The following is a 72,089-nucleotide window of genomic DNA, read 5'->3' on the forward strand; positions in this document are numbered from 1 at the left end:
AGTTGCATTATGACTTTATTTCTCAGGTTAACCGATCAGTATCCAGTCCAGATTTTAAGGCTTTTTTCAGAGAGGCATCTCTTTTTTTCATTAAAGGTCACATATTATGCTAAATGCACTTTTTAAATGTGTTCTAACATATCCATGGGTCCACGGTGTGCCTAGAGACTGCCAAAATATAAAAAAAAATAACAATCTCTCCTTTTCTCACTCTCCCCCTTTCTGAAACCCCCACCCCTCCCCCCCAATATCCAGTCAGAATTCTCGCCGACTATTACGTAATAGTCGGCACAGCCACATCCCCATATTTTCTTTATATGTCCATGCTTAACGGTGAAACTAAAATAATAGTTTTTATTGGTAGTTTTGCCTGACTGGTGTATAGCTATTAGCTTTGGGACAAGCAACCAGCTATGGCTTAGCTCCGGGTAAACACTGTGTTCGCAGTCACGCAGTGTCTCTCTAGTATCGCGAGAGCACGGCAGAGACGGTGGGAGAGCCCCATGGACATATAAAGAAAGCCCGGCAGAGAGGTGGGAGGGGCCAGCTAGATCGCACAAATATAGGTCATCCTGAGACCAGAGGACAATCAGGGTATAGAGGCTTGCTACAATAAATGATCTGAACGGGTTTTTCAGCAAACATCTAAAAAAACAAGTATTAGGGACTACTTAGACCATATAAAATTGACAGCAAAGTGCATAATATGTGAGCTTTAAGGGTGTATTCACACTGGGAAAGTCCGCTAGTTCACTTGCTTTAGTCCAGACCAAATAGAGTTTAGATTTTTTTTTTGGTGCGGTCCACTTTCATATTGCCCCTTTTGCAAGTGAACCAGCATTAAGAAGTAAAACCACATGTGATCTGAGGTCATTCATTCATTGGACAGACATCTGGGGTGGAGAGAAGCAGGAAGCACGAAGTGAAAACTGCGAAATATATAACTGATACGATATGGGGTTAAAAATAATAAATAAATAGGCCTACATCTAGCCTATGAATAAATAAATAAACATAAAAGTATTGTTGTTTCATATGGTTATAATATGTAGGCCTGTGTCAATGTGTGGCTTGTAGCCTATGATGTGAAACATAATATTTACTGTATTTTTGCTGCTGGATGCGCGGCTCGCGAGGAATAGGCTCAAGCTGACACACAGCTGATTTAGCCGTGTTGATAAGCTTTATTGGCTGCTTAGAACCTAGTCCTGACACGTTACTTTTCATGGATACTTTCATTGTGTAAAGTTTCATTTTGATAGGAGTAAAAGGAAAAAATAGCCCTTTTGGGGTGTATTGGTGTCTCGCCTTATTGGCACAAATCTCGGATTGATGAGAATTTAACATATTTCCTCAACTAGGATTTCTTAGGACTTTTAGTATGTTGTTCTGGACACCTCATAGAAATGATCTGAGCTGGAAAAAATTATTTTACAATTAGTCTGTCGTAAAACGCTATTTTGCCTGGACTACTACAACACTATGTTTTGTAGAACATTCTAGTTGTACCATTTCTTGTGTCTTTTTTTTTTTTTTTTTTACTTTTGCAAAAACCTAAAATGGCAAAATAAAATAAAAAATCTGAAGCGTTTACATTTTGTTTTCATGCGTCTAGATCAACTGTAGTGGATCAATCTTTCACACAAAAAAATCTGTATGAGACCTTTAAAGTCAAAAACCATCCAAAGTACTGAATACAGCTGTGTTTTGCATAAAGCACATCTGTGTGTTGTTGCTGCTAGGAAAGAGTAATTCAAAAGTGCATGTGTGTATTGTTTTGATGCTAAAACAGTTTTGAAATGGGATTGTTAGGTTTTGTTTCAAGAATTTCATTTTGCCGTATAAGTTAAGAAGTTTATCTCCATGTGCTTTGTCCTATTCGGCCTGTGTGTTAAGTTCTGACACAGTGGGCCAAAGTCTGCAACATGTGTGTAAGCATTCAGCAACAACTGTAATCACTGCAGTTTTTGACCGATGGAGGGCTCTGGGGCCGGTTTCCCAAAGCCTTCTTAGAGCCTTCTTAACGCTACGTCATTCGTAACCCCTACGTAGAGTTCCTACTTAACGTTTCGCCTGTTTCCCGAAACGTTCTTTGCTACGAATCTCTTTCGTATGTCATACGTTGGTAAGGTTGGTCTGGAGCGCCCTCAGAGCCTTCTTAGCTCTACCGTAGGGATGTTTCAGCTCTCACTTGTGTCATTTAACTAATAAATCTGACTGTATTTCATATCAAACGGACACAGCGATGACTGTATTTAATAACAAACTGTTCAAAACGATCCAACTGTATAGTGTATATCACGTATATTTAAAGTAGGCTTAGGCTATTACATATTTTAGCAGAATACCATTAACTCTGATTCACAAAGTGTTCAAACTATATGAACAAGTAGCCTACTTTTTAGTCATCTAACTGACTTGACAATCAGCATTAACTGAATGGATGCGATGTCCCTCAATATGAAAATACTTTATACGTGATACACTATAGCCTACAGTCGGATCGTTTTTATCAGTTTGTTATTAAATACAGTCATCGCTGTGTCCCTTTGATATGAAATACAGTCAGATTTATAAGTTTAATGACACAAGTGAAAGTCCCTGCGATCGCTGTGGCATCGCCAGAGATACAAACCCCCACATTTCCTTCCGTAAAGCACCATGCGTAAAACGGACACGAGTGACATCCCTTTTGCGCATGGAACTGCCACAAGTCATTCATGATGAAAATAATTGCTGTAAACAATCTTCATCTCCTCCGCTGTTTCTATATTTTCTATATCTTTTTTTAAATTAGTATAGGCTATGGTAGTATGTTCGACATGGTTAACACTAGAACCTCCGCACTGTGTTCCACACCGGCTCAGTTGACAGCTCTGATCCTCCGCCTCAAAACATGTAAACGTGCGAAAAAATGAATGAATAATCAATTAAAGCTTACCTTAAAATAAGTGTGCCATGTTACTGTTTATTGTATTTAGGATTTTAGCTCATTTGGACGCTGTTTGGGCCGTCTGTTTATTTATATAGGCTATTGGCGATATTATATCTACTTTCAGTTTCATTACTGACCCACCAAGTAACGTGATTAGTGTTCTTAAAGATACTTTGATTATAAAACAAGAGTTCCAAAACACAGATGATGATTCAACAAACTAATTTATGACTTTATATTACACTAGAAATGCACGGGTAGATTTGATTAGACAGCATACAGATGCAGCTGCGCATGAAATGAGCAGGAAATGGATAATCGAACTCGGAGCAACCGATTTCAGCAGTGTACGAACGACGTAAGGAGTGTTTCTCCTAAGACACCGTTCGGGAACCACTACTACAGAGGTAAACAACTTTGGTAAGTCATAACGTAGGAGTCTTCGTAGCTCGCTAAGAGAGGACGTTATCGGGAAACCGGGCCCTGGCCTATTTGCTTAGTTGAATCCAGGTTGTGACTTTTCTTTTGGTCGGGCAGTGTATATTTCTTCTGAATATGTTTTTTATTAGAATGTTAAGATGAGAACTACATTTAATAAAAGGTATGATGTCACTTTCCTAAACAAGGACTTTGTTTGATTTCATAATATAATATATATTTTATTAATGTACAGTCCCCTCCATAAGTATCGGAACAGTGAGGCCAATTCCTTTATTTTTGCTGTAGACTGGAAACATTTGGGTTTGGCACCAAAAGATGAATATGAGACAATAGCTCAACATTTCAGCTTTCATTTCCAGGTATTCACATCTGGATCTGATACACAACTGAGAAGATATAATTTTTTGAAAAAGAACACAACATTTTTAGGCAAGGAAAAGTATTGGAACAGATAAACTTTAAATAGATTAAAGTGAATAAACCGTAATATTTTGTCGCAAATACTTTGCTTGCAATAACTGCATCAAGCCTGTGACCCATTGACATCACAAAATGTTTGCATTCTTCTTTTGTGGTGCTTTTCCAGGCTTTCACCGCAGCCTCATTCAGTTGCTGTTTGTTTTGGGGGGTTACTCCCTTCGGTCTCCTCTTTAGCAGGTAAAATGCATGCTCTATAGCGTTTAAGTCTGGAGATTGACTTGGCCAGTCTAAAACCTTCCATTTCTTGCCCCCGATGAACTCCTTTGTTGTTTTTGCAGTTTTTTTGGATCCTTATCTTGCTGCATGATGGAGCATCTTCCAATCAGTTTGGTTGCATCTTTCTTTAAATTGGCAGACCGAATGTTTCTGTAGACTCCTAAGTTCATTTTGCTGTTGCCATCATGTGTTACTGTGTTGTTGTCAAGATGAACCTTTACCAAAGTGATGGAAAGGCTAAAGTTTGGAGAAAGAAAGGATCTACTCATGATCCCAAACATACAGGCTCATCTGTGAAACACGGTGGAGGCAATGGCATGGCTTGGGCTTGCATGGCTTCTTCTGGGACGGGCTCATTATTCTTAATTGATGATGTAACACATGATGGCAACAGCAAAATGAACTCAGAAGTTTACAGAAACATTTTGTCTGACAATTTAAGGAAAGATGCAACCAAACTGATTGGAAGATCCTCCATCATGCAGCAAGATAATGACCCAAAACACAACAAAGGAGTTAATCAGGGGCAAGAAGTGGAAGGTTTTAAACTGGCCAAGTCAATTCCCAGACTTAAACGCTATAGAGCATGCATTTTACCTGCCAAAGAGGAGACTTAACGCGCCCCACACACATCCTGCGTCTACCTCTGGAGCGCGTCGCGTTACCTTACTGCTGCCTCTCTCGGACTTTTCTCGGACACACATGCAACGTCTCAGCAGCTGCTGCTGCAGCGCTGCTTCTAAAAGCCCTATCTTTCTACATAGAGTTTTCATAGATAATTCCCATTAAAAATGAAGTTCTTTCATGTCATCTATGATGCATATGATTTATATTGAGTCTGGACAGTAATCCGTGCGCCCCATTGCCATTTTTTTTCTTTTTTTTGCCATATTTTCGCTTGTTGGAAGTTTTATTTTGAAGGGGACACACCAGGAAATGGTGAAACTACAGCGAAAGCTGCCAGTATGAAGTCAATATGACTCTCAGCCAGTATTTCAAAAATCACTTTACTGATTTATACGGGAGAGAGAGAGGGGGGTGTGGTCGGGGAAGAAGAAGGCCGTAGACACAGATAGAGCAACGGAAAACTGTTGCGCTCATCATGATCTTTTTTATTTCTTCACTATATTGGATCTCTATATGTGTCATTTATCCAAAAATGAAATGCCAGAACTAATTAAAAAGTAGGTTTTAAATCCCTCGGATTTTGATTGCACAATTAAATCGTGAAATAAAGGGATTATTCGCGTATACGACTGAGGGATGTTTTATTTTGAAATAAACACACCGGGTAAACGTGTAACTAGAGTGAATGCTGCTGGTATGACTGTCAACAGAGTATTTCTCTATCAGTTAAAGCACAGAGACCCGAGAGAGACGCGCTGCTCTCAGAAAAAAATAGGCGAGCCTCCTGAGGTGAAGGGGAGCGGCGCTGCAGACGTGCCTCCGACGCGCCTCAGCAGTGCGTCTGAGGTTGGATGTGTGCTCGCTCTACGTTGATTTCACAGTCTGTGACCAAAAGTCAGACGCAGACGCGAGGTAGACGCGCAGTAGAGGTAGGATGTGTGTGGGGCGCGTAAGAGAGTAACCCCCTAACACAAACAGCAACTGAATGAGGCTGCAGTGAAAGCCTGGAAAAGCATCACAAAAGAAGAATGCAAAAGTTTGGTGATGTCAATGGGTCACAGGCTTGATGCGGTTATTGCAAGCAAAGGTTTTGCGACAAAATAGTATGTTTTATTCACTTTAATTTATTTAAAGTCTATCTGTTCCAATACTTCTGCTCGCCTAAAAATGTGGTGTTCCTTTACAAATAATGATATCTTCTCAGTTGTGTATCGGATCCAGATGTGAATACCTGGAAATGAAAGCTGAAATGTTGAGCTATTGTCTCATATTCATCTTTTGGTGTCAAACCCAAATGTTTCCAGTCTACAGCAAAAATAAGGGAATTGGCCTCACTGTTCCGATACTTATGGAGGGGACTGTATGTGAGCCATTCGTTTTCAAAGAAAATCTTTGATTTGGATAATTTTTTTGATATTTTGTTAGTTTTTATTTGCACATTATCCCATCCCCCATTTAGTTATATACTAGATTCAATATTATTATATTTTAAAGTATGACTGATTTATTATCTAAAAATGTCAAGATTACAGGGTGGACAATTACATGACTAAGAGCAATTTGTGCAAATTGCAATAAATCAAAGTGACCAAATGATAAAGGCATTGATACAATGTGACTCAACTAGGAATAAGTTATAAAATAGAATAATGACCTAGCATGTATCCAGGACCGGTTCTAGACAGTTAGATTAGGGTGGGCCTGGAGAAATTTTAGGTGGGCTCACTGGGCAGAGAGACCGAAGATGCGAGCGCACGCTCGAGCAGACATTTTTGGCCCTTGTAAGATCTCTGCGTCTGCTTTTTGGCACATTTACTGTGAATTGTGTAGAACACAATATGCAAATAAACTTTGAGTGTTGCTGTGTGGGAGATTTGATTCTTGCATGTTTTTTTTCCCAAATATTTATGAATAACATATAATATACATTATATACAACATAATATATATATTTTTTTAAATCGCAGTATTAACTGTAGGCAGCCTGAGCTGATTGAAGAGAAAGCTTTGGGACTGGGCAACCTGGATGATTGTAGTCCAGAGCTATATACTATACACTGTGTTCCAAATTATTATGCAAATTGGATTGAAGTGTAATAAACATTACATTTTTTGTTTTTCAATAAAACGTATGTAGGATATTGTGTCTCAGGGCACCTTGGATCATTGAAATCAATCTCATACACCTGTGATAATTAGTTTGCCAGGTGATCCCAATCAAAGGAAATCTACTTAAGAAGGACGTTCCAAATTATTCAGCAGGCCACATGTTTCAAGCAATATGGGAAAGAAAAAGGATCTCTCTGCTGCCGAAAAGCGTCAAATAGTGCAATACCTTGGACAAGGTATGAAAACAATAAATATTTCAAAGAAACTGAAGCGTGGGGGCGCTTTTAACTCAGTTGGTAAGGCGTCCCCCTCCCGGGCCGGGCCCAGCAGCAGACCCGGGTTCGATTCCCACCCGCGGTCGTTCTCTGCATGTCACTCCCCTCTCTGCCCCATTTCACCTCTGTCTCTCTGCACTATCAATAAAAGCATAAAAATGCCCAAAAAATATCTTAAAAAAAAAAAAAAAAAAACTGAAGCGTGATCATCGTACTGTGAAGAGATTTGTGGCTGATTCAGAGCACAGACGGGTTGGTGCAGATAAAGGCACAATGAGGAAGATTTCTGCCAGACAAATTCATCGGATAAAGAGAGCAGCTGCTAAAATGCCGTTACAGAGCAGCAGACAGGTATTTGAAGCCGCTGGTGCCTCTGGAGTCCCGCGAACCTCAAGGTGTAGGATCCTCCAGAGGTTTGCAGTTGTGCGTCAACCTATTGATTGACCACCCCTAAACAATGCTCACAAGCAGAAACGGTTGCAGTGGGCTCAGAAATACATGGAGACTAATTTTCAAGCAGTCTTGTTTACTGATGAGTGCTGTGCAGCCCTGGATGGTCCAGATGGATGGAGTAGTGGATGGTTGGTGAATGGCCACCATGTCCCAACAAGGCTGCGACGTCAGCAAGGAGGTGGTGGAGTCATGTTTTGGGCCAGAATCATGGGGAGAGAGCTGGTAGGCCCCTTTAGGGTCCCCGACAGTGTGAAAATTACATCTGCAAAGTATGTTGAGTTTCTGACTGACCACTTTCTTCCGTGGTACAAAAAGAAGAACCGTGCCTTCCGTAGTAAAATCATCTTCATGCATGACAATGCACCATCTCATGCAGCAAAGAATACCTCTGTGTCATTGGCTGCTAAGGGCATAAAAGGAGAGAACCTCATGGTGTGGCCCCCATCTTCCCCTGACCTCAACCCTATTGAGAACCTTTGGAGCATCCTCAAGCAAAAGATCTATGAGGTTGGGAGGCAGTTCACATCAAAACAGCAGCTATGGGAGGCTATTCTGACATCCTGCAAAGACATTCAAGCAGAAACTCTCCAAAAACTCACAAGTTCAATGGATGCAAGAATTGTGAAGGTGATATCAAAGAAGGGGTCCTATGTTAACATGTAACTTGGGCTGTTTAGATGTTTTTGATTGAAATAGCTTTTGATTTCACTAAATATGACCTCCACATTCTGGACGGTTGATGACTTAAATTATACTAACTGTCATTTGCATCGAATATTTAGGAAAATCTGAGAAAAATATCAGTTGCATAATAATTTGGAACACACTGTATAGATATATAGTCTTTCCACTATATCCTCCGATGTCCAGCTGGGTGAAAATAGTAGGCAGCCGAGGTCACGACCCTGCTAGGGGGGTCCGGGGGTATGCCCGTCCGGGAGATTTTTTTTTACCTTTTTAAAGTGAAATGCATGAATCTGGTGCACTTTGAGAGGAAAATTAAGAGGCTAAATCTGAGGAATTTTGTGTGAACAAATAATTTGGAGACACTGGGTCGGATGAATTGGAAGCTATTGAAGAAAGACACATGGATTTTCCATAGAAATATAAATTTGAAATAAAATATTATGCAGGGTCCTCTGGGATGGGCTTGGTGCTCTTTTTCTTTTACGGGACATATTTTTCTGTAATATAATGAATTAATTTAAATGCAGTGAGAGGAACGAAGCAGAAGAACTCTGTTGTCCAGTTATCTTTTTTCCACAGACAAGGCTGAAATAGAATATAGACTATACACAGTGCATGGGCATTTTCAAATATTTTTAAATAAACTCAATACACACTGTGCATGCCATGGACTTCAACGTGACGTGACCAGTTAACCTCGGATTACCTCCCAGATGAACTGATTAAATTATTAAGCTATTAACTATCTACCAAAACATTGTATTCCTTTTACTGTACGATAATTTACATTTACATAATATGATGTTGATATCAAACACACAAAAAATAAATAAATAAATAAATAAAAAATGGGGGGGCCCCCTGGCAGTCGGGACCCTAAGCAACAGCTCATTTCGCTTATGCCTTGGGCCGGCTCTGCTGACCAGTGACCACTATAAGCGGGTGGGTAACTTGGAGGCAGGCTGTCCTGCCCACCCAATAATACAATTAGAAGCAATGCATGGTAATGGTATATTATTTAGTATTAATTAATTGTCTGAATTTTATTTGAAATTTTTTGGACAGCGAATGAACAGGTCCGTCTGATAGTGCGTCTGGACTTCCACCTACAAAAAAAAACCACCCTGGCCCCTGGCTACCGCCGGCCCTGCTTGTATCTGTGTTTGTGTCCACACAATTGTCTTTCATGTATCATCAATTACAATTCCTGTTTAAAATGACTGATATGTCCACTCTGTCATGTGAATGTCCACCCTGTCTCCACTATACTATGACAAGGTGGACATTTTGATCTTAAGTTTGCATGTAAGCTAACAACTAACTAAGACTGGCTAACTAGCTAGTATGGTTGTTGAAGAGAATTGTCTATAGTTAAACATGCATTCTTAAAATATTGCATTATCAACAATGATGGTGTATTTCATGCCAACAGGATGGACTTTACCACAACCTGTAGGCAAACTTTTACAAAGAAAATGTCTCAGCAGGAAAGCTAGCTAAACACTAGACTCAGCCGTTTATATTTCCAGCCAATGAAATGCATTAATCACTGGTGTTGTGGTGTCACTAGAGTGGATGACCTTTTCTTAATTGGTAGGATTCTCTAATATGACAGGGTGGACAATGTTTTAAGGGACACAAATAAACAAAAAAAAAATTTGAATGATAAATGGGTATTCAAATTATCAATACACCTTAGTTGAATATTATTAAAATTGAAAAGAAAAGATTAATTGTATGATTTTACAACATTTTACTTGAATAATAAATTGATGGACAGTGTGTGGGGCAAAATAGCATGTATCCTCTTATACAAAACTGAATAGAACAGGACTGCAGATAATGATCCTTCTTTATTGTATTGAATTGACATGACATTTTTGATGAAACCAATAACTGAAAATGAGGCTGAAATCCTTAATAAGTCTGATGTGATTGACACATCACTCTTAAAGGGGCAAAACAGTCTTTAAAACACTATATTAAAGCTGCGGCCGTTACCGTGTACATGTGGAACTTCAAAACCTATTTTCTACCTATTAAAAACACTTTGTGTGTGTGTCTAATTTGTTTTGAATATGAAGCATTAATAAACGTAAGTCAAAGTATAAAAAAACTGCTAAAATAAATACATTTAATCAATTATTAATTGAATGTCCTTTTGTCTTAAACAATGAAGTGATGACTCAATCACATGAATATTAAAATGCTCTGAGCCCACACAAAGCTCCAGCCAACCTCCCTGAAAAATACTTTCCAACAGCGGCGGCTCGCCCATAGAGGGCGATAGGGCGACGCCCTCCTTGAGCCATACCAGCAAAAAACTAAAATATAATAATGATAATAATAATGATGAAAAATATATATTTTTTGTATTTATAAATCATAATTTATGATTTCAATACAGTTTTTACTTGCATCTAAGTCTGAATATCATTGTACAATCATCGTCTGTGTTCTGTACAGTCACTCTTCGGGCTGGTTGAAAATCGCCCCCAGCGCTCTCGTAGACTTCAATGTAAAACTTTTTTTTTTCAAACTGCAGGCCTCCCAATGCAATCTCTATGGGTTCCGGGGGTGCTCGCCCTAACGTGTTGTCGTCATACGTACAGTAAACAATGTACCAATTACAGTGACTGATACAGTCACATGTCCGGTCTGCTACCCAAAGCGGTCATATTCAAGACCAACATAACTTTATATCAACTCAGGCTAGGCTGGCAAGCTACTTGATCATGTCATTAAAACGACTAGGTCCTTCCCAGACGAAATGTAACCATTAAGAAAGTATCTACCAAGATGGATTGGGGGATCGTATAAACGCGGCTTTTCACGGGGCTCATTTGAACGGATAACGAGGCTAGCAGGATGCTAAGGAGCTAACGCTCTGTTCTGCTGCCGCTGCATGATGATTATGGACTGTATACTGGCTTTTTATCCATCATGATGGCAGCACAGACACTACATGGACAACTTCGGGTGTCACCCCTATGCACCATCACTCAGAAAAGGTCAAACAAACATTAAACATCAATCTTAATATGGACGAACCAGCGCCGTTCAACAGCTGATAGACTGTTTACACTGACAGCTGCTATCACCGTCCGACATAAACCCGCCTACCAAGTGCTGTAGACAGTAGTAACCCAAACCAATGTGATGATTAGCACTGTTAATGTTGCACATATACTATGCCAGCATCCATTTTTGTTTAATCAGAACACAACTGTCAAGTCAATCAGATTATTGTGATTAATTGTAGAGCAGGTATCTTAACTTTTAAAGGAAGCCTATCTGAGGAGCACACTGGTAGATGACAAGTTATCTGTGATGGCCACAGTCGGATAATTAAATAATTTTAGAGCTAAAATAATTTTATTAAAATTAACTAACTTAATGTCCAAAAATAATGTACAGTAGCCAGAGTGGTTATGCCAGATGAACAGGAAAAACAAACTGTTAAATGCAATATGACATTGTCATATTAGCTATCTGATTTAGGTTAATTTTGGGTCATTTTATAGCCTGGCATTCCCAGACCTGCCACTAGGCGCTGGCAAATTAAATTTGCTGCGCCTGTTGGTCTGGACACGCTCCGTTGAAGCTTTTTCAAGAAGACCAGAAATCCGGGCTCACGTTTCAATTGGTTCTATCTAATATGGGCGCGCCAGAGCCCTTTATATGGTACTCTGGGGAGGACGTAACCGGATGACGACAGTGACGTGCATGCGACGTCGAAGCCGTGATAGTTAACATCAGAGATGGCTGCGGATATGTTGTGTGAGTTTGAGACTGCTTTGGCCTCGACCCTTTACGATTTGGAAGACGGCACTCAAATCTTTCATTAGCAAGTAAGTGGAATGTTCTGTTTTGCCGACCGACCACGGCAAACGTTTAATTTAACAGTTTAACAGCTGTTCGCTAAACGAACGGGGCTTACGTCACCTTGTGCATCGCTCTGATTGGTTGTAGTGCTATCCAACTGCGTGCAGTGGCATTTGAAATGCACGAGTAGGAGCCGCCCCTTGAGTTGGAAATTACTATTGATCGTGGCCAGACCCTCTATCGTTCAAGATATCAGGGTCTGGATTTCCAGGCTAGTCATTTTACCCATCATGGCAACAATTGCCCCCCCCCCCCCCCCCGAGATTATTGTCAGGAGCCGCCACTGCTTTCCAATCCTCAGGGCAACAACAGAGAAGGGATGGACTTATATGCAATAGATGTCATATGTACAAAACAGACCAAAAGAAATCACTAGCAGGTGGAATATGAAAGTGTATGTCTAAGATTCACTTTTTGTTTTCATTTGAAAAATCATGTCCGTAATGTCCGTGTTCTTTACCACGGACATTACAATAGAAAAGGTGATCAGAAGAGGCGTATTCATGAAGAATACAGTGGTGACATCATGAGTAGGAGAAACAGTGCAACATTACGACATAATAGAACATTCACGTTATCCTTCACAGAGTTTGAAGCACTTTGTGGTCCTGTACTATTCAATGTCCTCAGTTATTTTATATACAGCCTGTGGTTCAGGCACTAAACTGCTCCTGAAGTTTTCCTTTACTTTAAAATCTCTGGACAACTTTGTTGCCATCACAACTGATACACCTGATGCTAACATCTTTTAAAATGTCTCCTTGTGCTTTTCGTCCAACATGAAACTGATGTGTTAAAACACATAATTGTAAGAGAAAAGTAAGAAAAGTAAAGCATATGCTAGTCCTAGGACATGTCAGACAGGACGGAGGAGAAGAGGTGTTCAGTGTGGCTCTGCAGCACTCCACACTGCCTCTCTATCAACAGCAGAGCCTCCTTCAAAACTGCAAACAAGGACAGAGAACACAAGATACACTCAGTTTGAACATGTTTGAGATTAACATTTCCTGTCTGTCCATAATGTAGCATGTTAATGTAGCATGTTAGAGACTGACATGGAGCCGTGGCATTGATGCAGCTGAGCAGGCAGCGTCCGCTGGTTAGAGCTCTGGAGGCCAAGGGCTGGTGGTTGCTCACTTCCCTCTCAAACCTCTGACAACACACAGTGAAACAACACACAGTGAAACACAACAGGCATCAAGTGGGCTTTCTTCTATTTTTAAAAGGGCTTGGCTTTGCTGAGGGAAAATGTATCCACTATAATGAACACTAGAGCCGACACAGACAGTAGCACTGTAGATAGTTGTGCCGTTTAAGATAGCCTATTCTACGTGTTTTGTGTGTTGTGCACATATTGTCAACATGTTTTTCTACTGAGTGATTTGAACTGCCTTAAACACCCAGTTGATTACAATCAGTGAACAACTGTAGTCTGTCTGGAACTGATCAGTTCATTGATTAGTCCATTGACAGTTTATCAATTTTGATAATAATCATTTAGCTTCTTTATGAAGCAAGTTTACTGAATGTTTTCTGCTTTAGTTCTCAAATGACGGACGGCTTGCCTATGTTATGAACCGTAGAGCGACTACGTGTATTATGAGCAGAGAAAACAAATGGGCTAAGTTTCTCTGAGAAAGCCACAGGCGCACATAAAGATGATGAGGACATGACAGCCGGTGTAGTGGTAAACAGAAGAGTAGAAGAGGGCTTAGAGGCCCAGACCTCACCTGATACTCAGCCAGACATGACTTGAAACTGTCTATGTCCACAGTGGGCTCAGCCAGCAGCTCTCTCTTCTCAGATACTGTATACAGCCCCTGGATCAGCTGCTCCAGGTGTGAACAGAAAACCTGCAACATATACAACATTCATGGTTTGACCCATTCTCACCTCTCTGCCACCAAGGCAGTTAGGGCTCTGCTGTAGAGCCGCTGCCCATTGCAAACCAAGAAGTGCTTCCAGAGCAGCACCAACTCTTTGCTGGTCTGGAACCAAGAACTTCTTCCATCAGGGCCTAACCAACTTAGTACATAATGAAACATAATGGCTGCCATAGGAATCGGGACAAGCAGCACAAATACGCCGGACCAGTGGGGTTTAGATGTCTGTGTATGCTCACAAGGCAGGCCACAAGCAACACCTACATAATAAAATGTTTTCACTGTTGTTGTACTTGACGTTAGCTGGGAGATACAGATGTATACAGAGACGTCATGATGTGGCTCTTTAACCTTTCTGGAAAAACTAACGGACACTAGCAACAGCCCAGAACTATAACCAGGCTTGCATCAGTGCAGAAGGGGTACATGTTAGGGATGACCATTTAGAATGTTTTCTCTTACCGGTTACCGATGCTCATTAACCGGATATTAAGCGTTTACCGACAAGATCAAATGTATCCTGTTTATAGTGAAATACATGAGAAGCTAAAATAAATAATAGTAACAATATACATGATGCACTCAGGATGGCACTCCCTTGCCTAAATGAGCTCTGGCACAGCATGTCCACATTACAGACCTCCACATGTACAATGTTATGTTAATATTCACTGTTATATGAAGGGGGAAAGAGGGGGGAAAGGCAATGTTTTTTTGGTCATGTTGCATGTCAGGACGCTGCGGTCTTCCACCAGAGTTTCCTCTGACTTGGCCCTGTCGCTCACGTTCCACCTCCCCACAGAGCAGGTGAGACGGGCAGGTGGTGAGCCCCCTTGGAGGTCCGGGATCAGGGATCCCACCTCACTGATATTGTTCCTGGAGTTTGCTCCACCCATGGCTGGGGTGCATTAGACACATTGGTCTGTGTTTCAGGACGGGGTGGCTTGGTTACTGCCATGGCCGCTCAGGACAGTCCCACCGGGAGCAGAGAGCGGAGCCCCGTGGACCAAGTGCTGTCTGAGCCCCCTCTACTGTGGGGAGGGACAGGGCTCCGCTACTCACAGCGCAACTGTATGTATGTGTTGTGCCTACAGCAAAGCTACAAAGTACAGTACAAGCCTATTGGAAAAAGGAGGCCTACTTCCCCCTTTTCAAGCCTTGGTTTGAGTTTTTGGGAAACCAAAAACCCCAGAACAAAGGGTAATAAAACAAAAGGGACCAAGCCTAGTTTTATGACTTCTGATAAGGATTGTCTCCCCAATTGGCCGATCTCGGAGTTTCAGACATGTGACCCCGCATTCACAAAACTAGCAAGCACCCCAAAATCAAGCGCCTTTGCAGTGATCCCTTCACGTAAGCGGGTGCTTCGAAGCTTAAACTCTGACCTCCCTCAGTCTTATTCTCGCCGGCCGAGACAGACTGTTTCTATGCATTAAGGATTTTACTTTCCTTCATTGGATTCCAAAAAGGAGGCTTTCATCACTGAAATCTCTCCTTTACCGCGGCTGAACCACGATCCAGCCGATTCTCTCCTCCTGCCAGACGGAGAAAGAGCCTGTAGGCCTACAGGCTAGCCTAGCGCTACGCGCGCAAAAGACTTTGGAAGTGCCTCCCCTCCTCAACGCCGCAACCCGCCGAAGACGCCCGAGCCACGGCCGTGGCAAACCAGCGGACCGCGACCTTCCCGTCCTCTTTTTCCGAGAAGCAAGACCTCCACCACCACCTCCAGTCGAGCCGCTGACCTCCTGCCGTGTGGAGCGCACCCCTCTCGGACATCACCCCTTCCTCGCTTCCCAAAACTTCACCGTCGGATAACGTTTCAAGTAGGCATTTGTCTGGGCTAATTTAGATATCTATTCCATGGGCTTTAACTTTGTTAAAGCTAGCGGACTGACGAGTCCTGTTTATTTCCTGTTATATTGTAATTCTGACTGAGTTATCTTATCCAATAACCGCCTTATTAGGTTACTCATTGTGTTACTCCCGTTAGACGGGAGTCGTGTTGATTATTTTGATTGCCGTCACAATACTCAGGGCTTTCGCCGCTGTTCCCCTCTGATCAACTCAGAAACACCACACATTCTATGAGATCACTTGTAGAGTGGGTGGTTGTATTTGATCGGGGTGAACAGCGAATGCACTGCGTAGTGGCGAGATTTTATTTGGTCTCTCTCTCTCTCTCTCTTTCCTCTCTATACTAACCTTATACCTAGGCTACACTCACACACATACGCTTCCCCTTTTTATTGTTCCCCTCACGACTGTTAACGTATATAGCATTGATTGCGTTGGTGTTTCAAACTTCACATTGCTTAAGGACAGTCGGTCTGTGCCATTTTGTAACCACGGACGCTATTCCGTTGCTATTTACAACCAGTTGTTCCGATACCGTCACATTTAAGTTAGGGCGTTTCCGCCACGTGATTGCGCCGCCATTGGCGTCCCCTCCACGTGACGCAAGCGTCACGAGCTGTTTGGGCGGTGTCCCACCCCTCCCGCTTTGACACACACACACACACACACACACACACACACACACACACACACACACACACACACACACACACACACACACACACACACACACACACACACACACACACACACACACACACACACACACACACACACACACACACACACACACACACACACACACACACACACACACACACACACACACACACACACACACACACACACACACACACACACTCATTGGTACACATATATGTACTATAGCCTGTGGGTTTGATTCTAAACTGTTCTTATTAATGCTTGTGTTTGTAGATGCTATTCTTGATTTAGATTAGATGGTTATTGACTTGTGTGTATCGTTTTAATCAACTTGCCCAAGTGAATAAACCCTCCCTTTTTGATTTTAAGAAGCAGTGTCTGTGATATTTGTGTCTTGTATTTCACTAAATGCTGGTAAATAAGGTCGATGCTCGAATATTCACTCCTTTATTATCCTAAATGTACATTGTAACCAACTGTGACATTTTTTTAAGATAAATCCCTTGAACATTGAGACTGTTTTTCTGATTTGGTATAGAGTTCCCTTTCTCAAAGGGTGGTGCTCCGTAGGTATTAATAAGTAATTTGATTAGCTTGACTAATTTAATTGATCATTAATTAACATTTTTATTAAATATTATAATTTCCTTGAAATTAATAATATTCTTGACTTTGACCAAATCTACCCCTTTTGAATTCCCAACATATGTGTGTATATATATATATATATATATATATATATATATATATATATATATATATATATATTAGAGGTGGGCATAGATTATTTTTTTTAATCTAGATTAATCTCATTGAATTTTGGAATTAATCTAGATTAATCTAGATTAAAATGGCTCATTTGAATTCATTCATAACATGTGTGTGCTCCCTAAATAATGACTCAAAGTAAGTCTTTGAGAACGTGTTTCTCAAGGCAGGTGGCGCATCAGACCAGGGGCTCATCTCCTGTTTCCAACATGCATCACAAACTGCTTGAGGAAGCTGTTTGTGATGCATGTTGGTGATGAAAATAAATAATGTTCAACAAGATGTTACTTAGTAACGCGTTACCGGCATAGGACCTCTTTTTTCAGTAACGAGTAATCTAACGCGTCACTATCTCCAAACCAGTAATCAGATTAAAGTTACTCATCAAAGTCACTGTGCGTTACTTTTTCTGTCATTTTCCTTAGTGAAACATTTTACATAACTGCACAAATGACTGCGATTGCGATTTTATGTAAATAAATGTGCGCGCATGTGTCTTTTTGGTAGCGCCCCTCGTCTCTGACATGCAGCGTGTGTGTGTGTCTGTGTCTGTGTGTGTGTGTGTGTGTGCAGCAGCATTATGGCAGAGTCTAAGCTGAACTGTGGCGCAAAACAAAGTTTTCCCCCCGATGAAATATAGCGTCTGCTATGGGGATATTTAGGATTCGGATACGGTGACGTTGACGTTGAAGAGATAGAAGTGTTTAAAACTTGGAAACTTATAGTCACGTGGTGACCGGTGGCCACACACACCCACCCTGCGTTCCAATACCCGATTGTGTCGTGGGCAAGTGATGGAGAGAGAGAGCGGCGGGTGTGTTAAGGCCAGGACACACCAGCCCGATAATCGCCGTCGTCAAAAAAAAAGACGAATCTGTTTGGTGTGTGCCGTGACGTCGGCCGACGTAGAGGTCGTCGGGCTTGTTTTGAGCCTGTCGGCCGCCGATTGAACATGTTCAATCGGCGGCCGACCGTCTTTCATTTGGAGCAATTTGATTGGTGGAGGGCTAGCGAATCAGTGAAGCCCGGAAGTGAGGCGGGTAGCACAAACAGCTAACAACAGCTAGCCATCGTTTTAATGTGTTTGTTCGTTTCGTTTTGAGAGTACTCACATGCATCAACCCTTGTTGACTGCTCGACACCATGCTCGACACTCTCTGCTAAAAATTGTGCTCTTATGGTCCATAAATATAAATACGTATTTCTATCTATGTTTATGCTCTAGAGAGATGTCCAATCATTTCCGGCTTTCGTATTTTTTCGGGCCACAATACAGATTAGCGCCGCCTGCTGTTGTGGAGACATTACGTCCCGCGAGCGTACGGAAAATAAACAGTCGTCTCGGTGTGTTCTTTAGCAGCGACGGGAAGCTGGAGCTTCCTGAAACGGCCGACTCCATTTTTTTTGACGACGGCGATTATCGGGCTGGTGTGTCCTGGCCTTTAGAGAAGCTTTGCTCCTGCAATAAAGGCTCCTCAAGTGTCAACAACGGCCCCCGGCTATTATTACCCGACCAGAGAACACACGGAAGGGGGTTCACCCCGATGGCGAACAGCCATCCGCCCTGGAGGGAACCATCTCCCCTGAGCCGAACAGGAGGTGGAATAAGAGATTAACGGCGATATATCAGAAATCACATACCCCAGCTTTAATGGAAGAAGCTTCTTATCCAAGAAGAAGTAATCTATGCGTGAGTACGTCCCGTGCACTGGTGAGAAGAAAGAGTAACCTCTAGATGTGGGATTTTGAAAGAGCCAGGCATCAGATATACAGTTTGTGTCAAGTAATAATTGGATTTGTAGAACTGTATTGAATGTGGTTATAATTCTGGATGAACTGCGGTCTAGGGTAGGTGATAGCGCGCGATTCATGTCCCGTCCAAGTATAAGATTGTGCGTATCCATCTAGGCCTGTCGCGATATGCAATAAATCAATTAATTGCGCGATAAATTAAAATGAGCAATAATTTTTTGCCAGCTGCGATAATTTCCATTCACACGCTTGTATGTTTTCCTCGTGTCTATCTATCAAAGACACTGGATATCAAACGTTTTTACTCCGGTGTATCTGCCCTCTCGCCGGATTGGTGTTTTTTTGCCCCAACTGAATTCTTCAAGGCAGCGCGCAGGGTTAGGGCATTCAGTTGGTGATGGTTAATGGTGCCTTTCCTGCAGCGCTGCCTTAAAGGCCGAGTTGAGGGCACAACGAGTAAACCACCTTGTCACGCGTCAGTCACTTTTTGCATGGTCTCTGTGTGGGAGGCGGCGCACTGGCGTTACAGTGCAGCATGAGAGCCCCGTGAGGAGGAGAGCAACAAAACAAATGTGGAGGAATAAAAAGTTGGTGTCTAAACCGAACGCGACAGCTGCCGTGTGGTAGCACATCGGCTTCAAACCCAACGGCCGGGGCGAACCAACTCACCTGAGCGAGCCGACATGTCGCATTTGTTTAAAAACAATAGCCTTGTTTGAGTAGGAGCCGTCTTGCTCAGACCTGCGCAATTATGATGCGCTTGCTGAGAGCACAGCATTTTCTAATATCAACAAAACACGCCAATACAACACACCTGAATCTTCACCTTAAACACAATCACCCGATGCAGTTTTCCCAGCTTGGGAAAAAACAAATAGACTAAGTCAATTTTATTTATTGTTTTTGGTTGTTTTGTTAATTTATTCTGGATATTTTAAATGTCTTCCAGACGTCCAGTTCCAGTGTTCTTTAAAAATGAAAGTTTATTGATCTTCGAAAGGGTGTACTTGGATTATTATGCCATTTTCATTATATTTGTTGAAAATGGTCTCAAAACGGCAATATTATCGCTTATCGCAATAAATCGCACAGAAAAATTTGTTATCGTGACAGGCCTATATCCATCATAGATAGTAAATAATATGGATGTAGCATCCGGGCTGACCTCAGTTATTCACACGGCATCCAATAATCCTGGTTTGTGCACGTCGCCATTTTGTGAGGGGGAGGGAGATAGCAGACGTATACCTCCGAGGCAAAGTGAGGGACAACGGGCGGAGAGCTGTCACTCAAGAGATTGTGCCAATACATTTTAACCTCAAAAAGAATAAAAACTAGCGTGGTCCAAAAAAATTCACCCCCCTCAGTGTTGTCATGGAGATATGACCTAAACATACAGACTAAAATGGTTTTGTGGCCCAGGCTGTAAATAAGACTTTGAAAACGGCCTGTCTAACAAGTGAGTTAAAGAAAAACTGCTCGGTCTTGGCACCACCCCCACCCCCCAGTGGCACTTCCGGGTTACTACAGTTGTGGTCACTTCCTTATTGGATGCTGGTAAAAATCGCTGAGGTTGGGGCTTGGTATCCGTGTTAGGGAGTAGAGCAAAAAAGGTTTTTTGAAAAAATAGCTGTCTTCCCAATGTGGCGCATAAACATTAGCCAGGATAACTGGTGTATTATATAGTCTGCCTACTACAATTATATAACGCCCTGAGGAATCTGTTTCAACCTTTTACATAACAAATGGAATGTTCTTATTAATAAGGATGGCCGCTCCCCTGGACTTAGAGTGAAAATTAGAATGGTATGATTGACCGACCCATCCCCTCTTAAGTCGAAAATGATCAAAAGTTTTAAGATGTGTCTCCTGTAGGTATGCTATCCCCACATTTAGGTTATTCGAATGAGACATTATTTTCTTTTGTTTGACTGGATGATTTAAAGACTTTACATTCCAACTTATAAAGGTAACATCACAACTAGCTGATCCTCTAGAAGTGTCTGTGTTAGCCATGATCAAATTTGAGAGAAGAGAAGATTGGTGTAATGAAAGTTTTGCATTTCCCAATGTGCTGAAAATATCCCTGAGGAGTAACAGTAAGATAAAGAAAAACCATACAGTTGAATAAGTCAGGTACAGTGAATCCCCACACCTCACCTATCCGAACAAGGTGACTCCCAACCCCCTCGGAGAAGCATCTACACATTTAAGTGCTTGTAGAAGGATGCACTAGTTAACTAGCAGAACTCTGCTAAAACGTATATAGAACATAGATTAGCATAAGGCACATTGAACATTACATATATCAAAATGTTCTCAACCCAAAGGTGTAGAGTAAATGGACAGTAAAATAATAATCCCCCCAATATACTCTAGTCAGAATTCTCCCCGTTTCTGACGTCAAAAACTGGAAAGCCAGAAGCTTCCACTGTGCAGTCCACCCCCCTATTTCTTATTGGTCCACAGCCCCGAGATCCTCTGGAAAAATATTCCTTCACCCCCTTGTTGTTTGCTTGTTGCTAAGCGACAAGATGCCTGTAGTAGCCTACGGCAAAGCATGATGAATGTTGCATAATCCAATAATTTATCTTAACCACAGCAGCCTCGTTTTTAATAACACAACGGATAGGAAGCTACTTGTGCTTTTTTTCAAACGGTAAAACTGAAAGAAATGTTTTTATTGACATTTTTGCCTGACTGGTGTATAGCTATTAGCTTTGGGACAATGACAAACTGCTGAGTGATTTTAGAAGGTCTCAACATAGAGTCAGAGATGAAATAAAAAAACAAATAAATTTAGGAATAGGTCTACTAGAACACACTGAAATATCCTGTTCAGCAATACTGATATCTCTCGTCAATTGTAAACACAAGACATGACTAAATGGGAACTTTTTTTAAACAGATTTATGTTTTTCTGTACTTCCACATGTATTCATTCATCTGGCCATTCATCGGAGCTATACAGCCTTTCAGTCAAAACGATGTGTTCAGATAATAAAGTGGACAGCACCAACCTTTTACTGTGATGGAGGATAGGAAGTCATGTCAATAAAGCCATGGTTTACCAGCTTTATGTAGATCCATGAAGGATTTTGGTTTTCACGTTGGTCATGGCATCTTCTGGGCTTTGAAACTGTCTCTCAGTTCCATTATATGTGATCCGGAGCCGTGCTGGATAGGAAAGGCCATACCTGATACCATCTTGCCCACAGAGCAGCCTCTTCACTTTGTTGAAAGCGGATCTGGCCTGTGTGACACTCGGGGGGTAGTCCGGGTAAATGGAGATGGCGGTCCCTTTAAACTTGAGTTGTCCGGATTCCCTGAGGCCTGTTTCAGGTAGCTGGTTTTACATACTCTGAGTTTAATCCTGCGCTCTGAGTTGACGGGTTTTCGGTTTCAGAACAGTGGATCAGCGTTGGGTCAAACAACTCTGAGCGTGTTCACTCTGGGTGGAGCGTGTGCATAAAAGCCATCATCAATGGATCACTGATAACATGATTCACCATGGAAACAGAAGAAACAAATGCTTGATCCTCCCACTTATCCACTTCTCAAAAAAGAAAAAAAAAAGAAAACTTCTCCGCTCCTCCCACTAGAGTAAGACATATTAACGAATGAGTTTATGGAGAAGAATGAACGGGGATATTGTCTCATAACTCTGATCTAATCACCTCGGCAATTCAGAAAAAAAACGGTGCAAAAGTTTTTTGTCAAGAGCATCATTGCTTCCGTATGAAAAGCAAGTCTATTTTAAGAATTAAGTTACGCATATCAGCAGCAACAACATTATTAAGCTGCCACTGCACAGCATTGCTGACAGTGTTTTATATTCACTGTATTATGTAGGCAAGCTATAATACTGTGCAGTAAACAGACTGTCGCTTCTTTTAAATGGGGAGGGAAAGATATTAACGTTTGACACATAAGGTGACAGTTTCCATTGTAGATCCTGATTGTTTTATTAGCAGATCCCTTGTCCTCTAGTGATCACAGTTTAAATTATTATATTATTTCTATATTCATATTGGGCTATTTAACGAGGCTTGTCTGTGACTTTGGGATGACACAAGTGAACAGTAACGATCGCGTGCAGCTGCATAATTACATTTCAACCTGACATAAATAGCCTATATTCAGTGGCACAGATGTTAAAAAACTCCTGATAATGATAAAAATAAATAACGAGATACATACAATACAATAGGTTTATTAATCTGAATGTAGAGCATGTTCACGATGTGGAAGGTGGCCGCCCATATGAACGGCACGAGGGCTGAGAACTATGCTACTGATCAGATAAATGATCGATCAAACGTAAAATCATCAGGAAATGATAAAAACATCCCGATGGAGATTTCTATGGAGTGATTTTGCTTTAAACTGTACAGGGTCGCGTTGTGACAGTGACTCTTTCTTCAGCCGAAAATGCAGCGTAAAGTGAAAACAAACTCAGGGTAGGTCTAACCACCTCCCGAGCAGGTTAGACCCACGGCGTATGTTGCCGCAGTAACTGACTCTCGGTTGCGCTGAACCTGCTTCTTGAAACGGAAAACCGAGAGTTTCCACTAACTCAGAGCGAACAAACTCTGGGTTGCCTCAAAACCAGCTACCTGAAACAGGCCTCTGGCACGGCGCAGAATGTCAACACAGTCTTGGTGGTAGTGTAATTTCGCCACGATGACTCGGGGTTTGCCGTCAGGTTTCCTTGCCTGCAGTCCTCTGTGCGATCTGTCTATCAAGACGTCTTTATCCATTTTCAAAGCTTCTTTTAGCAGTTTAGAGAGCGTCGCTGGTGTGCTGGAGAGTGGGGTCTCTGGGACGTTTAGTATCCGAATGTTGTCCCGTCTCATTCGCCCCTCCATGTCGAGGCATTTCTCCCGTGCGTTGGTAACCTCTGTCTCGAGTCTTCCCACTCTAGTTAGAAGGGAAGTCAAGTCATCGGAGCATGAAGATAGCCCGTGTTCCATGTTGGATATAGTTGTTTTCATCGTGTCCACCTCGGAGCGAATTGCGGCATTGTTGTTAGCTACCTCCGCCTTCACTGCATGTAGCTCGGATTTGACGGATTCAAATTCCTCAGACAGGACGGACTTTAACTCCGACCTAAGCAGGGTAGCGATGTCCTTCTTAAGTGCCGTGAGGATTTCAGCTTTCATGTCCGCGGACTCCATTTGGCTAGCTGGCCGAGGCGAGTTAGCGCTGATGCTAGCGGATGTTGAAACACTCATGCTCTGGGCTTCAGGCCCAGCCGCTGGGGATTCTCCGGGGAATTTGTACTTGTCGAATTTCAAACGCAAAGTGTTGGCCATTGGCGTAACGCTTTCAAGTTTTAACTTAACTAAAATGAGAACAATAAACTTATAATAGTATTTTGTCGCCTTTTGAGGGTATAAAGTGCCAAATACAACTTTTAAATCCAGGTTTCAGCAGAGCATGTCGTTTTGCTGCCTACTCCATGCTCGCTCACTAGCCAACCCCAATTTTATATATTTTTTAACCCTGTTAACTTATAGTATTAATCGGTTATGATTATTCTTATCGTTTAACGGTTAAATGGAGATCCCTAGAAAGCCTGAAGATTTTAGATTTCAAATCCCGTCAGAACACACAGTGTGTTCCATTGTATAATAATGTCAGACAATCAGATTGTATGTGTACCTGGATGTGTTGCATCAGGGAGTCCCTGTCCTGCAGAGAGAGACCAGCCAGCTGCTCCACAGAGGCTCCACAGCTCCTCTGCCCTGCCTCAGCCTCCAGCTCATCACCTGATCACGGACCACAAAGGATTTCACAACGTAGAATGGCCTTTTGTCAGTGCCATATAAATAATAAATGTATCTATATATTAGGGCTGACCCAGAATAGTCGCCTATTTTTTGATTCGATGGGAGGAGCCCGATTCCACTGCCAATCTCACAGGCGAAAAGTCGCAAAATGTGTTTATGAATCAAGGATCATTCTATTCTGGCTGTATGGTGGTGCTGAATGTACATGGGATTGATTGGTTTCTCCAAATAAATCATTATACTTCACCTATTGTGGTATAAATATCAGCCTATTAATATTACTGTGAATAAATCTCCTTAAGCAGCCTACACACTTGACGCTTCACTCACCGCTATGTACAGCGCAGCCAGCGTCACAGCAGAGCTCAGGAATACGTCATGAAAAGTTTAGTAGTGTGTCACCCCAAGGCTAGCGGTGTTTAGAACCTTTGTTGTTTATACCACAACATACATAGTGTTATCCTGTGTGTTCGCAGCATGCCTAATTCTGTACCATGGAAACTCCTCTGCCTCCAGCTGTCAGCCTGTGCTGCGCTGTACAAACCAGAGGTATCCCTGGGTGACTCAGACACTGCTGCGGCAGCCCCCTCCATTAGAAAACAAAGGCACAGCCAGCGCAAAGCCATCATGTGTACAGAGCCCTTCATTGTGCAATTATAAATCACCATGGTATCTCCAAAATGAGAAAATGGATCAATGAGCGGGGGAAAAAACATATGAGTCGACTGGTAGTCGACTATAGGAAGACTTGAGGAATCAGATTTGATGAGGTAAATTCTTAGTCGGGGACAGCCCTACTACATACACATAAAACGCTGTAAACTAATAATGCTTTCAAAAATATAAATAATAATTGTTTATTTTATCAATTTAAAAAAATGCGAAGTGAGGGAACAAGGTAGTTATACTGGATAAGAAAAGTCTCTCCCAGACACAGATCTCAAAGCAGATTGAGGTTTCAAGATGTGCTGCTCTTTTGAAGCACAAAGAAACAAGCAACGTTGAGGATCGTAGACACAGTGGTCAGCCAAGGAAACTTAGTGCAGCAGATGAAAAACACTTCAAGCTTATTTCCCTTAGAAATCAGAAGATGTCCGGCAGTTCCATCAGCTCAGAACTGGCAGAAACCAGTGGGGCCAAGGTTCACCCATCTACTGTCCAGACAAGTCTGGTCAGAAGTGGTCTTCGTGGAGGGTTGCAGCCAAAAACCCAAACCTCCAACATGGAAACAAGGTCAAGTGACTCAACTATGCACGAAAACATAGGAACTGGGGCTCAGAAAAATGGCAGCAGGTGCTCTGGACTGATGAGTCAAAATTTGAAATATTCGACTGTAGCAGATGACAGTCAAGTGGTACAATAATGAGTGTCTGCAGGCAACAGTGAAGCATGGTGGAGGTTCTTTAAAGTTTGGGGCATTTCTGCAAATAGAGTTGAAGATTTGTTCATGATTAATGGTGTCCTCAATGCTGAGAACAGTAGATGGAGTACCTGGGTCATCAGCTACCGTATAACTTGCTGGTCTCAGGCAAACAAATCAACATCAAAATCAACTGAAAGTCTCCACAAACAAGCTCTTAAAATATTTGACAGAAAATCCCAACAATATCACCACTGTCAAATACTCTCCCATTACAACATACTAAACTTTGAGAATTTCATCAGGTACTCGAATATCCGTATGGTCCAAAACATATTAAACAATAGTGCTCCCCCTCCCTTGAAAATGTTTGTCCAGCTCTGCTCTGAAACTACCTGTAGAACTACAAGGTCCACCACTAGGGGGGAGTGTAGAGTCCCTCAAAAGAAATCAACATTTGGTCAGTCCTCTTTCTCCTACAGAGCAATAAAAGAATGGAACATCATTCCAAATGAGCTGAAAGTGTTGGCAGACTTTCACTTGTTTTCAGGACAACTTAAGAAATGGATTGTCAATAACCAAACCTGCACGCATTAGTTTAGTCTTTAAAGTCCTCGTTTTAATGATAGTTTTATCAAATTTTTATTTTGAAATGGTGATTTCATGTGTGCCATATAGTGATGATATGTATATATACTGTATATTGTTATTGTATTCTGTGTTGACCTGCACAGGGACTGCAGCTGGAAATTAGCAAACTGCTCTGGTACAATGCATCTTTTCTCTGTGAGATTAATGTTATTTTGTACATGGTCCCTGACAAATAAACTAATAAACAAACAAACTGGTTTCTGCAAGTGCTTAGCTGATGGCACTGCTGGATTTGGATTTCTCTTCTGTTCATTCACTGCATTTTGTTAATTTATGAAAATAAAGTATTAAAACTTCAGTTTTTGAAAGCATTCTTAGTTTACTTTTGCACAGTACTGTAAATAGTTTTCGACATCCTATTAAATTGAATATGTGGGCTCTATTTTGGTTGTTGGCATAGGTGCACTGAGGTTATTTCTTTGCCTATGCTGGCAAGTAAGTGGATGACTCATCATACACCAACATGTGATAGAGATTCTATGGGTTCAATTGTATTGCGGTAATACAATAGAAAGTTATTTAAAAAAAATCTCAGTTTATCTGTGCATGGTTACAAGGATCACGTCTTTGTTGCCATAAATTAAAGTATAAAATAATACAATCACCCCGTTCCTAGATTGTGAGGAATTATCTAGCTATTTACGAAGTTAAATCTAACTGAATTAAGCTTTTAAGGAAAAAATCTATATTTTCATTGCCAGTTTCCCAATGAACTAATTTATATAACATGTTCTACATATGTCAGATGTTTATTACAATCATTCATATGTTGGTAAAAAATGTGTGTGTTTGAGCTGTCCCTGTCTGCTGGTCATGTGTTCTTGTGTGCACCTTTAATAAAGTGCATACCCATGTGAGAAGCCTTCCTCAGTTCTCTGTCTGCAGGACGCAGGCTGCTGGAGGTGGTGTGTGTGACAGGCCGACTCAGCTGGGCAGTCACCTCCCTCACCTGTGTACACACACACACACACACACACACACACACACACACACACACACACACACACACACACACACACACACACACACACACACACACACACACACACACACACACACACACACACACACACACACACACACACACACACACACACACACACACACACACACACACACACACGTTAGCTGAAGGAGCGGACAAACTACCAAACATTCCATCTGAAAAATTGTCTGTCTGTCACTCCCTTTGTCTTTGCATGAAGTGTAAATAATTTTTGGGATATTGTTTGTAAACTAATTGTCGCAAAACAAGTCATGACATGCTGCAGAAGGACATGCACAGGCTGGACCAGACAGTGGCACACGGAGCAGCCGCTAACTTGGAAGATAAGAGGGAGTCGCTGACATTTCCATCTGGAAATAAGTATACCCCTTTACTGTTTTTTTTTTCTTGCAAGTTTACGCTGCAAAAAAGCTGCTGTGGCGGTGTAAACACGTCAGATTGACTTGGACACTTACATCGGTGGTGTTGCAGAGATGAACAGATCCACTTATTTTATTGACTTTGTAAAGAGGTGACAACCACTCACTATTATGGCACACTGTCCACTGTTGCGTTGGTCTATGTTTTTTCTATATATACACAGTGCGTTCCAAATTATTATGCAAATTATATTTTTCTCAGATTTTCCTAAATAGTCGATGCAAATGACAGTCAGTATAATTTTCAAGTCATCAACCGTTAGAGTATGATTCAAGTTTTATTGGACAAACCTCCCAATAATAACAGTATTTTTTTCAAAAATAAAAAACTCAAAATGAACCGTTCCAAATTATTATGCACAACAGAGTTTCAAAACATTTTATAGGTTGTGAAGAACTAAAAAGGGCCATTTGTTGAATTTGCAGAATGTGGAGGTCATATTTAGTGAAATCAAAAGCTATTTCAATCAAAAACATCTTAACAGGCCAAGTTACATGTCAACATAGGACCCCCTCTTTGATATCACCTTCACAATTATTGCATCCATTGAACTTGTGAGTTCTTGGAGAGTTTCTGCTTAAATATCTTTGCAGGATGCTAGACTAGCCTCCCATAGCTGCTGTTTTGATGTGAACTGCCTCCCAACCTCATAGATATTTTGCTTGAGGATGCTCCAAAGGTTCTCAATAGGGTTGAGGTCAGGGGAAGATGGGGCCACACCATGAGGTTCTCTCCTTTTATGCCCATAGCAGCCAATGACACAGAGGTATTCTTTGCTGCATGAGATGGTGCATTGTCATTCATGAAGATGATTTTACTACGGAAGGCACGGTTCTTCTTTTTGTACCACGGAAGAAAGTGGTCAGTCAGAAACTCTACATACTTTGCCGAGGTCATTTTTACACCGTCAGGGTACCTAAAGGGGCCTACCAGCTCTCTCCCCATGATTCCGGCCCAAAACATTACTCCACCACCTCCTTGCTGACGTTGCAGCCTTGTTGGGACATGGTGGCCATTCACCAACCATCCACTACTCCATCCATCTGGACCATCCAGGGCTGCACAGCACTCATCAGTAAACAAGACTGCTTGCAGCTTTTAGTTTTTATGCACCAAATATCTGGAACAAACTCCCAGAAAACTTGAGGTCTGCTGCAACCCTCAGTTCTTTTAAATCGAGTCTGAAGACTTTTCTGTTTCCATTTTAACCTGTACTTTTAATTTAATTTAAATGTTTTACTTCTTTTCATTCGCTTTTAAATGTCTTCTAATGTGTTTTATGTATTTTAATCTTGCCCCTGTAAAGCACTTTGAGTGGTCTTGTGTTTGAATTGTGCTATATAAATAAACTTGCCTTGCCTTGCCTTGAAAATTAGTCTTCATGTATTTCTGAGCCCAGTGGAACCGTTTCTGCTTGTGATCATTGTTTAGGGGTGGCTGAATAATAGGTTTATTCACAACTGCAAACCTCTGGAGGATCCTACACCTTGAGGTTTGCGGGACTCCAGCGGGACCAGTGGCTTCAAATACCCGTCTGCTGCTTTGTGATGGCATTTTAGCAGCTGCTCTCTTTATCCGATGAATTTGTCTGGCAGAAACCTTCCTCATTGTGCCTTTATCTGCACCAACCCGTCTGTGCTCTGAATCAGCCACAAATCTCTTCACAGTACGATGATCACGCTTAAGTTTCCGTGAAATATCTAATATTTTCATACCTTGTCCAAGGTATTGCACTATTTGACGCTTTTCGGCAGCAGAGAGATCCTTTTTCTTTCCCATATTGCTTGAAACCGGTGGCCTGCTTAATAATGTGGAACGTCCTTCTTAAGTAGATTTCCTTTGATTGGGCTCACATGGCAAACTAATTATCACAGGTGTATGAGATTGATTTCAATGATCCAAGGCGTCCTGAGACACAATATCATACATGAGTTTAATTGAAAAACAAAACATTAAATGTGTATGACACTTCAATCCAATTTGCATAATAATTTGGAACACAGTGTAAAGATTTAGCATTAAAACTTCACAAAATGACATAACAAATGTTATATATATTTTTGCGTTATATACTAAAACATCATCACAACAATGTTTTCATTCATTTTTAAAACCTTTTCTTCAAAAATAATAAAATATTAATTTTAATAAAGTAACGCTCCCGAGTTGGTCGCCTGTCAATGACGAAGTATGAGTTCTCCCCATGGTTCTCCCCCCTGCTTCTTCCCCCTCTAACTTCCGGGAAATTCCGTGTTGAAATACATGGCTGACTAAAGAATATGTAAGCAAGTCACTCACAACTGTGCGAAACACAAAAGGAAGAACTAGCTTCCTAGCATTCATAGCTTAGTGCTGCTCTTGTATGGTTGTTTTCTGCATTGCATTGTATTATTTTGTGATGTATGATTATGCCTTGCCCTCTGCCACTGTACAAGTGACAAAGTGTTTTTACCTTCAGTTACATGCGAGTGCGAGGGCTGGTGGGGGAGCTCACATCACACGTCGTGTACACAATAAAATGTCCGTCGTGTAACCGTTTAGACATTTTTGTAAACGTTCACAACCACAGTGATGAAACTGAAGCAATGAATTTCTCACTGTAAGGAACCATCTACAGTAGGGGAAGGTGGGGTGATTTGTGCATTTTGGAAGTTGCAAAACCCCTTGTTTCTAGAAAACCGTGGAAGAAATTGGAAATGTGACCACATATTTAAGAAGAGCCATCCATTTGACTCATCCTGTAAAGAAGGGAGACACAAGGAATAAGATATAAGCACATTTAAGCTCAAAAAACTGTGTTTTGCCTTTCAAAGTAAAATTTCCATGATCAAGGTTTTTTGATTATTGTGTCTGAACAATTATAGACACGTTTGAAAACATTTGACACATGTTTTAGTGCTTTGGTATGCTACACTTTGAGTCTATATAGTTAGCACAATGTCAAACCTAAATTGCTGCATCATGCCTATTATCCAAAATTCTGGGGATGGGGTGATTTGTGCGCAAGGGCCTGGGTGAGTTATAAGTAAGTAAGTAAGTAAAATGTATTTATAAAAGCACATTTATGACAGTTTGCACTGTCCAAAGTGCTGTACATAGTGCATTCAGTAGGTAAACAATGAAGGTAAAATAACAATAACCAAAATAAAAGACGTAAAGCCCATACATCCACATAAACACAGATAGTAGTGCAGAGGTAAGTAAGTAGTGCAGAGGTTAATGGGGAGGAAACACCAGGGTGTACATTGGTGTTTTGAGCCTTGATTTAAAGGCAGAAATGTAGGGGGAATCACATTTGTCAGGTGGCAGTTGGTTCCACAAGCACGGAGCAACTAGTGCAAAGTACATTTCTGAGAGTTGTGCCAGTGGCATGGCTGTATACGCTGGTCACCAAAAGAAAGTGATTGTCTACAGCAGCTCAGAAGAGAGTGACATCTCAATTCCACTTAACGACACCACTGATGAGAGTTCAGATGGCCAGAAAGATGATGATGGTGACTTTGTCATTGTGACACAATGACGCACAAATCACCCCACTACGTGGGGTGATTTGTGCGACAAGACAACTTTTTTTCCGAAAGCTATATTTCTTAAACAGTTTATTCCAGATCCAAAGTTTTTATTGCCAGGGATGCACAACATCCTGAAATATATGTACATATTTGAGTTGGAGACATAACTGTCAAGGCCTCACTTTAAAATCACTTTGAGTAAAAAGTTGCACAAATCACCCCACCTTCCCCTACTTAAACTGAGTTAGCTTATCTGCACATTATGTACTTTATATTGTACATTTTCAATTTCTCCCTACCATTTTGTATACTTATTTTTTACACTTTTTAGAATGTATTAATTGTTAATATTAAACATATTTTTTTTTCCTTTTTTCTTATTCCTCTGTATGACACATATTGAAGAAATTCACAATAAGGCTGACTTGACTTCAACCATGTCTCTGCTTGTGGATTTTCAGACCACGGTGAAACGAATGCAATCTTAAAACATACTCTTTAGAAAATGATCAGCAATAATGCATGCCTTTGGTGAATAGGTTTCAACAGGCAAGTTCATATGCAGTCCTCTTGTTAGTGTCCACAGCACTGACCTGTGAGCTCAGCAGCTGCAGCTCCTCCAGTCGATCTGGAAGACGCAGGAACTCCTGGTCCACCTCCTCACTGATACACCAGCGCTGTGAGGGGACGCTGTCCTCTGCAGCTACCCACTGTGAGAGGAACCTGTCTGCACCTACACACTGTGAGAATCTGAGTGTGTCAGTTTGATGGTGGGTAGAAGGCTTCATTCCTCCTCTGTTGTTAGAACAGTCCAGATGGTCCAAGCACAAAGCTTCCTGGTCTGGTATGGAGGATGTGGTGAAGCCGTGCAGGTCAGGTGACAGGTGAGCCATTCCTCTCTCTCTGCTCGGCCCTGCACTACAGCCCAGCCCAGATAGACTGCTGGAGCTATGGAGGGGGTCCACTTCGATCCCTGAGTCCAGTAGGCTGTCCCCTGCTCTCAGGGGGCAGCTGTAGTCCAGTAGACTGTCCCCTGCTCTCAGGGGGCAGCTGTAGTCCAGTAGACTGTCCCCTGCTCTCAGGGGGTAGCTGTAGTCTAGCAGGGCCTGATAGTTCTTGTCTGGGTCCCTGCCTGCAGAGGGAGGTAAAGCTTTGGGGATAGCACAGGCCCAGTAGCTGGCCTGATAGGGGGACATTGTGCTTCCTTTTGAGTGTCTTCCAGTAGAGCATACTGTGTTGTTGTTCCCCTCTCTGAGCTGCTGGCGTGAGCGGGGGATGTAGGTGTGAGACAGGACAGTGGAGGTGAGAGAAGGCCTCAGAGGGAGGTGAGACCTCCACAGGTTTCCATGGCAGCGCTCTGAGACAGCAGGCTCTGCTGGGCTCCAGTCTCCTCCTGCTCTGGTGTCAGTGTGTTGCTGAGTTTCTCCTCCACTGTTAAAGCCAAACTGCTGCTCCTATTAGAAAGGGAACACATGATACTGTAACATGACTGGCTTCATCTGCTGTCATAATAAAGGCTTTTTGCCATTCAGACATACACTGCACGTCTCTTATGTACACATTCTGTATTTGCTCCATTCTAACATGACATAAGCATTACACTTGTAAAAGGCTTTGACTTCTTATGGGTGCCTGTCGCTTTAAGAGCCGCTCCATGTTTTATACAAGCCCCAACCACAGAGAGCTCTACCAGCATCCAATGCGGAAGTGACAAAAAATGCAGTTCACTGAGTGGCCACCAAAACAGAGCAATTTCTCATTGACTCCCATGTCACAGCATTATTAAACCTATTTAAGACCTGGTCCAAAAAAACATTCTAGTCTGTATGTTTAGGTCATATCTCCATTAATTGTTTTGGACCAGGCTAGTTATTATTCTATTGGAGGTTAAAATGTACAAATAATTAGGGGCGGAGCCTCTTGAGATACAGCTAGCTGCCCGCTGTCCCTCACTTCGCCTCGGAGGTATACGTCAGCTAGATGGGCGTATCTCCCTCCCCCTGATGTCACATCAATGCCCTTTTTCGGTAAGAGTAAATGAGGCGGAGTAAAAATCTGACAAGATGGCGACACACATAGGCCAGGAGTGGACGATTGGATATAGTTGAAATTACTGAGGTCAGCCCGGATGCTACATCCATTTTATATACTATCTTTGGTTTTATACTGCATATGAGTTAAGTTTGGTTTCTGCAGTGTGTGTCCGAGTGAGAGCTACATGTCAGTGTGCACCAGCAGGCGGCTCATCTTTATCTGTTTCCTGTGTTCCTGTGAATAATACTCTGGGTATTAAGTTCCTGTTTTCTTAATTGTGAGTTTTAGCACACATTTGTATGTGCCAGTTGAATTTCCTGGGTTTTAAGCTAAGTTAAAGCAGCCCTGTTTAGGTTGCTATGGTAGTTACCTTCTACGTGAAAGGGAATTGACCGTTCTGACCTGCAGGTGGCCCAGTTGCGCGTTGCCTTATGTGTGATCTGCTCTTATACACAGTCTGACAGTCACGTATAGTTTGTTTCATTTGTCTGAGTGGAAATATTCTGTATGTGACTTTAGGTTACAGTGTCTTGTCTGTATATTATGAATGCATAGCTCATGAGTATGCTGAGTTGTTTTGTTTGAGTTATTTATATACTGTAGTCCTGCTATATAAGTGTAGATTGTTATCGAGCCTGTTCTACGAGGATGTAAAAGTAGCACAAGCTTCAATACGTCAAACCTGATAAGTCACCTGAAACATAGTGATCGCTTCAACGGAGTTTTGAAAGCATATGAGGAAGCCTGGGCTGCTAAAGACGTTTGCAACTTAAATACAGCCGCAAAGAAGCCACCGGGACTTACACACATCGATGAGGCTTTCGAAAAATCATGCCATTACTTATAATTAAATTTTGCTGACAGTTTTATAATGTGCATAAGCACAGTTCAAAATGACAAGGTTATCAACACTGTAAGCAGCTGAATAAATAAATATGAGACTGCTCCTCACCTTCTCTGTGTGCTTGTGAGGATGGGTCTTCTTTAAGATAGATGTGTGTTTGTGTGCAGTGAACAGAGGCTTTCTCATGGCATACTGTCTGTCTGCGTGATAGCTGCAGTTGGGCGCCATCCATACAGCTTTGTGCTGCCCTCCTGGCTCTCTGGAATAGTCTTTAGTAGTTGGACCCTGCCTTCTCCTGCCACCTTCAAACTCTGCTAGGTGAACATCCCATCGCTGGCTGCAGCCTTTGCCTTCCATCAGACGAACCCCTGTCAACTAAAGGGACAAAAGAATATTCAGTGTTCTAAGAAAAGCTTTTTTATCAGTGATATGTTATTCTATTAGATTTGTTTTGGTTCATTCTGGCACCTTGAAGGAGCTGCTGGGTCGTGGCAGAGTTTCTTGTCCAGTGTCTCTTCAACAACACACATCATATTGCTGAATGGAGGCACACAGGAGCACTGCCATGACAGAAGTACAGTACATCAAGACAGAGCATCACATTCACAGACAACTGGACAAGTAGCAGCACCAGAAAACGCTGAACATTCGACCTAAAGCAAAACAGACTGCACACATTAGATTGTACAAGGTTTCAAAAAAAGCCTTCCTGTCAGTTTACAAGTAATGTTTGAAGAAAGAGGAGTTTCGCATGATTTAAGAAGAAAAAGAAAATTAATTGAGAAAAATATACGGACCACACTTAAATCCTTTTCGATTTCTGTAAAGGATATCAAGCTATGGAATGATCTAGACGAAGATGTCACAGGGAGTTGCAGTTTGCGCAATTTCATAAAAAATTATGTTTAAAAAATTATTGAAAATTACAGACAGACAGCTGAGCGCAATGTGCTTACTAATAAGCTGAGCACAAGGTGAATGTTACTATCATAACAATATCATAACAAATAATAGAGGTCAGCAGACAGACTTGTCTGTTTTTTAATACTTTTGCAGATGTGTTTAGACTACCAGATAAGAAATTGAAAAGGCCACATCACAAGGCCACATCACACTCTGCATTGTCACAGAAAAACTGAACTGAGCAGAACTGATCTTAAAAGCTGAAGCAAGCAGATTGATCATGGAACTGCTAAGTTGGTCTCTAAGGAGACCTAAAATTGACTGTGTAAAGGACTGCAGCTTCTTAAAAAAAACACAACATTAACAAAATTGTGTTTGTGTTTTTCTGTATCAGTAACTGTGTATCTGAATCTGAATCTGATGAAAATGGGGGCGGGACCTGATAAGCCTTTGGCTTCTCCTGTCACCCTTCGGACAACACAAAGTAATATGTATAAATATGTGAAAGAGAAAATTGTGTATTGTGTTGAATTGTCTGAAAGAATAATAATAAATATATAAATACATGCTCTGTTCTTGTCAAACCTTGAGTATTGTACAATGATCTGGTCATCAACAACCAAAAAAGACTTACAAATACAAATTCAGGTAGCTCAGAACAAAGCAGCCCGTTTAGCAATGAGCTGCTCCATTCACACTAACACTGAAGTAATGCATACTAGCTAGGGCTGGGAAATAATTCAATTACGATTATTAATTGCGAGAACGATAGCAATGACTTTTCGATAAGCTTTTCGTCATAAATGCTCGATATAAACAAAAAAAAAACAAAAAAAAAACAGTACTGATATGGATATACCGGTAACACTTTACAATACGGGTACATTAATGAATGGTTAGTTAATACTTAATAAGGGTTAACTAACCATTAGTTAACTGTTAACTAATGTGTCTAGTAAGCATTTACTAATGGTGTTCATGTTAACTAAGGTATTAATTACTACATTATTTAATGTTTATAAATATCCTATATTAACCTTAGGTTAATACATTAATTAAGCTTGAACCAAAAGTTGATTAATATAATAATAAGCATTAATCAACTGATTACAAATGTAATTTTTGGAACATTACTTAAGCATAATTAACCATTTATTAATGCTCTGTGACCCTTATTGAAAGGGGGAACAATTTATCCATTAAGTGACACTTAATAAATGCACACCAGTGCTGAATAGGCATAACTGAAGTATAATTAACCTCAATAGGCATTACTTAAGTGTAATTAACCATTTATTAATGGACTTTGTGACCCTTATTGTAAAGTGGGAACCATTTCACATGAATTAACACTTAATAAATGCATACTAGTGCTGATTAAGCGTCACTTAAGCATAATTAACCATTTCTTAATGTTATTTGTGACCCTTATTGTAAAGTGGGAACCATTCATCACTTGTTACACTTAATAAATGCAAAATAGTGCTGAATAAGGATTACCTAGGTACAATCCATCAATCAACAATGCTCTTTGTGACCCGTGTACATTCTCTATAATAACAATATTAAAACATACTAAAAATACTAAAATATTCCCAACTGGAAATCAATTCATGACAACAATCTGTTCAACACAATTCAGTCACTATTTAAAAGAGAAGGAACATTTTATTTTATTTTGAATCTTTAGTTTTATTTGGAAACACGGCTCTCACATTTGACATGAATACTGTCAAAGAACTCCAAAATAGTTTCTTCAACTAATTATATCCAGATTAATGATTTTCTCTAAAAGGAACAAACAGGAGGAAATGGATCACTAACATCAATGGTGAAACAACACACACTGACTCAGCAGTTGGGTTTAACAGGTAAATGTAAAATATATGTATTTTCTACTCTCTTCCTTGAAGCATACATATCATTGTTGCAACATAAACAAAAATAAAATACACTAAGAACTAGGGCCTGACTGATATATCGGCCGGCCGATTTAATCGGCCGATTATAGCACATCTCCGAAAAATCGGCAAAATGGCCGCCGATTTTTTTATTTTATTCCAGCAATCATGTTGAGTGAGATGCATTGCTGCCCCGGAGGTAGCCTTATAGCCTATTAACAGCAGCAGGTGTGTTGTAATACATTGGATTAATTCACACTTGACAGTTCCCCCTGACACCAATAGCAGAGTCATTGGTCATCTCTTGACTGTTAATAGTAGTTGATATTACTATAGTTATTATATATAATTTATAAAGTGCTTTATTGGAGGTCATTCAAAGACACTTTACATCAAACATATAGAAAATCATACTTGTAGAAAAAGAAAACAAAATACAGACAAATTAAATATAAGGTTTGGAGTGGAGTCCGCTGTAATTATGCTTTCTTAAAGATGTGAGTTTTGAGTTGACTTTTGAATGAGTTTATTTAGTCTGAGATGCTGATGTTTGGAGGGAGGGAGTTCCAGAGGGTTGGGTGCAGTTACATAAAATGCTGAATGTCTGAGTTTAAAAATGCGTCATGTCATTTTCGACATATTTGTAACACTTTAATTTTTGTAGATAATGCATATTTCAATAAATAAAAAGTTCCTGTACACCTATCGACAGTAACAAGTATTTATATATATTTAAGGGTTCAAAAAGTAAATTTTTTCAATATATATTTATGGGATTTTAAAAAAAGAATAGGGGAGAGTGGCCTAAGTTGTGCAACTTTTCACTCAAAGTGACTTTAAAGTAAGGCCTTGACAGTAAAGTCTCCAACTCAAATATGTACATATATTTCAGGGTGTTGTGCATCCCTGGCAATAAAAACTTTGGATCTGGAATAAACTGTTGAAGAAATATAGCGTTCGGAAAAAAAAGTCTTGTTGCACAACTTGCCCCCGGTGTGGTGTAAGTTGTGCGGTTGGAGAGAATACCATGGGGTAAATTGTGCCATTGCTATATATCTCATAAACTGTAATGCAAGACAAATCCATAAGACAATTACTTATTTAAGGTTTATTTAAAGTAAATAAAGTAAATATTTGACAAAGATTGAAGGACAATTTTCTTAAACAAGGCCTAGCAGATCTAATGGTTTTACCTGCAAAGCTCACAATGACAAAGTCACCATCATCATCTTTCTGGCCATCTGAACTCTCATCAGTGGTGTCGTTAAGTGGAATTGAGATGTCACTCTCTTCTGAGCTACCGTAGACAATCACTTTCTTTTGGTGACCAGCGTATACAGCCATGCCACTGGCACAACTCTCAGAAATGTACTTTGCACTAGTTGCTCCATGCTTGTGGAACCAACTGCCACCTGACAAATGTGATTCCCTCTACATTTCTGCCTTTAAATCAAGGCTCAAAACCCATATGTACACCCTGGTGTTTCCTCCCCATTAACTATCTTATCTATGCACTACTATATGTGTTTATGTGGATGTATGGGCTTTACGTCTTTTATTTTGGTTATTGTTATTTTACCTTCATTGTTTACCTACTGAATGCACTATGTACAGCACTTTGGACAGTGCAAAATGTCATAAATGTGCTTTTATAAATACATTTTACTTACTTACTTACTTATAACTCACATAGGCCCTTTGGCACAAATCACCCCAACCCCAGACATATGGATAATGAGCATGATGCAGCAGTTTAGGGCTGACATCGTGCTAACTGTATAGACACAAAGTGTAGCAAACTAAAGCAGTAAAACATTTGTCAAATGTTTTCAAACTTGTCTATAAGTGTTCAGACACAATAATCAAAAAACCTTGATCATGGAAATTTTACTTTGAAAGGCAAAACACAGTTTTTAGAGCTTAAATGTGCTTATATCTTATTCCTTGTGTCTCCCTTCTTTACAGGATGAGTCAAATGGATGGCTCTTCTTAAATATGTGGTCACATTTCCAATTTCTTCCACGGTTTTCTAGAAACAAGGGGTGGCACAACTTCCAAAATGCACAACTTAGGCCACTCTCCCCTAATCGGCCGATTTAATCGTTATCGTAATTTTTCTCTGAAAATAATCGGCATCGGCACCCAAAAATCCATATCGGTTGGGCCCTACTAAGAACATAACAGTTCCATTTTTAATCATGGACTGAAGATAAAACAAAATAATGATCACTCTATTGTGACCAAACCAGGGCTGTACAGTGCGACAATTTTGATCGCATTTGCTACTGAAATTGATCACGTGCGATGATGAATACAAATCCATTCGCACTCATGCGACAGGTTGATAATGAGGAGAGGCTGTCTTTGAAACACAGAGGAGCGCTGCACAACACTGCTTAGAGGGCTCTACATTAACACTGCGGGTAAATGAGTCTTAGGCAAGTAAGTTATTGAGTCCACCCTTCACTTTGGCTGGTGAAAGATATGTGTCCTCGCGATCTGTGCTTGTGCAGCGATTCTACCTATAAAAACTTCACCAACGGCAATTACCGGAAGGAGACGGCACATTACCGCAGTTAAGTTAGCGCGTGTACAAACAGAGCATTTCCTGTGCGCCTTCACATTAAAAGCCTGTTACTAGCCAAACGTGAGTTGACTTTTATTTTGAAGCCGGTAAGAACAGGAAGTTAGCGCTTTTTTCTAGCTTGAAAGGCAACTCATTCAGCTGCAGCGAGCAGTCAACAGTAGCCTAGTCTATTTACAAAGTTTTAAATAAGCCACTGAAAAGCTACTCCCAACACATTCACAACAACCTATTTAGGCCAAATGTATCCTAAATTGTACCAATATACTTATTTATTTAATAGGCTATGTTTAATGTTTTAAAGTTTGGTTTTAATTAACAGAAGCAATTGGCAGGTTAGATTATTTTTTCTAAATTGCAATCAGTGCACCCCTATTAATTTTTCCATAATTATTACTACACACACTAGGATATAATATGAGTTGAGAATCTCAAATGAGACCAAGATGACATGCTCAAAGGTAATTAGAGCGAAATGCAAGGGTTAAGGTTATGCAAGTTTTCAATCATACTTTGTGTGCTACCAAATTTATTTTTGTGCTACTGAATTTTTTTGCTTGCTAGCACCAGTGCTACCACCTAAAAAAATAAGCGTACAGCCCTGGACCAAACACATAGCCTGATTGATCTCTGGGAATTGTAGGCTATGTTAAATGTTAGACATCAGCATAATAAAGTTCATCATGTTCATCTCTAAAAAAAGGGATCTTTTATTAGGCCTACATACACTTCATCAATGTTACATTCTTATTACTGAAATTACTCTGTTTTGAAATTTAACCTACTTTCTTTAGGCCTATCATATTTGTTATGCAAAGGGAGAAATACTAAACCTCCTTTATTTGGATCGAAAAGTATTGTTTTACCACTTAAAAGTAGACTTATCTCGTAAAATAACAAGAAAGATAAAGATGTGTGGGGAATGGGGATATATCTCGTTTCTTGTTTTGAAAATGTCCCTCGCTTTTGAAGTGTTTACTCCTATTGGTTTCCTATTCTGCTTCTAATCGGTTGTAGTATGTGTAGCTCTTCTACGAATATGTTTCTAATAGGCCTTCAAAATAATACTAGAAAACGAACTGCAGCCGCAATAAAGACGCTACTTCCGACGGCACATGCAAGTCGAGCCAACTCGGAGGCGAGCTGTCGGGCTTCAGTCAGGCTTTTTGTTCACTCCCCCGTCTGCACTGGGCTACTCTCGAGCCGCAACTGGGCTCTAATGAGCCTAGTGTCTCTCTCTTTGCACCTCTCCACACCTTCGTGGCGTCACATCGGCTTATAAAATCACCACAGCTACACATTAGCAGATAGAAATAATGGTCGATAAGCCTTACCTTTTATAACTTATTCCTCCATTTCTTGCTGGCAAAAAAAACTTCCGACTGAAGGAACATTTTGAATCGCGGCTTTTGTTTACATACATTTGGCGCCGCTGCCGCCGTGTCATTGTGGACTGGTCCATGATGGGGAATTGAAAAATTCCAGTCTGGTTTCCGCCATGGCCACAGTACAGAAACAGAAACAGCCTTGTCCCCCAGGGCTCGGTGTTGGGCCCCACCCTTTTCTCACTTTACATGCTCCCCCTGGGCAGTGTCATTAGCAGGCATGGGTTATCATACCACTGCTATGCCGATGACACACAGCTCTACATCAGGACAACCCCCACTTCTTCTGCCCCTGTGCCAACATCCACACTGACCACCTGCCTGGAGGAGATAGAGGCGTGGATGAAGCTCAACTTCCTACAACTAAACAGCTCCAAAACAGAAGCCATCCTTGTTGGCACGCCACATTGGGGCAACTGTGACTCAGTTGGTAGAGCGGGTCGGCTGATGATCAAAGGGTTGGAGGTTTGATCCCCGCCCTGCCACCTGTGTCATGGTTGTTGTGTCCTTGGGCAAGACACTTCACCCACCTTGCCTCGTGTGAATGTCGATAGTTAGCCTGCTATCGGTGTATGAATGTGTGTGTGAATGGTAACGTGGGAAAGGAAAACAGGTCTCCCTTGTAAAAGAGTCTTCGGTCTCGATGGGATTTACCTGTATAAATAAAGGTTAAAAAAAAACAAAAAAAAAAACATCAGCTCCGCTCCCCCACCATCACCAATATCACCTTCTCTGGCCAAAACATCCCGCTTTCCACATCTGTCACCAACCTTGGTGTTAAAATGGACCCTCAACTTAATTTTGACACCCACATCAAACACCTCTGTAAGACAGCATTCTACCACCTCAGGAACAAAGCCAAACTCCGTCAAACACTCACCCTGGCAGATGCAGAGAAGCTCGTCCATGCCTTTGTCTCCTCCAGGTTGGACTACTGCATCGGGATCCCTGGCAAGAGCATCCAGAGGCTCCAGTACATTCAAAACAGTGCTGCCAGGATCCTGATGAGGGTGCACGACCACATCACCCCCATCCTGAAATCGCTGCACTGGCTCCCTGTCTCACTCAGAATTGAGTACAAGGTCTCCCTCCTCACCCACCAGTGCCTTCACAGACATGCCCCCCTTTACCTTCAGGAACTCCTCAGCCCCCGACAACCTCACGTACACTCCGTTCAGGATCCACTCACAACCTCCATACCCGACATACAAAGCTGTGCACCATGGGTGATCGGGCCTTTTCTGCTGCTGCCCCTAGACTATGGAACGCCCTCCCTGACCACCTGAGGGCCCCACAGACTACAGCTCTTTTTAAACGGAACCTCAAAACGCATCTCTTTAAAAGAGAATTTAGCTAAACTTTCTTTGAGGTTCCCCTTTTTAATAGTTTTTTTCTCTGACGCACTTTGAGATTCTTGAATATAAAGTGCATTATAAATCAAATGTATTATTAAGTATGGGCCCTCAATGTATTGAGGGCCCGTAATTCATTGAGGGCCCGTAATTATTACTCTCCACCATACTTATTCTTCTGACTTCTTCTTACTTCTTATTCTTCCGCCACATTTTCGAGCTGCTACTCCTCCCACACGACACCGTTTCACTTAGAAATGCAAAAATTTCACAGAACGTCCGTCCCTACCCCGAATGGTGTGCTATTATACAGTTTTTTGAATTTCCGCTAGGGGGCGCTGTTATTAAGCCCCGACTGAAGAAAGTTTGAGAGGCCACGCCCTGCACACCGTAACTCCGATTGACTTGAAATTTCTCACAAAGGTGTACGTTAGGGTGCTCTACAAAAAAGCCTCTGGGACCATAAAAATCCTTCAGGGAATATTTCCCGCTAATTAGCATAAATTGAAAAACAGGGTGTTATCCACAACTTTCTGAAATTTTACTGTATCAACACCAAATTTCTCGTGAAGCCCCGGGGGACTACAATAAACATACCCGTAAAAGATTAGTAGGACAACTTGAAAAACATGGCCGCCATTGACCAAAAAGTTTACGCAGGGGCAGGGCCTATCAACAAATTGGCCATAACTCCTTAACCATAGGTCCTATCATCATCAAACTTGCTGGGTATGTGCAGAAGTCATGTGGTAGCATGTCCCTCGAAGCTTATCGAGATTAACCCATAGGGGGCGCCACAAATGCCCCCTGACTCTGATTGACTTGAAATGTATTACACTTGTACAGCTCATGGTGCTCTACAATATAGCCTCTCGGACAGTTTTTTGAATTTCCGCTAGGGGGCGCTGTTATTAAGCCCCGACTGAAGAAAGTTTGAGAGGCCACACCCCGCACACCGTAAGTCCGATTGACTTGAAATTTCTCACACAGGTGTATTTTAGGGTGCTCTACAAAAAAGCCTCTTGGACCATGAAAGTCAACCTGGAAATATGTTCGGCTAATTAGCATAAACTGAAAAACAGGGTTTTATCAACAACTGTGTCAAGTTTTACTCTATCAACACCAAATGTCTCACGAAACCCCGGGGGACTATGACGCACGTCTCCGAAAAATATTAGTAAGATAGCTTGAAAAACATGGCCGCCATTGACTAAAACGTTTACGCAGGGGCGGGGCTTAATAACAAATTGGCCATAACTAATTGACCATAGGTCCTATCATCATGAAACTTGCAGGATATGTGCAGAAGAATACATGTGGTAGCATGGCCCTCTAAGCTTGTCGAGGTTAACCCATAGGGGGCGCCACAAATGCAAAAACCATCATTCAAAAATGCAATGTTTGACAGGCCACGCCCCTCGCCCCCTGACTCTGATTGACTTGCAATTTCTTACACATGTACAGCTCATGGTGCTCTACAATAAAGCCTCTTGGACCATAGGGGTCAGCCATGATTATTTTTAATTTCTTTTATTTTCTTTCTTTACCTGAAATACAGTAAAGTGACATTTACTCTGTGGATTTCCAACCTATCATCACCTAATTGTAAACACAGCATCAGGGGACGGCCACAACTCGGGACTGGAGTTAGGAAAGCCCGCGGCGGAGGTTCGTAGAAGCGTTCTGGCCCGGCCGACGGGCGGGGCGCCGCCGAAGCGGGGGCTGGCGGCCTGCGCAGGGCTGCCCGTACTTTCAAAATGTCTGCGGGATTTTCTAGTTATTATTATTCTTACACCTGAGGAGAATGTATGGTTTTATTTTATACTGTTGTATGGCTGTATTGGCGGGTTTTTGATGTATGCTTTTGAGAAGCTAGCCTACTTCTTTTACAGGGACGCTCTCTCTAACCAGGAACCACTGAATGTTGTTCAGCAGCAGACCTGCAACAGCATGATGTTAAAGATGTTCTACTGTTAACCAAAAAACCATGCCACTCAAAAAAACTCCTTTGTCCATCGTGCCATCACACTCCACAACTCCGCACATGGAGGGAGGAGGGGGGAGGCAGCAGGAGGAGTACAGTGGATAAAGAGAAATAGGATAGACTGATCGAGCTTGCATAATCTATTTATTTTATTGCTATACACTCCATTTATTAAACATGAACAACACAAATATGATATAATCATTTCTGCTAACATCTGCTGCTGCTGCTTCTTTTTAAAATGTATTTATTTATAAATATAAATCTGTAAATTAATTTTTTTACCATGTCTACTGGTGCATTTTAGCTTGTGTTTTTCTTGCTTGTTTATGTGTCTTGTCTGTACTACCGCTGCTGGAATCTATCTATACACACAATGAGCTGTCAATTGTCTTATTTTTATGATTTCAATTGTGACATAGGCCTACACCAGGCTAGTGGATCTGAAGCTTCTCTCTGCCCTAGCTTCAGCTCACAGGCCTTTTCCACAGCAACAAAAACAATACTGGTTATGTTATTAATAAAACCTGTTTAACATTTCACTCCTCAGATTTCCTCCAGTTTATATGACCTGTTCATAGTTATCCTCTAATGTCCCTATAGGCTACTTAGCACCAGATTAATCTGGCCTGAAAACATTTAGGGAAATGATTCAAAATTCACAGGGAATGTCTGAATGCTGATCTTTGGCGTTGTGAAACAAGGAAACCATGGCAACAGTGTCACCAAACACGTGACCCAAGCGAAGAGGAAGCTGGTTTGTGTTCCTGTCATGAGTCATGACCAATGACCATAGACCAAAAGATTATAACAGACTACTGATCAAAACTCCTTTTCATGTTGGACAATTCAACTGCTGAATCCTTTACAAAAGAACATGAAGAGAGAAAACTAAAAGACTTAATAACATGAATAACAGTGCTGAGGCAACGAGGCCTACTCAACGGTGAGGAAGTGAAGCAGCAGCAATCTTGCAGACGTTGTGATATTTCACTAATGTGAAATATGTATGTGCAACACGCCTACTAAACTAATTTAGAAATCCTCCGTAGGCTACAGTAGTCTAGGCAAGGCTGCATAGGATCCAACTTCGGCCCTTCACAGTTTCTTGGGATCTTCTTTTCAGTATCATCAGGCTGTGCCTCCGTTTCATAATATCTCGTATTAAAAGTATTTCACAGTTTTTACACCGCCCACTTACGTTGCTGTGTGTAGGCTAGGCTACGTGGTGGGCGAAGTAAGTCGCTTATCGAGAATCTATCAATGCAGTCTGACCAATATAAACTCTTCTAACAGGCATTACAACAAAACAATCCACAAGACAGAGACTTACCGCATCAGCCCGATAGTTTAGCTAGGAGCGTCCCGTTGTTCACAGTAGCCTTTTGTGGCAGCAGCCAGCCGCCCTCCTCTGAGCGTGATGCCTTCACGTACCTCTCCTCATATCCTGTCCTGCATGCCTCTGTAGCCTACCGAGCCATATTTAGTACAATCTTTTCTTGACACTGGTAATCAGATCGGCCCCTTTGAAGCATAACTAACAAATAATAACGCCTAACAATACCAGAAAGAATGCGCCAGTTATGACCGCATGGGGTGAAAAATTACAACATGACTGGCGGCAATTGAAGGCGACATATGATAATAGCTCATATGATAGGTTACTATGAAACAGAGTTCAGGTTGAAACTGCAGAAGTCGAGAAAAGGTGCATATTTGTATTATAGGCTATAGAAACCGCTGTTCACTGATTATGTTTCTTGTATCAATGACTACTTCTATAAATGCTAGCACTCTACCAATAGGCCTACTGCCACATGATTGGTGCTTATGACCATGATGAGACTTGAGTGACAAAACAGGCTATAACTAGGCCTAATCGCTGAAAAGTGTAACATCAAAATAGGACGTGTTTCTTCCTTTTTGGAAAGACACAGGACGGAAACTAAAGTATGATCTATCCAAAGCACACTGAAGAGCACTTTACAGAATGCCTGGCAATGAGGATAGTGTTTCACATCTGTATTCCAAAACGTTTCCAGTATTTCCCCAGTGTTGAACTGCCTGAACACATGGAGTAAAAAGGAAACAGATTGGGTTTATTATAAAACCTTTTTTTCTAATTACTAAACATATTGTTTAAATGGCTGAGCTAAATTGTTAACCCTTGTTGGACAAACAGTGATTGAACAATGTGCATGCCATTTGTCTTGCTGTTAATAGAGTGTGAGAGCAGAGCAGGCCTATGCAGTAAGCAGTCAAAACTATTTATTTATTTTATTTTATTGGTTTAGTTCAGGGACATTGCACACTAATCAACATTCAAAATGTAAGTGAGCCAGAGTTAGCCTAAGAGGCTAGTTTTCATCTGATGTCCCCTGCCAGATATGTAAAAGGCAACCTAAAATTACAGAAATAAAATGCATGTATAAACAAAGATTAAAAAACATAGTCGACTCAGAAAATACAGTAACACATAGTAAGAATGAATTGACTAACAATGGCAAACAAACAATAAAATAAGCAGACAATAAAACACAGCGTACATTAAACATTATAGGAAAGTGCACAAAACAGTAGATTAGAGCAGGACAAACACGCCTACAATAAAAACACATCTACAGCAGCATAAAGCACAAACATGCAGCACAAACATATACATTTAGACACTGAACAACATGAACAGCACAGGACAGGAGCACACAAGAGACAAACAAGCAGGACACGACAGTTACAAAGAAGTCGGCAGGAGAAGCAATTGCAGTCCTAGTGTGTACATAAAGATTACTAATGAGCCATATTTTCAGCTGTCCTGAAAAGGGACGGTAAGAACTAATTTCTGTAATATGAGCTGGTAGTGAGTTCCATTCCTGTGACGCTGTAACTGAGAATGCAGAGTGGCTAAAGGCACTTTTTCTAAAGGCTGGACAATGACTGTTAGAAGTTACATTCATTCTGGGGCGCCCTTAGCTCAGTTGGTAGGGTGTCCCCCCATGGGCCTCGGCCAGCGGCGGACCCGGGTTTGATTCCAGCCCGCGGTCTTTCTCTGCATGTCACTCCCCTCTCTGTCCCATTTCAACTCTGTCTCTACACTATCAATAAAGCATACAAATGCCAAAAAAAATCTTAAAAAAATAAAAAGTAACATTCATTCTGGACCAAATGTAAGCTGTTCAGGAATGCAGAGAAATAAATGCATCTATAACGGCCTCTGCACACATCCTGCGTCTACCTCTGGAGCGTGTCGCCTTACCTTACTGCTGCGTCACTCTGACTTTTCTCGGACACACATGGAACGTCTCAGCAGCTGCTGCTGCTGCAGCCCTGCTTCTAAAAGCCCTATCTTTCTACATAGAGTTTTCATAGATAATTTGAAGTTCTTTCGTGTCATTTATGATGCATATGATTTATATTGAGTCTAATATTGAGTCTGGACAGTAATCCGTGCGCCCCATTGCCTTTTTTTTTTTTTTTTTTTACACATTTTTGCTTGTTGGAAGTTTTATTTTGATAGGGACACACCAGGAAATGGTGAAACTACAGCGAAAGCTGCCGGTGTGAGTACCAGATCGGCTCGGCTTTCTCGAGAAGGGTCCAGATGCAGCCGCCACTTGCCAGTGGCGGCTGCATCTGGACCATATTGGCTGTATCCCATTACAGAGACCGCCTCCTTGGTAGGACGCGGTCTCGCAGTCTATGAAGGCTATAGCCTATGGCTGTGTCTTGATTCAGGGGTTGCAGCCTACGTAGGCTGCATTTGAAGACCGATTGCGTCATAGCGGCGCGCAAAGGCTGTCCCATTTGCAAGGCTCCTTGCAAGGCTCCTCATATGCGGCCGAGAAATGCAGCCTTCGTTTCACGGTTTTGAAGGCTGCATCAGATGTATCCTTCGTGGCCCAACATATACCAAGATTCATTGCGTTTTTTTCAGAGATTGCATAAAATAAAATAAAAAATAACAAAACAGCAACGTGTTGCACCATCTTCTTAACTTTTATCTTCCTTTCTTTTTTTCTTGTACTTTTTTTTCTTTTCATCTGGTAGGCAACTTCTTTTTCTTTTTTCCTCCATTGACCGTCTCATTTAACAAGGCTCGTTGGCCTTGGAATCGGCCTTAAAATCGGCCTTCATAGGCTATAGCCTTCATAGACCGCGAGACTGCGTCCTAAGTGCGTGGTCTCTGTAATGGGACATAGCTTATGAAGGCCGATTCGAAGGCCGAACCAGGGCTGAACGAGCGTTGTTAAACGGGACGGTCTCCGCAGGTCTCCGTTTACGAGCATTTCCGGTTTACGTAACAAGCCGTTACCTTGCGTGACGACTCGCCGCTCCTGTGCTGCCTAGCAACCCTGATAGCTGCCAACGGAGACAGCCTTGTCAACAGAGGAAAAAAGAAAAAGAAGTTGTCTACCAGACGAAAAGAAAAAAAAGTACAAGAAAAAAACAAAGGAAGATAAAAGTTAAGAAGATGGCACAACACGTTGCTGTTTTGTTATTTTTTATTTTATTGTATGCCATCTCTGAAAAAAACGCAATGAATCATGGGATATGTTGGGCTGCGAAGGACACATCTGAAGCAGCCTTCCAAACCGTGAAACGAAGGCTGCATTTCACGGCTGCATATGAGGAGCCTTGCAAGGCGCCTTGCAAATGGAACAACCTTTGCGCGCCGCTATACAATCGGTCTTCAAATGCAGCTTTCGTAGACCGCAACCCCTGAATCGAGATACAGGCTGTATTTAAACGCACAGGAAGTGCGTCATTATCGCGCATCTAGGAACCCGAGCCGATCTGGCAGCCGAGCCGATCTGGTACCTACACCTGTATGAAGTCAATATGACTCGCAGCAGAGTATTTCTCTATCAGTTAAAGCAGAGAGACCCGAGAGAGACGCGCGGCTCTCAGAAAAAAATAGGCGAGCCTCCTGACGTAAAGGGGAGCGTCGCTGCAGACGTGCCTCCGACGCTCATCAGCAGTGCGTCTGAGGTTGGATGTGTGCCCGCTCTAGGTTGATTACACGGTCAGTGACAAAAAGTCAGACGCAGAGGCGAGGTAGACGCGCAGTAGAGGTAGGATGTGTGTGGAGGCCGTAATGACAGTGCTGGGGAGTAGGGAACTGCATGTCATTACACTAGTCCTTGAACTCCATGATGTAGTAGCTTGCACATTTTCAACTATATGCATAGTTGTGTAGTGATTCAAGTAGTTCAATTACATGTTTGACATTTTTTGGCAAGTTAACTTTACCATGAAAGGAAAGTTACACATTTTACTTGTACAATAAGGCAATACAGCCCTATGCATGAGATGTTTGCAGTCATTCAAAATGGAATATCTGTCTCAAGAAATACATCTTTGTAACACGTTTCATTTTAAATCACTACAGTGGATTTGAGACAGGATTTATTTTAGCTGAAAGTTTGACAAAAAAAGGATCAGGTTCAAGTTATTAAACTCAAAGGAGTTTGTTTTAATAGTATGTCCCAATTATGTGCACTCTGCATGCAAAAGTTTTTATGGACAGCTGTTGATTGTAGGATAGTAAAAAGAACTAGAAAATCCCGCGGAGATTTTGAAAGTACGGGCAGCCCTGCGCAGGCCGCCAATCCCCGCTTCGGCGGCGCCCCGGCCCTCGGCCGGGCCAGAACGCTTCTACGAACCTCCGCCGCGGGCTTTCCTAACTCCAGTCCCGAGTTGTGGCCGTCCCCTGATGCTGTGTATACAATTTGGTGATGATAGGTTGGAAATTCACAGAGTGAATGTGACTTCACTGTATTTCAGGTCATGTAAGTTAGGGAAGAAAGAAAATAATGGCTGACCCCTATGGACCAAGAGGCTTTACATGTGTAAGAAATGTCAAGTCAATCAGAGTCAGGGGGAAACCCCCTATGGGTTAACCTCGACAAGCTTAGAGGGCCATGCTACCACATGTATTCTGCACATATCCTGCAAGTTTCATGATGATAGGACCTATGGTCAATTAGTTATGGCCAATTTGTTATTAAGCCCCGCCCCTGCGTAAACGTTTTAGTCAATGGCGGCCATGTTTTTCAAGCTATCTTACTAATATTTTTCGGAGACGTGCGTCATAGTCCCCCGGGGTTTCGTGAGACATTTGGTGTTGATAGAGTAAAACTTGACACAGTTGTTGATAAAACCCTGTTTTTCAGTTTATGCTAATTAGCCGAACATATTTCCAGGTTGACTTTCATGGTCCAAGAGGCTTTTTTGTAGAGCACCCTAAAATCAGTGTTGGGCAAGTTACTTCAAAAGCGTAATGCGGTATTTATTACTTATTACTGGCATTTCAAAGTAGTTAGTTACATTACAATATTACTGTCTTTGAATTGTAAGGCATTACACTACTTTTACATTACTTTTGCATTACTTTCACCAAAATAACATGAAATATGGATTTGGTGTTCTCAATAGATCTTCTTGTGTTCAATGCAGCTCATTACACAGCAGGAGGTGACATGGTATGGCATAATGACTGAGCTAGGCTTAAGGCTAACACAAGTAGGCCTATGCTATATAATATAATGGTCACAGTTATGGCTCATGGTGCAATACATTTTATAATAGAAATACTGTATCTTTAGGAATTTATTTAGCCTATATTAATATCAATAGAGCTAGAGCCTATTACTGTAGATTGAAAAAGTAAATTGAGCCTCAAAGATTTGTTTCTTGCGTTCTGGCGACTTAAAAGCACAAACAAGTTGTTCACATCATCATCAACTTTTGCCTTTTTTAGTTGTTCCAAAGAATCTGCCTTATCATCTTGCCATCTAATCTAAATGATACAATCTGTCAGGATTGTACCAAAATGGCAGGCCAGAACCCAAGAGCACGACAACAAACAGTTCAGGTATAGCAACAAAGTTTAATGAATAATCAAACCAGGTAGCGAGGCAACAAGTCCAAGAGGGGCAGGCAAAGGGATAATCCAGGATCCAAAAAGGATGGGTCAAAACACGAATAGGCAGGCAGGTAAACAGGCAGGAATACAGAATAGGCTGGAGAGCAATGTAACACAAAGACAATCTGGCAGGGAACTGAGGGAATGAACCGGTATATATACTGTGGGGCTAATAGCTGATGGGGAGCAGGTGAGTGTGGTTAGGCCAGGTGGAAGTAATCAGCAGGGAGTGCAGAGCAGGGGGGAGTGGCCGGGTCTGAAATGACAAGAGAGTTAATATGGGAACAGACAAGTGACAAAAAACTAAATTGTGGCTGAAGTAGTGACAGAACCCCCCCCTCTAGGGACGGCTCCTGACGTCCCACCAGGCTGATCAGGATGGTCCCTATGGAATGTGGTGATGAGGTCGGGGTCCAGGATGTGGCGAGCCGGGACCCACGAGCGCTCCTCAGGGCCATAACCCTCCCAATCAACCAAGTATTGGAAACCCCTTCCCCGTCGTCGCGACCTGATGAGACGATGAACCGAGTAGGCAGGCCCTCCATCAATGAGCTGGGGGGGCGGCGGGGGTCTGGAGGAGGGCTGGAGCTGGGACTCTTTTTTTTTTTTTTTTAATTAATATTTTTATTATTTTCTTAAACAAAACAATCACAGACAACATATACATACACCACAAGACAAACAACTCACAGGACAATACAAAATACAACACGGGGGGGGGAGGGTGCAGATCCATACTTTTAAATAAATTCATTTAAATGTCCAGTTTCTTAAGTTCATGCTTATAAAGTTCCAGGGATCTTCTTTACCACAGTCATGGTCATTGAGAGCTGATGCTGCTCGTTCCATTGACAGGAGGTCTAAAAAGTCCGTCAGCCAATTTTCAATGCTAAAGCAATTGGGTTTACGTATCTTCCAATTTATCAAAATAATTCGCTTCGCTGACAGGAAAGCCAAGGCTATGATGCGTTGGGTGACTGTTGATTCAATGTTTTCGACTCTACTGCCTAGAAGGCAAGTTAATGGGCAGAGTGGTATTCTCACATTCAAGAAAGAAGACAAATTATAAATAACACCTTTCCAAAAACTCTGTACTGCGGAGCATTGCCACAATTGATGTATCAATGTTCCTGCCTCACCACAACCATGCCAACACAAATGAGAGAGGGAATTGTCCATTTTCTTTAATCTGCTTGGTGTTATATAAGCCCTGTGCAAAATTTTTAATTGAAGAATTTTATATCTTACACATTTGGATAGGGTTGTAGTGTTTTTTGTTACAGTATCCCACTGTGCATTACTCAAGGATATGCTCAAGTCCTGCTCCCATTTGTGTTGAATAGAGGATAGGTTATCAACGGATGCAGTGGTCAACAACTCATACAACCTTGACACTGTTCTCTTTCCTGATGCAATCTCCCTCAGTTTTATATCCAACTCTTTATCCTGGATCTCTACTGTGGGTTCTTTTGATATAAGTAACCCCAAAATAGATTTTAATTGTAAATACGCAAAAAAGTCGACATCTTTTAAATCATATTGTGTTTTTAAGACAATAAAGGGTACCATATACCCATCCTTCACTATCTGACCCACTTGGTTTATACCTCTTTGTTGCCACGATTTGTTTGTTAATGTTTTACCACCAGCTTTTAATACAGGGTTACTCCATATAGGGCATGATGGTAAGTATGCTCCATTGAAGGGGAGACGTTTCTGGATAATTTTCACAACCTCACACGAAAATTTTATTAGAGGATTGCCTATTTTCAAGTTGGTTTTAGGGTAATACCATAAAGCAGTTAGGGAGAGGGATTTGTCTTGGTTGGCTAAAATTTTTTCGTCTACCCAATTCCAACTCCCTAACTCACTCTGTCCTGTATAGGCCCACAACAAAGGAAACCTAGCATTATAGGCAAGGTAATAAGAATAAACATCTGGGACTCCCAATCCACCTCTTTTCCTCGGTCTGGTTAATCTTTTGTAACTGATTCTTGGTTTTTTATTACTCCACAAGAAATCTGTGAATAATTTGTTAATTTCTTTGAACCAGTAAAGCGGGAATTTAAGAGGAATTGCTGATATAAGAAATAATAATCTAGGTAAAATATTCATTTTAAGCACTTCTGCTCTGCCCCATAATGAAATGGGTAAAACTGTCCATCTCTTAATGTCCTCCTTAATTGTTTTAAGGAGGACAGGGCCATTTAAATCAAAAATATCCTCAATGGGAGTCTTAATGTTGATTCCTAGATATCTCATACCTTGTGGCTTCCATTGAATGGGGGCTGAACCCAGATGTGAAGGAAAGGTCATAGTATTTAATGGGATGGCTTCACTCTTATTAAAATTCACCTTGTACCCTGAAAACTTCCCAAATACCTCAATTAATTTCATCACTTGCGGGATTGACTTATGTGGTTGTGATAATGTTAATAACAAATCATCCGCAAATAGATTAGCTTTAAAATCATGACCCCCAATCTGGATACCAGTGATTTTCCTCTCTGCTCGGATAGCACATACTAGAGGTTCTAAGGCCAAAATGAAGAGTGATGGTGAGGCAGGACAACCCTGCCGGGTAGATCTCAGAAGTTGGAAAGGTTCAGATACAATTCCATTAGTTCTAATTGAAGCACTAGGGTTGTTATAGAGGGCCTTCACCCAGTTAATAATAACTGGTCCAAAACCAAATTTTGACATAACATGAAACAAATAATGCCACTCTACCCTGTCAAAGGCTTTCTCAGCATCCAGCGATATGGCTATTGCTGGATGCTGTAAAGTGCTGGCTGTCGCCATTACCTGGAAGAGTCTTCTCATATTATTGGAAGCAAATCGACCTTTAATAAATCCTACTTGATCAAGATGGATCAATGAGGAAATGGCGGTCTCCATGCGCATAGCAAGAATTTTAGCAAACAGCTTATAATCGTTATTTAACATACTTATAGGGCGAAAATTTGTCATTTGTGAATGATCCTTACCAGGCTTAGGCAACAGCGAGATAGTGGCTTGGCGCATAGTCAGTGGCATGGAGTGATTAGTTAATATATCATTAAATAGTAAAGTAAGAAGTGGAGATAAATTATTTTGGAGGCATTTATAAAGCTCTATGGTAAAGCCATCGTTGCCTGGTGCTTTCCCAGTTGGGAAAGCTTTCAAAGCTGAGAGTATTTCCCTTTCTGTGATAGGTGCCTCTAAACTTTCTCTCTCCTCCTCTTTTAAGGATGGTAAGGAGATGTCCTGAAAAAAAGATTCCATCTCGTTCTCGTTTATTGGACCTTCTGACTGATACAGTTTTGAATAATATTCTCTGAAAGCTGTATTAATTTGTGTTTGCTCGTAAATTACTTCACCAGTGCTTTTACATATATGTGAAATTGACTGCCGATTTTGCAGTTGTTTTAACCTTAAGGCTAGCATTTTGCCTGCTTTGTCACCACTTTCAAAATATTTACGACGAAGTCTAAACAGTGCAAATGCCGTCTCTTCATGTATAATTGATTGTAGTTCTGCTTTACAGATCAGCATTTCATTTTTTAATCTTATATTCATAGGATCCCACATATGCTGTGATTCTAATGTCTTAAGCTCTGAAGTCAAACTATTTTTCTTCATCACCATTCTTTTCTTTTTGGCTGTAGCGTAGCTAATAATCCATCCTCTACAGGTAACCTTAAATGCTTCCCATACTATTTGTATTGAGGGCACTGAAGTTAGATTGATCTTAATAAACTCTTTTGTTTTCTCTTTTAATATGGACACAAACTCTTCATCCTTGAGTAAAGAGTTGTTAAATCTCCACTGTTTATTTTTATGGTTGTTCTGAGAGAGAGAGAGGAGGACTGACAAAGGGGCGTGGTCTGAAATAATAATATTGTGTATTTTGCTGTCAATCACATTCTCAACTATGTTTTGGGACAAAAGTATATAATCAATCCTTGAGTATGAGTTATGAGCATGAGAATAGAATGTATATTCCCGCAAACCCGGGTTCACTACACGCCATATGTCAGACATTGCCAGAGATTCTTTTAAATCTTTAAATGCTACCGAGAGTGACCTATCAGATGGGAGTGGGCGGCTAGACCTATCTACAGCAGGTTCGCTAACCAGGTTAAAGTCTCCACCCATAAAGATTGGATCAGCAGAGAATTGAGCTAAAATCACATTTAATCTAGATAGAAATTCTGCCTGCCCTGTGTTAGGAGCATATACATTCACCAAAGTGCACTTTATGTTTTGTAGGAAACCCGATATAATAATATATCTGCCATCTTTGTCAGCTATTTCTTGGGTTAACTTAAAAGATAAACGTTTTGCTATTAAAGTGCTGACACCTCTGGAGGCCCCTGTACCTGGAGCTGAAAATACCTGTCCAACCCATCTCTGTCTTAACTTAACAGCTAATGCATTCTTCAAATGTGTCTCCTGTAACATTGCCACATCACTTTCCAGGGATTTCAAATGAGTTATTATTTTATATCGCTTTGTTTTATTAGAAATCCCTTTTACATTCCAGCTCACTAGTTTAATAGTAGTCATAGTAACCTTTTCCACATTGAGTTACAGTTCCCATGAATTTGCTGACAGGAGAAAGAAAATAATAAGAACTTAAAATACAAAAATATGCCCTGGAATTATAAATGTTCTGCACACACATAGAGGGGGGATAGGCACATAACACACAAAAGACAACATCAAGATTGCCAAAAGGCAAATATACACATAACAAAAAGGGGAACGACTCTACGTCCATTCCCTGTCCGTGAACTAATATAAAAGGCACAGCTGACCTTGCTGCAGTGATCAGACCTTCACCTTACACAAAATAATAATTATGAAAACTAGCTCCAAATAGAAATACAGAACGGTGCGTCTCCGGCATCATTACGCACGGGAATTCTCATGAAGCGCGCTCACGGTCAAACCGGAACGCTCTCGTCACAGCATGAAACTATATATTAAATATTCAATCGCTTTAGAGGAGATAGAGAGAAAATTGTATTTACAGGCTGACTGCTGAAAGTGGTTTTCACAGGTGAAACTATACTTTGCTGCTTTAATCATACCTCGTCTCTCCGCGAACGTTAGCCAAATATAGTAGGAAGCCTGCTCCTCAGATCGTTGGCTGCGTCTGTTGGGTTATTGTAGATGTGTTTATTCCCTTCGATGGTGACTATCAGTCTTGCAGGATACAACATGCCATATCGTAGGCCTGTGCCTTGCAGCTTCTTCTTGATGTCAGCAAAGTTGGCACGCTGCTTCTTGATATCCACAGGTAGATCCTGAAAAGCGTGGAGACGTCTTCCTCTCCAGCTCAGCTCCTTCTTATTTCCCGCAGCTTTCAGAATAGCCTGTCTGTCGTTCCATCTCAGCATCCGCATTAGATAAGGGCGAGGAGGTTCGGTTGGACCCGGGCGGGGACGGAGACTTCGATGATGTCTTTCGATTTCTGGGACCATGTCATCAACTTTTAAATCCAAAATATATCTCAAAATGCCCTCGATCATCTTGTTTGGGTCGCCAGCTTCTGCCCCCTCCTCGAGGCCCACCAACACTATGTTGTTTCTTTTGCTGTGGCCTTCGAATGTGGTTAATTTATTTTTTAATAAATCCACTTCTTTCGTCAGTTCATTCAGAGTTGTATTGTCTCCGGCAATCTGATCCTCTATAGCGCCGATGCGCTTTTCCGCGTTAATTACTCTGTTTAATGTGGCCCGTGTTTCTTTCTTAAGTCCATTGATCGATTCGTTCAGTTCATCAAAACTTTGTTTGAACGATTCTTTAAAGCTAGAGACCTCCGTGATCAGGTGTACAGCCCAGTCCGGTGTGTCTTTGTCTGCCATGATTTGTTTGGTGGCTCGCCAGTTGGTCTCCCGCTGTTTTACAGATTGCCTGGTATCTGTGCGCTTACAAACTCCTGACATCAACGCGTCCTTATCTTAGGCACCTTTTCCGTTTTTTTGAATTATGTTTGACAAATATTTAGAGCAAAAACAAAGGTGTAAAGGTCTTTCACCTGCAGAGGAAGTTACCGTGCCATGCCTTGTAGTCACGTGACCCTGGAGCTGGGACTCTTTAACGGGTTTGATCTTGGATACATGGAAGGTGGGATGGATCCTCATGGAGCGAGGAAGACGGAGACGGACTGCAGCAGGATTGATGACTTTATTGATGGGGAACGGACCCACAAACCTGGGAGCCAACTTCCTAGACTCCACCCGGAGCGGAAGGTCCCGTGTAGACAACCAAACCTTCTGACCCGGAGTGTAACCGGGTGCAGGGGTCCGACGGCGATTGGCATATCTCTGGTATCGGTCGGACGAGCGCAGGAGAGCAGCACGGGCCCGCACCCAGGTGCGCCGACATCGCTGGACGAACGCCTGGACAGACGGGACACTGGCCTCTCGCTCCTGCTCAGGGAACAATGGAGGTTGATATCCTCGAGAGCACTGGAAGGGGGAAAGACCTGTTGCTGAACTTGGAAGTGTGTTGTGAGCATACTCCACCCATAGGAGCTGCTTGGACCAGGAGGACGGGTTCTGGGATGTGATGCAGCGCAAGGCAGTCTCCATCTCCTGGTTCATCCGCTCAGTCTGGCCGTTGGATTGAGGATGGAAACCCGAGGATAAGCTGACCGTGGCCCCCAACAGCTGACAAAACTCTGTCCAGAAACGAGAAGTGAACTGCGGCCCCCGGTCGGAGACAATGTCACAGGGAAGGCCGTGCAGACGGAAAACATGATGCAACATCATTTCAGCTGTTTCCTTGGCAGATGGCAACTTGGGCAACGGAACAAACTGAGCAGATTTAGAAAATCTGTCCACAATAGTAAGAATAGTGGTGTTACCCTCGGAGGGAGGCAGTCCGGTGACGAAGTCGATCGAGATGTGGGACCACGGACGATGAGGAACAGGCAGTGGCTGAAGAAGGCCCGCAGGGGCATGGCGAGCGATCTTGTGCTGGGAGCAAACACAGCAAGCAGCGATGAACTCCTTGGCGTCCTCTTCCATGGTAGCCCACCAGAACCGTTGCTTCAGCAGGGCTAGAGTGCGCCTAACCCCTGGATGACAGGCAAGGCGAGAAGAATGTCCCCACTGGAGGACCTGAGAGCGGAGATTCACAGGCACATACAGACGATTATCAGGGCAAGCACTGGGGGCCGGGTGGTCGGCCTGGGCCCGTTTTACCTTGTCCACAATGTCCCAGGTAACTGCGCCGATGACCATCTTAGTGGGGAGGATGCTCTCAGGATGTGTGGGAACATGTTCGGATTGGAACTGACGGGACAGGGCATCTGGTTTGACGTTCCTAGAACCTGGGCGATAAGACAGGGTAAAATCAAAACGATTCGCCCCCTCCAACCAGTGCCTCCACTCCTCGAGAGCCATCTTAACCGCCAATAGCTCCCGGTTTCCAACGTCATAATTTCTCTCCGCTGGGGACAATTTGCGGGAGAAAAAGGCACATGGATGTAACTTTTGGTCTTTACCTGACCGCTGAGACAGGACTGCCCCCACCCCGGAGTCTGACGCATCCACCTCAACGACAAACTGGCGTTCTGGATCTGGTAGGATGAGGATGGGAGCAGAAGAGAACCGTGACCTTAACTCACTGAACACCCTTCCTGCAGCAGGGGACCATTGGAAGGCTACCTTTTGGGAGGTGAGGGCTGTCAGGGGAGCTGCTACAGAACTATAGTTGCAGATAAACCTACGATAGAAATTGGCAAACCCCAGAAATTGTTGAAGCTTCTTACGAGTGGTGGGAACCGGCCAATCCACCACCGCTTTAATCTTGGTGGGATCCATGTGAATACTTCCGACTGAAATTATGTATCCCAGGAACGACACCTCAGTGGCATGGAACTCGGACTTCTCGACCTTCACGAACAGCTGGTTCTCTAGGAGTCTCTGGAGAACCCTGCGGACATGCTGCACATGGTCCTGTTCGGACTTGGAGAAGATGAGGATGTCATCAAGATAAACAAACACAAATACATTGAGAAAATCCCGGAGCACATCATTCACTAAGGCTTGGAATACTGCAGGAGCATTTGTGAGTCCGAAAGGCATTACCAGGTACTCGTAGTGGCCCCTAGGGGTATTGAACGCCGTCTTCCACTCATCCCCCTCCCGAATGCGAACTAGGTGATAGGCATTCCTGAGATCAAGCTTGGTAAACACAGAGGCCCCTTGCAAAAGTTCAAATGCAGAAGAGATGAGTGGGAGGGGGTACCTGTTCTTAATGGTGACATCATTCAGACCGCGGTAATCGATGCAGGGCCGGAGGGATTTGTCCTTCTTACCCACGAAGAAAAACCCTGCTCCAGCAGGTGATGAAGAGGGACGGATGAGGCCTGCTGCCAGTGAGTTGTTTATGTATTCGTCCATGGTCCTGGTTTCCGGGGCTGACAGAGAGTAGAGCCTCCCCCTGGGTGGGGATGAGCCAGGGAGGAGGTCAATGGCACAATCATACGGGCGGTGTGGGGGAAGAGAGGTGGCCCGTACCTTGTTAAACACCTCCTTTAAGTCGTAGTACTCCGACGGGACACCTGAGAGATCTGGGATTCATTAGAAGAAGGGGTGCTGCAGGCAGGTAACAAGGCAGATTTCAGACAGACCGCAAGACATTGATCACTCCATTGTAGAATGGAACCGGTTCTCCAGTCAATGTGTGGATTATGTTTAATTAACCAAGGATACCCCAAGACCACTGGCTGCTGAGGTGCATTAATCAGGTGAAAGGTTAGTGATTCAGTGTGGTTACCTGATATGCCCAGATGAATAGGAACTGTGCGATGGGTTACCGTGCAGAGGAGGCGCCCATCGAGAGCAGTAGCCTCAATAGGCTCGGCCAAGGGTTCCTGGTTAATACCCAGCTGCGTGGCAAGGCCCCGATCCAGAAGGTTGGTGTCAGCTCCCGAGTCAATGAGGACAGCGACAGTATGGGACAGACCATTAAAGTTGAGCTGGGCATGAAGTAGTGCTCGAGAGGGACCTTCAAAGTTCTTGATGCGGCTCACCAGCGCCCTCTGGATTCCTGGTGAGCCCTGTCTTTTACTGGACAGGATGACACGTAATGGCCTCCCTCTCCACAGTACATGCAACAGTTCTCCCTTTGGCGCCGTTGTCGTTCAGCAGCTGACAGCCTGGTCCTGCCCAGCTGCATGGGTTCAACTGGGTCACTAGAGGCAGCAGCGGTAGGAAAACATGTTGAAGTGGAAGGTGAAACTGGAAGCCGTGGAAGGCTACGGGAAGTGCTGGTCAGTACCTTCTCTCGTCTCCTCTCCTGGATACGTCCATCGATGCGGATAGCGGTGGCGATGAGAACGTCCAAATCCCCTGGAGGATCCCGGGCCGCCAGCTCGTCCTTGATGGCATCAGAAAGTCCGTTGTAAAAGGCGTCAGCCAGGGAGGAAGAGTTCCAGTCACTCTCTGCAGCGATAGTCCGGAACTCGATGGAATAATCAGTCACTCTCCGGCTCCCCTGAGCCAGGTTAAACAGACCCCGAGCAGCCTCTCGACCAGGGGTAGCATGATCAAACACCTTCCGAAGACCCTCAGAGAAGGCAGCCACCGAAGAACAGAGAGCCGACTGCTTCTCCCACTCGGCGGCACCCCAGTTCCGGGCCCGCCCAGTAAGCTGGGTGATCATGAAAGCCACTCTCGACCTCTCCGTGGGATATGTGAGAGGTTGTAGTTCAAAAGTCAATGAGCACAGAGTCAGAAAGGAGCGACAGGTATCTGGAGCTCCAGAAAAGCGCTCTAGAGTACTTAAGCGGGGCTCTGGACGGGAGACAGCAGGGACAGGAGGGCTGGTGGGTGGTTGAACCGCTGGGGTCTGACTGGCCAGCGTGAGCTGCTGGAGCTGGCCGCTCAGAACCTCAAAATGCTGATTGTGGCGTTCCGAAGCTTCCTGGAAAGCCACTTCCATAGCGGTGAACTGTCTCGAATGCTGGTGTAGGGCGGCACCTTGTGCTGCCACTTCTTCCTTAAGAGCCTTTGTGTCGGCTGGGTTCATCTTTTGGCCAGATTGTACTGTCAGGATTGTACCAAAATGGCAGGCCAGAACCCAAGAGCACGACAACAAACAGTTCAGGTATAGCAACAAAGTTTAATGAATAATCAAACCAGGTAGCGAGGCAACAAGTCCAAGAGGGGCAGGCAAAGGGATAATCCAGGATCCAAAAAGGATGGGTCAAAATACGAATAGGCAGGCAGGTAAACAGGCAGGAATACAGAATAGGCTGGAGAGCAATGTAACACAAAGACAATCTGGCAGGGAACTGAGGGAATGAACCGGTATATATACTGTGGGGCTAATAGCTGATGGGGAGCAGGTGAGTGTGGTTAGGCCAGGTGGAAGTAATCAGCAGGGAGTGCAGAGCAGGGGGGAGTGGCCGGGTCTGAAATGACAAGAGAGTTAATATGGGAACAGACAAGTGACAAAAAACTAAATTGTGGCTGAAGTAGTGACACAATCATATGAAAAAGTTTGGGAACCCCTCTCAGCCGGCATTATAATTGACTCTGCTTTCACACAAAAAATATAAAAGTGGTATGTCTTTAATTTACCAGGAACAGCTAAGTACTGGGATGTTTTCCAAACAAAGATTTTTTTGAAAAGCAGTATTTGGTTGTATGAAATAAAATAAAATGTGAAAAACTGGCTGTGCAAAAATATGGGAACCCTTGTGGTTTTGTTGATTTTAATGCCTGTAACAGCATGTAAAACTGATGATTTTAAACACAAAGTTGGTTGGATTATGTTGTTAAGCCTTGAACCTCATAGAATTGTCTGTTTAATCATGAGAAAATGTATTTTAGGTGCCTAAATGCAAGTTGCACTTCTCTTTGACTCTCTGCTGAAGTGAGACAGAATGGGATCATCAAAACAGCTCCCAAAAGATCTTAAAAACAAAGATTATTCATTGTCATGGTTTAGGGGAAGGCTACAAGAAGCTTTCCCAAAGGTTTCAATTGTCAATTTCTACTGTAAGGAACGTTGTCAGGGAATGGAAGGACACAGGCACAGTTGCAGTTAAACCCAGGTCTAGCAGACCAAGAAAAGTACAAGAGCGGCATATGCGGCGGATTGTGAGAATGGTTGCACACAACCCAAAGATCACCTCCAAAGACCTGCAAGAACATCTGGCTGCAGATTGTGTATCTGTACATGGTTCAACAAATCAGTGCAATTTGCACCAAAACATCTGTATGGCCGGGTGATGAGAAGGAAGCCCTTTCTGCGCCCACGCCACAGATATAGTTGCATGGAGTATGCAAAAGCTCATTTAGATAAGCCAGCTTCATATTGGAAGAAAATGCTTTGGACTGATGAGACAAAAATTAAGTTATTTGGTCTTTATAAAAAGCAGATGTTTTGGTGCAAATTGCGCTGAATTGTTGAACGATGTACAGATGCACCATCTGCAGCCAGATGTTCTTGCAGGTCTTTGGAGGTGATCTGTGGGTTGTGTGCAACCATTCTCACAATCCTCCACCTATGCCGCTCCTGTTTTTTTCTTGGTCTGCCATGCCCGGGTTTAACTGCCACTATGCCTGTGTCCTTCCATTTCCTGACAACGTTCCCTACAGTCGAAATTGACAATTGAAACCTTTGGGAAAGCTTCTTGTAGCCTTCGGCCTAAACCATGACAATAAACAATCTTTGTTTTTCAGATCTTTTGGGAGCTGTTTTGATGATCCCATTCTGTCTCACTTCAGCAGAGAGTCAAAGAGAAGTGCAACTTGCATTTAGGCACCTAAAATACATTTTCTCATGATTAAACAGACAATTTTATGAGGTTCAAGGCTTAACAACATAATCCAACCAACTTTGTGTTTAAAGTCATCAGTTTTACATGCTGTTACAGGCATTAAAATCAACAAAACCACAAGGGTACCCATATTTTTGCACAGCCAGTTTTTCACATTTTATTTTATTTCATACAACCAAATACTGCTTTTCAAAAAATCTTTGTTTGGAAAACATCCCAGTACTTAACTGTTCCTGGTAAATTAAAGACATACCACTTTTATATTTTTTTTGTGAAAGCAGAGTCAATTATAATGCCGGCTGAGAGGGGTTCCCAAACTTTTTCATATGACTGTAACAGCCCATTGTGTTTGTTTATCGTCTCTCTTGCGTGACATTTTATAATAACAATAGTAGCCTAAATATAGGCCTATATCTCCTTTGCTAATTCAAAGCATCCACTCATTATGTTGGGAGTCGACGTGTGTGTCAGAGGCATGAATCGACAAAGCGATCAACTCTTATTGTGACTTTTTTGCTGCAGCACTTTTAGTGCTGGGGAGAGCTTGCCAACTACGCTGTCCTTTACGCACCATCATTGCCGCCGTTATGTTAAGATTTCATAATTTGCATCAAAGCAAACCCTTTAGGCGCCGGGTTTTATTTTTAAAAATACTAGATTTTGACACTTAAATTTCAGAAGGCTCTGGATTGAAAGTGGTTTGAGATAGAGACAAAGTGTAAATGAGACAAATATTGAGAATGACCTAAAGTTTATCTGGGGATTACATTTTCCCATCTAATTAGCATATTATGACGTCATATGGTGGCGGCCATGTTGTAGGCTATTATGTAATTTCCATGAAATACCTGATATTTTGAAAGAGAGTTGAACTTATTTAATCAGATTCACCCCTCCATCCATTTGTAATGATGTCCACTTTGTTGTAAGCCAACAGTTAAACAGTGAACTAGAACTAGAACTACACCACAAAACTCATATAAACAGTAGGCGTTTATGATTTTTTTTTACCCACCACCATTTTTATTGGTGGTGGGTAAAAAGAGGAGGAGCCTAATGCTGTAGAGGGGAGGAGCCTAATGTGGTAAAGGGGAGGAGCCTAATGTGGTAAAGGGGGGGAGCCTACTGGTGTAAAGGGGAGGAGCCTAATGTGGTAAAGGGGAGGAGCCTAATGCTATAGAAGGGAGGAGCATAATGTGGTAAAGGGGAGGGGCCTAATACGGTAAAGGGGAGGAGCCTAGCAGTAAAGGGGAGGAGCCTAACACTGTAAAGGGGAGGAGCCTACTGTGGTAAATGGGAGGAGCCTAACGTGGTAAAGGGGAGGAGCCTAATGTGGTAAAGGGGGGGAGCCTATTGGTGTAAAGGGGAGGAGCCTAACGCTGTAAAGGGGGGGAGGAGCATAATGTGGTCAAGGGGAGGAGCCTACTGGTGTAAAGGGGAGGAGCCTAATGTGATAAAGGGGAGGAGCCTAATGTTGTAGAGGGGGAGGAGCCTAATGTGGTAAAGGGGAGGAGCCTGCTGGTGTAAAGGGGAGGAGCCTAATGTTGTAAAGGGGAGGAGCCTAATATGGTAAAGGGGAGGAGCCTATTGGTGTAAGGGGGAGGAGCCTAATGTTGTGTAGGGGAGGAGCCTAATGTGGTCAAGGGGAGGAGCCTGCTGGTGTAAAGGGGAGGAGCCTAATGTTGTAAAGGGGAGGAGCCTAATATGGTAAAGGGGAGGAGCCTATTGTGTAAAGGGGAGGAGCCTAACACTGTAAAAGGGAGGAGCCTAACACTGTAAAAGGGAGGAGCCTAACACTGTAAAGGGGAGGAGCCTAATGTTGTGAAGGGGAGGAGCCTAACACTGTAAAGGTCCAAGAGGCTTTTTTGTAGAGCACCCTAAAATCAGTGTTGGGCAAGTTACTTCAAAAGCGTAATGCGGTATTTATTACTTATTACTGGCATTTCAAAGTAGTTAGTTACATTACAATATTACTGTCTTTGAATTGTAAGGCATTACACTACTTTTACATTACTTTTGCATTACTTTCACCAAAATAACATGAAATATGGATTTGGTGTTCTCAATAGATCTTCTTGTGTTCAATGCAGCTCATTACACAGCAGGAGGTGACATGGTATGGCATAATGACTGAGCTAGGCTTAAGGCTAACACAAGTAGGCCTATGCTATATAATATAATGGTCACAGTTATGGCTCATGGTGCAATACATTTTATAATAGAAATACTGTATCTTTAGGAATTTATTTAGCCTATATTAATATCAATAGAGCTAGAGCCTATTACTGTAGATTGAAAAAGTAAATTGAGCCTCAAAGATTTGTTTCTTGCGTTCTGGCGACTTAAAAGCACAAACAAGTTGTTCACATCATCATCAACTTTTGCCTTTTTTAGTTGTTCCAAAGAATCTGCCTTATCATCTTGCCATCTAATCTAAATGATACAATCATATGAAAAAGTTTGGGAACCCCTCTCAGCCGGCATTATAATTGACTCTGCTTTCACACAAAAAATATAAAAGTGGTATGTCTTTAATTTACCAGGAACAGCTAAGTACTGGGATGTTTTCCAAACAAAGATTTTTTGAAAAGCAGTATTTGGTTGTATGAAATAAAATAAAATGTGAAAAACTGGCTGTGCAAAAATATGGGAACCCTTGTGGTTTTGTTGATTTTAATGCCTGTAACAGCATGTAAAACTGATGATTTTAAACACAAAGTTGGTTGGATTATGTTGTTAAGCCTTGAACCTCATAGAATTGTCTGTTTAATCATGAGAAAATGTATTTTAGGTGCCTAAATGCAAGTTGCACTTCTCTTTGACTCTCTGCTGAAGTGAGACAGAATGGGATCATCAAAACAGCTCCCAAAAGATCTTAAAAACAAAGATTATTCATTGTCATGGTTTAGGGGAAGGCTACAAGAAGCTTTCCCAAAGGTTTCAATTGTCAATTTCTACTGTAAGGAACGTTGTCAGGGAATGGAAGGACACAGGCACAGTTGCAGTTAAACCCAGGTCTAGCAGACCAAGAAAAGTACAAGAGCGGCATATGCGGCGGATTGTGAGAATGGTTGCACACAACCCAAAGATCACCTCCAAAGACCTGCAAGAACATCTGGCTGCAGATTGTGTATCTGTACATGGTTCAACAAATCAGTGCAATTTGCACCAAAACATCTGTATGGCCGGGTGATGAGAAGGAAGCCCTTTCTGCGCCCACGCCACAGATATAGTTGCATGGAGTATGCAAAAGCTCATTTAGATAAGCCAGCTTCATATTGGAAGAAAATGCTTTGGACTGATGAGACAAAAATTAAGTTATTTGTTCTTTATAAAAAGCAGATGTTTTGGTGCAAATTGCGCTGAATTGTTGAACGATGTACAGATGCACCATCTGCAGCCAGATGTTCTTGCAGGTCTTTGGAGGTGATCTGTGGGTTGTGTGCAACCATTCTCACAATCCTCCACCTATGCCGCTCCTGTTTTTTTCTTGGTCTGCCATGCCCGGGTTTAACTGCCACTATGCCTGTGTCCTTCCATTTCCTGACAACGTTCCCTACAGTCGAAATTGACAATTGAAACCTTTGGGAAAGCTTCTTGTAGCCTTCGGCCTAAACCATGACAATGAACAATCTTTGTTTTTCAGATCTTTTGGGAGCTGTTTTGATGATCCCATTCTGTCTCACTTCAGCAGAGAGTCAAAGAGAAGTGCAACTTGCATTTAGGCACCTAAAATACATTTTCTCATGATTAAACAGACAATTCTATGAGGTTCAAGGCTTAACAACATAATCCAACCAACTTTGTGTTTAAAGTCATCAGTTTTACATGCTGTTACAGGCATTAAAATCAACAAAACCACAAGGGTACCCATATTTTTGCACAGCCAGTTTTTCACATTTTATTTTATTTCATACAACCAAATACTGCTTTTCGAAAAATCTTTGTTTGGAAAACATCCCAGTACTTAACTGTTCCTGGTAAATTAAAGACATACCACTTTTATATTTTTTTTGTGAAAGCAGAGTCAATTATAATGCCGGCTGAGAGGGGTTCCCAAACTTTTTCATATGACTGTAACAGCCCATTATGTTTGTTTATCGTCTCTCTTGCGTGACATTTTATAATAACGATAGTAGCCTAAATATAGGCCTATATCTCCTTTGCTAATTCAAAGCATCCACTCATTATGTTGGGAGTCGACGTGTGTGTCAGAGGCATGAATCGACAAAGCGATCAACTCTTATTGTGACTTTTTTGCTGCAGCACTTTTAGTGCTGGGGAGAGCTTGCCAACTACGCTGTCCTTTACGCACCATCATTGCCGCCGTTATGTTAAGATTTCATAATTTGCATCAAAGCAAACCCTTTAGGCGCCGGGTTTTATTTTTAAAAATACTAGATTTTGACACTTAAATTTCAGAAGGCTCTGGATTGAAAGTGGTTTGAGATAGAGACAAAGTGTAAATGAGACAAATATTGAGAATGACCTAAAGTTTATCTGGGGATTACATTTTCCCATCTAATTAGCATATTATGACGTCATATGGTGGCGGCCATGTTGTAGGCTATTATGTAATTTCCATGAAATACCTGATATTTTGAAAGAGAGTTGAACTTATTTAATCAGATTCACCCCTCCATCCATTTGTAATGATGTCCACTTTGTTGTAAGCCAACAGTTAAACAGTGAACTAGAACTAGAACTACACCACAAAACTCATATAAACAGTAGGCGTTTATGATTTTTTTTTACCCACCACCATTTTTATTGGTGGTGGGTAAAAAGAGGAGGAGCCTAATGCTGTAGAGGGGAGGAGCCTAATGTGGTAAAGGGGAGGAGCCTAATGTGGTAAAGGGGGGAGCCTACTGGTGTAAAGGGGAGGAGCCTAATGTGGTAAAGGGGAGGAGCCTAATGCTATAGAAGGGAGGAGCATAATGTGGTAAAGGGGAGGAGCCTAATACGGTAAAGGGGAGGAGCCTAATGTGGTAAAGGGGAGGAGCCTAGCACTGTAAAGGGGAGGAGCATAATGTGGTAAAGGGGAGGAGCCTAATGTGGTAAAGGGGAGGAGCCTAATGCTATAGAAGGGAGGAGCATAATGTGGTAAAGGGGAGGAGCCTAATACGGTAAAGGGGAGGAGCCTAATGTGGTAAAGGGGAGGAGCCTAACACTGTAAAGGGGAGGAGCATAATGTGGTAAAGGGGAGGAGCCTAACGTGGTAAAGGGGAGGAGCCTAATACGGTAAAGGGGAGGAGCCTAATGTGGTAAAGGGGAGGAGCCTAACAATGTAAAGGGGAGGAGCATAATGTGGTAAAGGGGAGGAGCCTAACGTGGTAAAGGGGAGGAGCCTAATGTGGTAAAGGGGAGGAGCCTAATGTGGTAAAGGGGGGAGCCTATTGGTGTAAAGGGGAGGAGCCTAATGTGGTAAAGGGGAGGAGCCTAACACTGTAAAGGGGAGGAGCATAATGTGGTAAAGGGGAGGAGCCTAATGTGGTAAAGGGGAGGAGCCTACTGTGGTAAATGGGAGGAGCCTAACGTGGTAAAGGGGAGGAGCCTAATGTGGTAAAGGGGGGAGCCTATTGGTGTAAAGGGGAGGAGCCTAATGTGGTAAAGGGGAGGAGCCTAATGCTATAGAAGGGAGGAGCATAATGTGGTAAAGGGGAGGAGCCTAATACGGTAAAGGGGAGGAGCCTAATGTGGTAAAGGGGAGGAGCCTAACACTGTAAAGGGGAGGAGCCTAATGTGGTAAAGGGGGAGCCTATTGGTGTAAAGGGGAGGAGCCTAATGTGGTAAAGGGGAGGAGCCTAACACTGTAAAGGGGAGGAGCATAATGTGGTAAAGGGGAGGAGCCTAATGTGGTAAAGGGGAGGAGCCTACTGTGGTAAATGGGAGGAGCCTAACGTGGTAAAGGGGAGGAGCCTAATGTGGTAAAGGGGGGGAGCCTATTGGTGTAAAGGGGAGGAGCCTAATGTGGTAAAGGGGAGGAGCCTAATGTGGTAGAGGGGGAGGAGCCTACTGTGGTAAAGGGGAGGAGCCTAATGCGGTCAAGGGGAGGAGCCTGCTGGTGTAAAGGGGAGGAGCCTAATGTTGTAAAGGGGAGGAGCCTAATATGGTAAAGGGGAGGAGCCTATTGATGTAAAGGGGAGGAGCCTAATGTGGTTAAGGGGAGGAGCCTAATGTGGTAAAGGGGAGGAGCCTAATGTGGTAAAGGGGAGGAGCCTGTTGGTGTAAAGGGGAGGATCCTAATATGGTAAAGGGGAGGAGCCTATTGGTGTAAAGGGGAGGAGCCTAACGCTGTAAAGGGGAGGAGCCTAACACTGTAAAGGGGAGGAGCCTAATGTTGTGAAGGGGAGGAGCCTAACACTGTAAAGGTCCAAGAGGCTTTTTTGTAGAGCACCCTAAAATCAGTGTTGGGCAAGTTACTTCAAAAGCGTAATGCGGTATTTATTACTTATTACTGGCATTTCAAAGTAGTTAGTTACATTACAATATTACTGTCTTTGAATTGTAAGGCATTACACTACTTTTACATTACTTTTGCATTACTTTCACCAAAATAACATGAAATATGGATTTGGTGTTCTCAATAGATCTTCTTGTGTTCAATGCAGCTCATTACACAGCAGGAGGTGACATGGTATGGCATAATGACTGAGCTAGGCTTAAGGCTAACACAAGTAGGCCTATGCTATATAATATAATGGTCACAGTTATGGCTCATGGTGCAATACATTTTATAATAGAAATACTGTATCTTTAGGAATTTATTTAGCCTATATTAATATCAATAGAGCTAGAGCCTATTACTGTAGATTGAAAAAGTAAATTGAGCCTCAAAGATTTGTTTCTTGCGTTCTGGCGACTTAAAAGCACAAACAAGTTGTTCACATCATCATCAACTTTTGCCTTTTTTAGTTGTTCCAAAGAATCTGCCTTATCATCTTGCCATCTAATCTAAATGATACAATCATATGAAAAAGTTTGGGAACCCCTCTCAGCCGGCATTATAATTGACTCTGCTTTCACACAAAAAATATAAAAGTGGTATGTCTTTAATTTACCAGGAACAGCTAAGTACTGGGATGTTTTCCAAACAAAGATTTTTTTGAAAAGCAGTATTTGGTTGTATGAAATAAAATAAAATGTGAAAAACTGGCTGTGCAAAAATATGGGAACCCTTGTGGTTTTGTTGATTTTAATGCCTGTAACAGCATGTAAAACTGATGATTTTAAACACAAAGTTGGTTGGATTATGTTGTTAAGCCTTGAACCTCATAGAATTGTCTGTTTAATCATGAGAAAATGTATTTTAGGTGCCTAAATGCAAGTTGCACTTCTCTTTGACTCTCTGCTGAAGTGAGACAGAATGGGATCATCAAAACAGCTCCCAAAAGATCTGAAAAACAAAGATTATTCATTGTCATGGTTTAGGGGAAGGCTACAAGAAGCTTTCCCAAAGGTTTCAATTGTCAATTTCTACTGTAAGGAACGTTGTCAGGGAATGGAAGGACACAGGCACAGTTGCAGTTAAACCCAGGTCTAGCAGACCAAGAAAAGTACAAGAGCGGCATATGCGGCGGATTGTGAGAATGGTTGCACACAACCCAAAGATCACCTCCAAAGACCTGCAAGAACATCTGGCTGCAGATTGTGTATCTGTACATGGTTCAACAAATCAGTGCAATTTGCACCAAAACATCTGTATGGCCGGGTGATGAGAAGGAAGCCCTTTCTGCGCCCACGCCACAGATATAGTTGCATGGAGTATGCAAAAGCTCATTTAGATAAGCCAGCTTCATATTGGAAGAAAATGCTTTGGACTGATGAGACAAAAATTAAGTTATTTGGTCTTTACAAAAAGCAGATGTTTTGGTGCAAATTGCGCTGAATTGTTGAACGATGTACAGATGCACCATCTGCAGCCAGATGTTCTTGCAGGTCTTTGGAGGTGATCTGTGGGTTGTGTGCAACCATTCTCACAATCCTCCACCTATGCCGCTCCTGTTTTTTTCTTGGTCTGCCATGCCCGGGTTTAACTGCCACTATGCCTGTGTCCTTCCATTTCCTGACAACGTTCCCTACAGTCGAAATTGACAATTGAAACCTTTGGGAAAGCTTCTTGTAGCCTTCGGCCTAAACCATGACAATGAACAATCTTTGTTTTTCAGATCTTTTGGGAGCTGTTTTGATGATCCCATTCTGTCTCACTTCAGCAGAGAGTCAAAGAGAAGTGCAACTTGCATTTAGGCACCTAAAATACATTTTCTCATGATTAAACAGACAATTCTATGAGGTTCAAGGCTTAACAACATAATCCAACCAACTTTGTGTTTAAAGTCATCAATTTTACATGCTGTTACAGGCATTAAAATCAACAAAACCACAAGGGTACCCATATTTTTGCACAGCCAGTTTTTCACATTTTATTTTATTTCATACAACCAAATACTGCTTTTCGAAAAATCTTTGTTTGGAAAACATCCCAGTACTTAACTGTTCCTGGTAAATTAAAGACATACCACTTTTATATTTTTTTTGTGAAAGCAGAGTCAATTATAATGCCGGCTGAGAGGGGTTCCCAAACTTTTTCATATGACTGTAACAGCCCATTGTGTTTGTTTAT

The 72,089-nt window shown here is 42.1% G+C and overlaps 1 protein-coding gene across 1 annotated transcript; it reads right to left on the bottom strand.

The window, feature by feature from the left end:
• Nucleotides 1–12,390: 12,390 nt before the first annotated feature.
• Nucleotides 12,391–46,163, bottom strand: cep68 (centrosomal protein 68). The gene is made up of 9 exons (XM_080037190.1): nucleotides 46,090–46,163; nucleotides 35,116–35,207; nucleotides 34,756–35,022; nucleotides 32,363–33,223; nucleotides 27,681–27,780; nucleotides 24,693–24,799; nucleotides 13,839–13,961; nucleotides 13,164–13,260; nucleotides 12,391–13,052 (listed from the first exon to the last, which is right to left on the bottom strand). Exons 3-9 carry the CDS (start codon nucleotides 35,002–35,004, stop codon nucleotides 12,955–12,957), a joined length of 1,635 nt encoding a protein of 544 aa, XP_079893316.1. The 5' UTR covers nucleotides 35,005–35,022; nucleotides 35,116–35,207; nucleotides 46,090–46,163; the 3' UTR covers nucleotides 12,391–12,954.
• Between the last annotated feature and the right edge of the window lie 25,926 nt (nucleotides 46,164–72,089).

The sequence above is a fragment of the Ammodytes marinus genome (genome assembly GCF_949987685.1).
Source record: "Ammodytes marinus genome assembly, chromosome: 11".
Lineage (NCBI taxonomy): Eukaryota > Metazoa > Chordata > Actinopteri > Uranoscopiformes > Ammodytidae > Ammodytes > Ammodytes marinus.

Bases quoted from the DNA above. Each gene is read 5' to 3' on its own strand.
- cep68 (XM_080037190.1), bottom strand. From the start codon at position 35,004: ATGGAAGGCAAAGGCTGCAGCCAGCGATGGGATGTTCACCTAGCAGAG. The intron at 33,224-34,755 runs GTGAGGAGCAGT...CCTTTCTAATAG, and splicing joins CTCACAAGCACACAGAGAAG to GAGCAGCAGTTTGGCTTTAA. The intron at 27,781-32,362 runs GTCAGTGCTGTG...GTGTGTACACAG, and splicing joins TGCAGCTGCTGAGCTCACAG to GTGAGGGAGGTGACTGCCCA.